The sequence below is a fragment of the Paramormyrops kingsleyae genome, chromosome 12 (assembly GCF_048594095.1).
Source record: "Paramormyrops kingsleyae isolate MSU_618 chromosome 12, PKINGS_0.4, whole genome shotgun sequence".
Classification (NCBI taxonomy): Eukaryota; Metazoa; Chordata; class Actinopteri; order Osteoglossiformes; family Mormyridae; genus Paramormyrops; species Paramormyrops kingsleyae.
In genome coordinates, this window is record NC_132808.1 from 410,909 (window position 1) to 482,997 (window position 72,089).

The 72,089-nt window shown below is 44.0% G+C and overlaps 1 long non-coding RNA gene across 1 annotated transcript; it reads left to right on the plus strand.

Moving 5' to 3' along the window:
* Positions 1-24,078: 24,078 nt before the first annotated feature.
* Positions 24,079-26,176, plus strand: LOC140577747 (uncharacterized). The gene is made up of 2 exons (XR_011981878.1): positions 24,079-25,534; positions 26,050-26,176. It is a non-coding gene; the product is annotated as an uncharacterized lncRNA (long non-coding RNA).
* Positions 26,177-72,089: the final 45,913 nt, after the last annotated feature.

Consider the following 72,089-nt stretch of genomic DNA (forward strand, 5'->3'; position numbering starts at 1 on the left):
ATAACAGGCTATATTTTGTCTATTACAAGCTTATCAAATAAAATAAAGATATGCAATTTAAAAATGGTTCCAACACTGTGTGTTACAAGTATAAGGAGGTTGTATCAGTGAACAGAAGGTCGCTGGATTGAATCCTAGACAATTTACTGGCATATCTGTTGGGTCCTTAATCCCCCAAAATAAATGGCTGACCCTGCGTTTGTACTCTAACATTTGATCTGCGTTTGTGCCCCAAACAGAGTAAGATGAGATATGTGGAGACTAAGGGATTACCCCCCCCCCCACACCTGTTTCAGGGACAGCTTCTCTACTCAAGACAGTGACCAAGACAGTGGCCTGCATCTGTCCCCCCCACTGCATTGTACTTCACATTGTTAAAATTCCACTTCTGCACTTTATTAGTATTTATTATACTGTAGCCAGTTTCCATCCCCATTGCACTTATTACTTGTTTGCTCATTCTCATACTGCACTGTTTTTTCCTGCATTACACTGCTATTTGTCCCACTGCTCAACCCCACTGCTGTTGAACATGCTGTTTGCTGTGTTAAACTGCAATGTACTGCAAAGGAATCCATCTTTGCTGAGGATTCAGCTACCACTCAATCTGTTACAAAAACTGATTTTTAAAATAAACTGCATTAAATTACAAATCGCCTTTTTCATATTTAAGCGTGGTGATGTTCAGGGACACCAAAAAGGGGGGTGGGTGGGGGGGGGTTGCAGTTAGGATGATTACAGGGGCCCTAAAATGCAATTGGTCTGGGTTAGGGGCCCAAAATCTCTAATGACATCCGTAATGATGCTAAATATTAGTCCATCACTAATAGATCTGAAAGCCTGCATTTGTGACAGTTTACATGTGTGTGTGTGTGTGTGTGTGTGTGTGTGTGTCTATCTGTCTGCCTGCCTGTTCATCCCACTACGGTGTGTCCTAGGCCTGCTCCACTTTCCTCTCAGCTCTGCAGTTGCTGCTCTTCAGCGCCCCCAACCTGAGCTCCAGCGCCATGACATCGCCCACCCTTTCCTCCATGTCTCGCAGCAGCACGCTCTTCCCCAGCAGCCCGCTGCGTTGGCGCAGCCGCAGGTTGTCTGCCCGCACCCTGTCCCGAGCCCGCTTGCCGCATGTCAGAGAGTCACGTGACCGTGCCACCGCCGCCACCATCTCTGCCAGGTCAGCTGGAAGTGCCATCTGTACCCATCGCAGCTTCTCTGTGACGTGCATCAGCACGTGCACAGCACCTGCGATCTTGTCGCGCAGCAACAGAATCTCTGCGACTCGCTCGACCTTACTGCTGTACGTCTGGTTCTCCAGCTTCAGCTGCTCGAAGTCCAGGATGTGCAGCCCCTCCGCCAGCTGTGAGCACCGCATTCGGTTCTCCATCTGCACCCACTGCAGCTTCTCCTTCACATGCGTCAGCACGCGCACGGCGCCCGCGATCTTGTTACGCAGCTTCAGAATCTCCTCGTCTCGCTCCTCGACCTTATCGCTGTACGTCTGGTTCTCCAGCTTCAGCTGCTCGAAGTCGAGGATGTGCAGCCCCTCCGCCAGCCCCTTCTTGGCAGACAGTGTTCTCTCACCCTTGGCGATGCCGCCTTCAGCTTGATGTTCTCCAGGCGCACACGCGCCAGCTCCTTCTCCTTGTGCCGCTCGGCTGCCTGGATCTGCTCCATCTGGGTCTGTACGGCTTCCTTACCCAGATGCCAGGCCAGCGCTGGTCCTGCCACCTCCTGCTTCCGGGCCTGGAGGACCTGCCTTTCCAACTCTGCCTGGCGAAGGTTCCCCTCACCCGAGAGTGTCTGCCTAGTTAGGAGGTGGGACTCCTGTTTCCTTCTGATCAAACATCTCACTGTGCAACAGCTCATCTCCAACCTCTTGGTCAACCTCAGCTTCACTGGTGCCCCTGATTTCTGGCTCAGCGCTCTCTGATGTTCTTAGCTCATCCTGTTCTTGTTTTCCAAAAATTTTAAATTATTTGTTTCAAAAGCATACAGTGGCATGCAAAAGTTTGGGCTTAAAATGTCTGTTAAGTCAGCAGAAGATGAACTGATCACCAAAAGTATAATCATAAAGTTAATGATGACACATTTCTTTCATATTTTAAGCAAGATTAAATTTTATTTCCATCGTTCACAGGTACAAAATAACAAAAAATGTAAAGGGTCTGAAGCAAAAGTTTGGCCAGTCCAAGATCAGCCCTCAGATAACGTTTAAGTTTAACTTGTAAAATTAAAATAATTAATGCTCACCAAGCAGGAGAAGGCTACAGGAAGATAGCAAAGCATTTCCAGATAGATGTCTCCTCAGTTCATGATGTTATTAAGAAATGGCAGTTAACAGGAATGATGGAGGTCAAGAAAACTTTCTGAAAGGACTGCTCATTCAATTGCTATGAAGGCAAATAAAAAGCCCCATTTGACCGCAAAATACCTCCAGGAGGATTTAGCAGACTCTGGAGTGGTGGTTCACCGTTCTACTCTGCAGCGACACCTGAACAAATGTGACCTTCATGGTAGAGTCTGCAGGAGAAAACCTTTCCTGTATCCTAGCCACACAATTCTGCATCTGAAGTTTGCAAAGGAACATCTAAACAAGCCTGATGCATTTTGGAAACAAGACCTGTGGACTGAAGAAGTCAAAATAGAACTTTTTGGCCACATACCGAATTCCAGGAAAAGAACACCTGTCCAACTATTAAGCATGGGGGTGGATCGATCATGCTTTGGGCTTGTGTTGCAGCCAGTGGCACAGAGAACCATGTCATTGGTAGAGGGAAGAATGGATTTGAATAAAGATCATGCAGCAAATTCCAGCAGCAAAAAGTTGAAGTTAAAAAGAGGATGGGTCCTACAATAAGATAATGATCTAAAACACACCTCAAAATCTACAATGGAATACCTCAAGGTGAAGGTTTTGCCACGGCCCTCAGTCACCCAACCTAAGCATCACTGAAAATCTGCGGATACATCTCAAAAAAGCAGAGCATGCAAGACAACTCAAGAATCTTGCAGAATCAGAAGCCCTTTGCAAGGACGAATGGGAGAAAATCCCCCAAATAAGAACTGAAATATTGAAGGATTGAGTGTAGATGAAGATCTAAGAACATCAGAGCAAAATATTTGAGTGTAGTTCAAATATAACAAATTCATATCTTTTAAGTGCTGAATTGAACATATATTTTGGCAAGAATTTACTTTAAAAGTTTGATTACTTAAATGTTTTCAGGTTATCTGTATGTAGGCGGGGCTGTTCTGGTGAGGCTGGGTGTGGTCGGGGTCCGATGTGGGCGTGACACATACATAGAGAATGGATACATTTATATTATGCTAATTGCATGATTCTCTAATAGTCTTTTTCAGATGCCCACCAAGTACCAGAATGTTGTTTTATAATTAAAATACTGATAAAAGAATTAAAACTCAATATATTGAAGTATAACATGCTGTAAAATATTCTATGACTTGGAAAATGACAGAAAATAATTTTACAAATGAATTAAAGTCGACCCGGCGGCCCAGAAGGATAAGCGGTTTGGAAAATGGATGGATGGAAGCTCAAGTGTAATAAAATTCATTCATCATGTTTTGCCAGGCGGACAGGAGGCGTTACTGCTGATCCAGCTTCTGCTTGACCTGCTGAACCCAGTCATCTCTGGGATCAACACACGCTTCTTTACCCTTTGTGGTGTAAAGTCTGATAACTGAAGGGAAAAAAAATGACATGGTTCTGCTTCTCACTTGTTAGAATCTTTCTCCATATGCATCTTACCGTGAACTAAAAACTAGTTCTGTTATAGATTTTTTGCACACAACAAATATTAAATCTCAAAACAGTAATAGTTCAAAACAATACATGAGTAAAGTAAATATTTACATAATTCCAGGTTTAATGCAGTTCTTACGGGTCTCTACATATCCAGCTATCTGGTCCATCCTCAGTATTCCAGGAAAGTACATAAAACAGCAATACACCGACAGATTGCCATCTGGATTGACATAAAGAACATAAAATATATATATGTACAGCCTACATACAAAATATATACAGCCACTCTGAATATATACATGAAAAATGCACAGCGAAAAAACTTATAATTGGGTCAGTAACCTTGCTTGTATCAAAGAAATTTAAAGAATCCTATAAGTCCTAGACTTAAATGGTCTGCAGCCATCTGGACAGACATGAAGAACGGAAAATGTATACACAATCTATATACAAAGTATATACAGCCATGTATACATACATACACTCACCTAAAGGATTATTAGGAACACCATACTAATACGGTGTTTGACCCCCTTTCGCCTTCAGAACTGCCTTAATTCTACGTGGCATTGATTCAACAAGGTGCTGAAAGCATTCTTTAGAAATGTTGGCCCATATTGATAGGATCGCATCTTGCAGTTGATGGAGATTTGTGGGATGCACATCCAGGGCACGAAGCTCCCGTTCCACCACATCCCAAAGATGCTCTATTGGGTTGAGATCTGGTGACTGTGGGGGCCATTTTAGTACAGTGAACTCATTGTCATGTCCAAGAAACCAATTTGAAATGATTCGAGCTTTGTGACATGGTGCATTATCCTGCTGGAAGTAGCCATCAGAGGATGGGTACATGGTGGACATAAAGGGATGGACATGGTCAGGAACAATGCTCAGGTAGGCCGTGGCACTTAAACGATGCCCAATTGGCACTCAGGGGCCTAAAGTGTGCCAAGAAAACATCCCTCACACCATTACACCACCACCACCAGCCTGCACAGTGGTAACAAGGCATGATGGATCCATGTTCTCATTCTGTTTATGCCAAATTCTGACTCTACCATTTGAATGTCTCAACAGAAGTCGAGACTCATCAGACCAGGCAACATTTTTCCAGTCTTCAACTGTCCAATTTTGGTGAGCTCGTGCAAATTGTAGCCTCTTTTTCCTATTTGTAGTGGAGATGAGTGGTACCCGGTGGGGTCTTCTGCTGTTGTAGCCCATCCGCCTCAAAGTTGTGCGTGTTGTGGCTTCACAAATGCTTTGCTGCATACCTCGGTTGTAACGAGTGGTTATTTCAGTCAAAGTTGCTCTTCTATCAGCTTGAATCAGTCGGCCCATTCTCCTCTGACCTCTAGCATCAACAAGCCATTTTCGGCCACAGGACTGCCGCATACTGGATGTTTTTCTCTTTACACACCATTCTTTGTAAACCCTAGAAATGGTTGTGCGTGAAAATCCCAGTAACTGAGCAGATTGTGAAATACTCAGACCGGCCCGTCTGGCACCAACAACCATGTCACGCTCAAAATTGCTTAAATCACCTTTCTTTCCCATTCTGACATTCAGTTTGGAGTTCAGGAGATTGTCTTGACCAGGACCACACCCCTAAATGCATTGAAGCAACTGCCATGTGATTGGTTGATTAGATAATTGCATTAATGAGAAATTGAAGAGGTGTTCCTAATAATCCTTTAGGTGAGTGTACATACATGAGAAATATGTCCAGAGAAACTGTGTTCATGTTTCACAATTGGGTCCATGATCTTTATTAAAATCCAAGATACTGACAACGTCCTGATGAAAACTGTGAGATGCTGCAGACTTACCTTGAGCCAAAGTGGAGGACAGCAGCACTGTCGTCGGGAGGAAGAAGGCAGAGATCTGATGGGACTTCATGATTCCACTGGACGTTTCTGAAGATCAGCGCCGCTTCTACAGCTAAACTGAGGCCAGCAGAGTCTAACCACGTCCTTTTAGAGGGGTTGTGTGTCTGAGGTGGGGGTGGATGATAGATAAAAGGAATAAACATTTATCTAATATGTATTAGCAGGCACTTTTATCCAAAGCAACAAACTTCTTTTTGAAAAAGCAAAGTCCCTGGAGCAATTGGAGTTAAGGTCTTTGCTCGAGGGCCCAACTGTGAAATCGTAGGATTTAAACAGGCAACCTTAGGCTCACAGACACAGCACCGTAACCCACTGAGTCACACTGCAGCCACACAATCACCAGTTAATGCACGTGAAACAAACTCTGACCACAGACATGATCTTCACTCACTTTGTCAGGAGATTAATAAACACAAATCTCTCTTACAGTGTTTATAGAAGCAGAACAAAGAACAATAACTAGGTAGAAATATTACCTCAGACTTAAATGACACACTTTTAACTTGGAAAGCATATTCATTGATGACATGTCCCGATGTTTGAGCTACGATTAATGTGTTTTAACTCTTATCTCAGATTGGAAAAATCATTGAATGCTGCCTCAAAGTACCTGATTATCAATATAATTACAAAGGGAGGTATAAAATACCTGCAACACCTAAAGCCCAACATTGTGTGACTTTTCTCAATGTAATCAGGTTCACCAGATCTGTGTCTGTGGTCCTTTCAGGTGCCATGATCAAGTGATACTGCTTCAGTTTTGGTGTGAAATGTCTCAGATCATCACCTATACCAGTGATTCTCAACCTTAACTGAGCCTCCAAAAAATGTTTGTCAAGTGTGATGATCCCTTTTGATACAATAAAATGTACTGAGTGGGGGGGGGATTCCCATAATTTTTTCCAACCTTCTGACAGATTGTTACAGATAAATTGTATGGTGAGATCCCACATGATAACTTTCACAGAGAGGTGAAAATCATCTTGGGCCCCACAATGTTCATGGGGAGTTTGGAAAAGATCCATTGAATACTTTTAGAGGTTCTGTGTTCACAAGGTCAATTGTCGTTTATAGCCGCCCAATCCTTCCTTTGTTGCCACCTAGTGCTGCTGTTTCAATTTTGGGCCAATTTGTCTCAAAATGAAACCAGGTCAAGATCTTTTTTTGTGAGGCAGCACCCAGGAAAAGCACTGGCACACCCTGCCCTGGAAGGAGCAATCCAGGATGGGGCTCCAACCTATCACCAAGAACATACATCTAATATTATATTATATATGTATTCAGTTTGATATTCAGCGTCTAATATTATATTATATATGTATATCTTGTACTTATCTTTTTTTTTTTTATCTTTCTTTTTATATATATATATATATAGATTTTGCACACCACTATTGCTTGTGAAGCTAGCACACAAGAATTTCACTCATATGTACTGTACCAGTAACATGATGTGACAATAAAGATTTGAAACTTGAAACTTTGAAACTACAGTCACTCACTACTATGGGCTGTTTGGTAACTCTGAATAACTTCACATGTTTTTGGACTGTGGGGGGAAACTGGGAAACCTGGAAGAAGCCCCATGATGACACAGGGACAACATGCAAACTCCACACACAAATCAATAGAATGCACAGCTTGCGGAATTACATTTTAGTAAAACAAGCTGCAAAGAAACATTAAATACATCCTTCGCTGCATGCCACAAAGGGAAATTGTCGGTCAACGTTATTGTAACTAACTTTCATTTCCAGAGTTCATCGATGTCCGTGTTTGCGACTTGCTTATCATAGGAATCACATATATATATATTTTATTCACCATTCTTTTTTTGTTATTAATCGTATATTAAATATATTACGCCAGCACAATAAGAGTGCGATTACTAAATTAAATTATAAATATACTTAACTAAATGCAACTTAGATTCCCCTTTATAAAATAATATTGTGGCAACAGTTACATTGGCTAATTGCCGGCTTCCTCACCGCGCAGCGCTCCGCGCGCCATTTACAGCCGCTGCGCGTGGTGTTTGTTTCCCTCCCTTGGGTTTGGGTACCTGACAGTAAAAGCGTGTCGGATGGCTGATTTAATATTCTCATGATAACTAGAGGTGTATATTGTGATATTGAAACTGATTTTTTTTTTGGTCGAACTAATGCCAGTGGGTGTGTTTGCAGAATAGTTTTATGTAATACCTGTGATTTCTTGGAGGGGAAAAAAAGTTATTTCATGTTTTCGTTCGAATTTGCGATGCGTTACGTAATTATGGAACGTACCTTGTTCCGTTGCCTAGTTACTGGACGCCACTTCATCGGTTTCTGTCTTACTGCAACATGGCTTGTCCTCAGCGGAGACACGAAGTTCCTGAGATCATCTTTGATCACAGAAATGAGCGATTTTACCGCAGACTCGAACTGTTGGGAGAAGTATGTACTATAAAGATACCCGTAGATAATTAAGTTACAATTTGTCTTGTAGAGTAGAGGTCTGCAACGGGGTGGGACGCCCGCGGAACTCGCGGGACGCGGCACGGGTCTACATTTGACAGTTTTCTTGTGCCAGAGCGGGATGAAAAATCAGTCCTGCGCAGACCTCTAGTTGAAATAAACGCAGAGCCGCGCCACAAATTTCAATGTTTCCCTATATTTCTCTCATTTTGACTGTGAAATGTTTCTATTGAGACTGTTTAGATATTTTTTAATTCAGGTCTGTAGCCTAGTTAGATAAATAAATTTGGTACCTTATTTAATTTTTATAAGCCAAGATATTATAGCATTTAAAATGTGTCCGGTATTTTTGGCACACTCTATACTACACCAGCCTTGCTTGCGGGATTCAGCAGGTGGGAGCTGGACAAACCATAACAGATGCGGGCGGGAGCGGGTAGAAATATTACACATTTCTGCGGGATCAGGATGAAAAATCAGTCCCGCGCTGACCTCTACTGTACTTGTGTTTTTAGGGAGGTTTTGCCCAATGCTTCAAGATGATAGACATTTTCACTGGAGAGATATTTGCAGTGAAGGTGATTCCGATAAAGCACTCTGATGGAATAAAAGAGGTATGTGGTCTGAATCCTGCTTGAAGTCAGCCCCCTCCACAGTTAAACTGCATTTCCCTTATGCTCATTGTGGTAACACGTCTGACATTTCAGAGTCTCCGAGAAGTGGTGCTGCTGAAGCTGCTGCAACACCAGCAAGTTGTAAACTTCTCCCATCATGTAGAAGATGATAAAATCTTGTATATCTTCATGGAGCTGTGCAGTAGGGGGGTGAGCCCAGCTGTTTCTGGCCTTTGCAGACAGTTTGTTAAGGTTAAGACTCTATGTCGACTCACGCCATCCTTTCTTTTCCCATTCCAGTCGATGCTAGACCTCCTTCAAGAACAAGAAATCCTGAGCAAGCCAGAAGTGCGATATTACGTGAGGCAGCTCATTGGGGCATTACGACACATCCATGGCAAAGGCATTGTCCACAGGGACCTCAAATTAGGTATGTGTGCGTGCACACGTGATTTGTTTAATTCTTCACATGTTAGTGTTGGCATTTTACATGGCATTTCCTGTGTGGTTTATATGATTGTTGTATTCTGCAACTGTTTAATGTCTGGTGTTATTAGGTGAAATATTTGAGTCATTGGTCTTTCAGAGAACTTATTATTAACGGAGGCCTTGGAATTAAAAGTGGCCGACTTTGGACTGGCCACCAAGCTGGAGCCACTGGAAAGGAGGCAGAAGTGGGTTCTTTTTCTTAGATTCTCCAGCAAATCTTTCAAATTGCTCATGCAGCAGGCTGAAGCACATGTATACTGTTTTCCTTTTGTGTGTGTTGTAGACGCTTTTGTGGGACGAGAGAATATGCGGCTCCTGAAGTGTGGAAGATGGAGGGACAAGGGCCAGAGTCAGATGTCTGGGCGCTGGGGTGTATCATGTATGTATACCTTCTCAATCGTCCTCACAGTCAGAGCCAGAGTCAAGAATGATATCTGAAATGCACCAATGCAGAATGTTGTTATATGCAAATGAAACTCAAATGCCGTTGCTGACTTTCTCGATACAGGTATACGATGCTTGTTGGTGCATACCCCTTTGATGGTGACGCTGAAGAGATCAAGCTGCGTGTCACTCAAGCACAGTACACTTTACCCAAGTCCCTCTCCTCATCAGCCAAGAAATTGATTTCTTGGATCCTGCAAAAGAATCCACAGGATCGGCCCACATTGGAGCAAATCCTAAACCATAAGTTCTTCACTAAGGTACATGCAAACTGCTGGTCTGCTGAGTTCAATAGTATTCATGCGTCCTGAGGAATTGCTTTGCTCAACCGAAACATCTTAAACTACAACCCTAGGGCTTCACTGCGGAGGAAATTCCATCAAACAGCTACCACAAGGTGCCAAGATTCAGAGCAGTGAAACGCGTAAAGCACTTCTTCGTCAGGCTGTTCCGCCGCATATTTGGACAAAGGAGACCCAAAGGTAAGTAAGCTCCTTCAACACAAACCTTGCTAGTCTAGTATCTCTCAGTTCATCAGGCTCAGATACCTGGTTTTCCCATGTTTTCTTGCAGATATGCCCCACTGTGAATTGAACATGAAAACCAGCAGAGAGAACAGCGGCCCTTTCGTCTACAGCAGGGCTGTCCTAACTTTTTTTAGTGAGGGCCACATACAGAAAAATATTCCGAGGGCTGGGCCAACTTACTAGATATCAGCTATGTATGGGGATGCTCGTCGCTAATGGCTGCCTAGCTCTGCTCGTCCCATCCGCCTTTTTGCCCTTTAGTCTGTCCCCTTGTCACTCTCCCGTTCGCAATTACGCACGATTTCGGCGCTTGCCCTGTTATTCCTCCTGATGGCTGCTAATCAACGTAGACCTCGCCCAGCCCTTTCCAGCCCGGAGAAGAAAGTACCCCGCTCTGATGGCGGCGTTGCTGAGGAGGCCCTTTCCCCTCTCCTGGCTCCCTTTCTCGCGGAAATGAAGAACTTCGTTTCCGAACAGGTGAACTCGCTAAATGGCATGCTCCAGCAACACCATTCGGAGCTCCACGCTGACCTGAACTCGCTGAGGGCAGACTTTAAATCCATACAAAAAGAAGTCGCCTCAGTGAAGGCTGTGACCGATCGGCACTCCAGGGAGCTGGCTGATTTTAATAAGGCTCTGCTTTCCCTGGATAACAAAATCACAGAGATTGAGGACCGTCGCCTCAATCTTAAAGTGGTTTGGATTAAGCTAGGGCGCGAAGGGGGCGATATGCGGTCTTTCCTTAATAAGCTCTGGCCGGCTATTTTCCCCCATCTTCCCAATTTCCAGCCAGCAATTGACCGTGCCCACAGGCTGTACGGCCGGTCCGAAACCTCTTCTCGCCCCTATAAGCCAGTTATTTTATTTTATTATTAATGTACTGTTATGTGATGTTTTTTTTTTTTTTTTTTTTTGCTTCTACTACTATATTAATTGGACGTTTGCTGTACTGCTGTTGCCCGGTTCGCTGACGGTTACTCCCATTTGCAGTTTCTTCCTGCTCTGTACACGGGGCAGCAAGCAGTGGCACGGGGTCAGTTTTATTTTACTTCCATTGCTGTTACTCAGAAGGCGGTGGGGATGTGTGCGCGGAGTTAGTGTGTTTTGCGGCTTGGCTTCGGGCGCCACGTGCGTGCAGTTTCCGACATCGGTCGGAGGGGGCGGGAGGGTAGATGTTCTGGACCTGGCAGCAGAACCATTTACCTTTCTATTGTGTTTAATGTTGCTGCTGCGTTGCCGGTCTGGAGCATGGCTTTGGGGAATTTTTGTGTTTGTTTGGGGGGGTGGGAAGGGGGTTTTCCCTGAGACACACTTCCTAAAGTTACGGTTGACCGACCAGGGCATTCAGCCTCTGGTGCATGCCTGGCATATTGAGACTTTTATTTATTTATTTATTTATTTATTTATTTTTTCCTTGTTTACACCTTACTGTCTGTTCTGTTTTGATAATGGTCAATATAAATATAGCTTCATGGAACGTTAGGGCCCTGAATACCCCCGAACAACAACTGTCCAGTGTGACTGAATTTCTGAAAAGGCAGCATGCTGACCTTGCCTTTTTAATTGAGACCCATTTACTCCAGCGAGATGCACTGCGGGCGGCCTCCAGGTTCTACAGGGTTGTCTCCACTTCATCAGCTTCCTCGCGTAGATGTGGGGTGGCCATACTGGTGAGACGGACCCTTCAGATTCATATTCTCAATTCCGGGGGTGATGCTGATGGCAGGTACTGTTATGCCCTCTCCGACCTGGGGGGCAGGAAGGTCTGCTTTGTTGCTGCATACGCTCCCACTCCCCCACGCACCTCATTCTTTCAGGATCTTTCTGACCACCTTCTTAAATTTCAAGACTTCGACTTTGTTATTGGAACTGATGCTAACGCTGTCCATGATCCTGTCCTTGATAAATCTCCCTCTCTCGTGGGTAGCCTTGCTGCCCCCCTCTACACGTTCCCTGTGTAAATTCGTGGAGGTCCTGAATTTGGTTGACTCATTCCGCCTAATTAACCCCTCCGCTAGAGAATTTTCCTTCTTCTCACCCCGCTTCAACTCCCAATCTCGCATAGACTACATCTTTGTTTCTAGATCTGTTGCCCCCGCTGTTTCTACGGCTTCTCTGATCTCTTCTTCTTTATCTGACCACAAGTGTGCTCTCCTCCACTTAGCTGTACCTTCTCTTTCTCCTCGGGCCCCACGATGGAAGCTCAATACTTCTTTGCTTCGAAACTCCAAATATATAGCCTATTTGATCCCTAGACTTGAAGAATTTATTTCAATTAATTCAGGCTCAACTGATGACCCAGTCTACTGCTGGATGGCGATAAAGGGCTTTCTTCGTGACTCCACGGTTGCTTTTGCCAGTGGCCTGGCTCGTGAATGTCACCAGAAGATCTGTGATCTCGAAAGGCGCCTAACTCACTTAGAGAGTGTTCGTCTTGCAGTGATTGATCCGGATCATGAGACCCTCATCTTAAACACAAGGGCAGAGCTAAATGTTCTTCTGTCACGTCGTGCCGAGTTTTTGGTTCATCGCACTAGGTCTCGAAATTATGTCTCGGGTGCTAGGCCCAGTAAGTTGTTGGCTCTCAGCTCCGGCAATGTGACTCTTTCTCCACAATCTCTTCTGTTAGAACCAAGGATGGAGCTCTCACCACTGACCCACAGGAAATTAACAGTAGCTTTTTTCAATTTTACTCAGATTTATTCTCCCCTCCCACTGTCTCTCCACCCTCTGACCCTGATTTGTTTCTTGATTCTGTACCTCTTTCTTGTCTCTCAGGCCCAGAAGCCTCTATGCTCGAGGCTCCCCTTTCGATGACAGAACTTAAAGAGGCTCTGGACTCCATGAGCCCTGGGAAGTCTCCAGGGCCCGATGGCCTCCCTCCTGAACTTCTTTCTGCCTTCTGGAAGCAGCTCTCTACCCCGCTCTTCCACATGCTGAATTCTGCTATTTCTGCCTCCCATCTCCATCCTTCTCTTAATCAGTCCTTGATGACTTTGTTGCTCAAACAGGGTAAGGACCCCTCAGATTGCTCCAGCTATCGCCCATTGTCCCTGATGAATTCAGACATCAAACTGTTTGCCAAGGTGCTTGCCCGTCGACTGCAGGCGGTGATTTCCAAATTGATTCACCCGGACCAAACTGGCTTTATTAAATCCCGTCATGCGGCCGACAACATCTGTCGCCTGCTGCATGTACTTCACGCTGCTCCTTCCTTTCCCTTCCCTGCTGCCCTTCTCTCTCTAGACGCAGAGAAGGCTTTTGATAGGATGAATTGGTCATTTTTGTGGAGAGTCTTGCATAGAATGGGCTTTGGCCCTTATTATAACAACCTTGTCCAGACTCTTTATTCCTCCCCCTCTTCTGTCCTTTTGACCAATGCCAACATCTCTCCTCCTTTTCGGCTTCTTCAGGGGGCCAGGCAGGGCTGTCCCCTCTCCCCCCTACTCTTTAATCTGTCGTTGGAGCCTCTAGCTGCTGCCCTCCGCCACTCAGACCTTATTTCCCCCATCCTAGTGAAAGGTGTCCCTCAGTCAGTTTCTTTATACGCTGATGATTTGCTCCTCTACCTTGGCAACGCTCCTGTGGATCTTCCTCATGTCCTTAACCTATTTCAAACATATGAATCCCTGTCTGGCTATAGGATTAACTGGGCAAAATCCTCTCTCCTTCCATTGAATCCTGCCTGCCACACCTCTTCACTTCCTCCTTCTATTCCCCAGGCGAGGTCTTTCAGATACCTGGGGCTGGACATCTATCCGTCGGTCCCAGAGCTCACAGCTGCTGGCTTCAGCCGCGTTCTCGAGGGCATTAAAGCCTCAATCTCCTCGTGGTCTTCTCTTCCCCTTTCATTTCGGGCTAGGCTGGCCGTTATTAAGATGAACGTGCTCCCAAGAATTAATTTTATTAGTTCCATGCTTCCTCTCTCCCCTCCACCCGGGTACTGGGCCTCTGTCAAGTCTGCTATTTCCACATTTCTTTGGTATGGCAAGAGACCCTCCGTCAGACACTCTACCCTAATCCGCGACCGGTTGGATGGGGGTGTCTCTCTCCCGGACTTCGAATTTTACCACCTTGCTTTTACCCTGAGGCCGGTTTGGAGCTGGATCAGTCCTCCCCAGCATCCCCCTGCCTGGCTTCCTTTCGAAGCAGAATATGCTCTCCCCCATCGTCTAGCCTCTCTTCCTTTCCTCCCTGTTAAATTAAAATCCATCTCTGCCTCCGTCGGTCCGATTATCTCTCAGGCGCTTCACACCTGGAGAAGAGTTGAGAAATTGTTGGGCCCCTTCCCAAAATGGCATCCCAGCGTTCCGTTGCTCCACAATCCTGTCTTGAACATTGGAGGCCGCCCCATCTCTTCCTCGCCGTGGTCTCAGTCGGGTATCTCCACCCTGGGTGACATTTTTGACAGCTCTGGTCTCAAATCATTCCAGTCTCTTATGGTCACATTTAATCTTCCCTCTTCCTCATTTTTTTTCTACCTCCAGCTGAGGTCCATGCTTAGGGCCTGTAATATCTCTTTTTCCTCGCCTCTTCCGCTTCACCCGCTGTGCAGATTTGCTCTGTCCTTTTCCCCCATTTCTAAACCCGTGTCCAGTCTCTATTCCCTCCTCCGCAGATCCTCTCATAAACCTCTCCCCATAATTTCTGTCTGGCAGAGGGAGCTCTCTCCCACCCCTGTCCTATCTTGGAGTGTTATTTTTCATAATATTAAAAACTGCTCTAAAAATCCCAATCACCAGCAAACACAATTTAAGTTTGTTCACCGATTATACCCCACTCCCCGGAAACGCCATCTCATGGGCTTAGAGTCTGACCCCTTATGTCACCTCTGTCCCCTTCAGGTCCCTGGTACCTTTCTTCATATGTTCTGGGACTGTCCTCCAGCGGCTGCTCTTTGGGATTATGTGGCCAGATCTCTCTCTTCAGTTCTTTCCTCTCCCATCCCTCTGTCTCCCGTGGTCCTTCTTCTCCTGGACTTCTCTTCTCTCTCTCTATCTCGCTTCCAGTGGAGGCTCCTGATGTCTGCCTCGTTAGCGGCTAAGTTGTTATTAGCCTCTCGTTGGAAGTCTCCTGATCGTGCCATTCCCACTGTCTGGAAGTCCACCTTTCTTGATCTGCTTCTGCTGGAACTCTCTGCAGCCCGGATTAACAATTCGTCTGCTTCTACGATCCAGAGCTGGCTCCGTGACGTGCAGCTGGTAGAGGACTGGCTGCGGGTCACGTCCTGAAGCTGTATTCCTTTTTTTTTTTACTGATTTAAGTATGTTATCTCTTTTCTCCTCAGTTTTTAGCTGCGCCCTTCGGGGCTGGGTGTGCCGGTGACCATTGTTGGTCTCCTTTGAGGTGCTGTCTCAGGGTGTATTGAGGGGTGGGGTGGGGGTCGAATATGTTTTGTTCTGTTCTGTCTTGTTCTTTAATAAGTTCTAATCTCTTTTGTATTTAAGTTCAATCAATCAAATCTGGTTAATAAATGATAATTATGCTTAATAATTTAATGTGTTTATATCATGCTATATCATGTTTATTTTATATCATAAAATTTAAATGTTCATTTGTCCTGGCTGTCATATGTGTCTTAAATAAATAAGTGTGATTTTTTTACTGTGATTATTGTCTATTGGCTTTTTATTCTTAACCCAGAGGGATTTTAATATTTATTATTGTCTATTATTGTTTGTCTGGTGTGTGTGTGTGTGTACAGTAACGTGGTTTATGAAAACACTTAAAGAGCCAATCATAACGCATTCTTCAGTTACATATGTGTATAAAACCTAACTGTATGGTCCAACCTCCAGTAGAGTTAACAGGAGTCCCATGTTCAGTAAAAGAACGGAAATACTGGAAAGCATCTGACTGGGGATCTCTGATTATATGCATTACCATTGTTGTATGGTGTTCTTCCCACAAAATACTGGAACCACCTCTTCCTTCTTGTTTTTGGAATTTATACTCTGCTTCAGGAAAAGGTTAAACTGGTTGACATTAGTACTGCTGAGAAAGTACTGAAGAAATTTGTTATGGTGTTTGAAAGGTTGTACAGAAAGACGAACATCTCTTAATGTGCATTTGGTGACAAGTGTGAGAAACTGGGGTCCTTTGTGGACCACCTCAACTTTTTCCTTTGAATCTTTTAAAGGAACTCTGTTGAAGTACTTTAATGGAAGCATGTATGTCCAAGATCAAAAGGTTCCTTAGGTGGAGGGATCTCACACATAAGTCTGACAAGTCAATGAAAAATGAATTGGTATATACTGTATACATATTCAGCAGTAGAACAATGTTACAATTGTACACTTCCAAGTACAGCCAATAGCATTTTAAATAAGACTGAAACAATTTCATTTTGACAAATTAGACTAAAGTGCCGCCAGAAGTGTACAGTTTTGTAGCACGTTTTTTAAAGCGTAATTAAATACATCTGTATCGACTCCCTTTAGGTTGGCCTCCCTGCAAAATCTATACAAGTGCAAAGTGTAACCTATTATTATTAGTATGATTACAATGTAGAAGTAGTATGATTACAATGTAGAAGTAAGCACATGAGAATTACAAACATATTCCAAACATACTGTATGAATTGAAAATGATGGAGGTCAAGAAAACTTTCTGAAAGAACTGCTCATTCAATTGCTTTGAAGGCAAATAAAAAGCCCCATTTGACCGCAAACGACCTCCAGGAGGATTTAGCAGACTCTGGAGTGGTGGTTCACCGTTCTACTCTGCAGCGGTACCTGAACAAATGTGACCTTCATGGTCTGCAGGAGAAAACCTTTCCTGTATCCTAGCCACACAATTCTGCATCTGAAGTTTGCAAAGGAACATCTAAACAAGCCTGATGCATTTTGGAAACAAGACCTGTGGACTGAAGAAGTCAAAATAGAACTTTTTGGCCACATTCCGAATTCCAGGAAAAGAACACCTGTCCAACTATTAAGCATGGGGGTGGATCGATCATGCTTTGGGCTTGTGTTGCAGCCAGTGGCACAGAAAACATGTCATTGGTAGAGGGAAGAATGGATTTGAATAAATATCATGCAGCATATTCAAGCAGCAAAAAGTTGAAGTTAAAAAGAGGATGGGTCCTACAATAAGATAATGATCTAAAACACACCTCAAAATCTTCATTGGTATACCTCAAGGTGAAGGTTTCGCCACGGCCCTCAGTCACCCGACCTAAGCATCACTGAAAATCTGTGGATACATCTCAAAAAAGCAGAGCATGCAAGACAACCCAAGAATCTTGCAGAATCAGAAGCCCTTTGCAAGGACGAATGGGAGAAAATCCCCCAAATAAGAACTGAAATATTGAAGGATTGAGTGTAGATGAAAAGCTAAGAACATCAAAGCATAATATTTGAGTGTAGTTCAAATATAACAAATTCATGTCTTTTACGTGCTGAATTCAACATATATTTTGGCAAGAATTTACTTTAAAAGTTTGATTACTTAAGTGTATTCAGGTGATCTGTATGTAGTCGGGGCTGTACTGGTGAGGCTGGGTGTGGTCGGAGTCCGATGTGGGCATGACACACACATAGAGAATGGATACATTTATATTATGCTAATTGTATGATTCTCTAATAGTCTTTTTCAGATGCCCACCAAGTACCAGAATGTTGTTTTATAATTAAAATACTGATAAAAGAATTAAAACTCAATATATTCAAGCATAATACGCTGTAACATTTTATATGACTTGGAAAATGACAGAAAATAATTTTACAAATGAATGAATTAAAGTATATACAGCCACTCTGAATATATACATGAAAAATGCACTGCGAAAAAACTTTTTTTTTTTTCTCACTTGTCGTGTCCGGCAGTTTAGCAAGCAGGATGTTAGTCTGGGTGCCTTATTGTGCCAACACTTTTATTTTAACAAGTGGAGCTTCGGATTTAAGCTCCTCTTGTTACTTGAGGTATACTCTTTATTAATCATTTTTATGTCAATGCGCCACAAAGCCGGAGCTGACTGGGGGGGTTAGTGGGAAAGAGATAGAGAGATAAAGTGAGAAAGGAGAGAAATGGGTGAGACACAGAGGAAGTAGAAAAATAAATAAATACATAATAAAAATAAAATAAGGAGGGGGGTCAGAGAGAGAGACAGGGAAAGAGAAATAATACATAACAAACAGTAGAACAAAAAGGAAAGAGTAATAAGAGGACAGCTTCTGCATCTTGCTGCTTTACACCGTATCATCACACCAGCTGCTGTTTCTGAAAGATAATTCAATTCAATTCAATTCAATTTTATTTATATAGCGCATTATCACAACATTACATTGTCTCAATGCGCTTTACATTTCTGCCTCGTAAGGACCCCCCATTGAGTAAGCCAAAGGCAACGGTGGCAAGGAAAAACTCCCTAAGAGGAAGAAACCTTGGGAGGAACCAGACCCAAAGGGGGAGCCCATCCTCCAGGGGCCGGCAGATGAGTCAAACAAACAAGATGAAATGACTAGGCTAATACAGACAAGATGAAATGACTAAGCTAATACAGGGGTTGAAATATATGTCTCAATGCAGCGGCCGACCGGTGCAGGCACGTGGTGCTTGATGCACGATGGCAGGATTAATAGAGACACAGCCGCAGGATGGATGGCGAGGCATCGTGTTGAGTCAAGGGCAGGCAGGTTGGAGGGTAGTTGCCGGAGGTGGAGGTAGTTGTCTTGCAGGCAGCAGAGGCATAAATTCTTCAACGACATTGTGCTCCAGGGAGCACACCCCAGAAGGGGTGAGGGAGGAAGTAAGAATAATTGTGTATTAGCCAGAGTTGAGGAAACCAGAGGCAGTGCAAGCAAAATGATCGAGTGCAATATTCGTCTAGGCTCCGGCAGATCTGAGTATAGCAGCATGAGAAAGAGGGAGAGACAGGCGGGAACACAGGCATGGGGACTCCCTGAACATCAGCACTCTAGTGTAGAGCCAGAGTGACAGCACTGACGCCTCAGTTTATCCAAAGCCAATGACACCGATCCCCACCCAGCCCATCACCTCATACTGTTAGTCTGACTGGGAGTGAGGGACTAGCTGGAACCAGAACTAGGTTTCCTATACGCTAAGCTATACAAGTGCGTTTATAATCTAGACTTGAAAAGCGAGAGTGTGCCTGAATCCCGCACATCCGCCGGGAGACCATTCCACAGCTGCGGAGCTCTGTAAGAGAATGCTCTGCAGCCTGCCGTAGCCCTGTCTACTTTAGGCACTAAAGTACTAAAGTACTACTTTAGGAACTAAAGATAAGATCCAGGGACACACACAAACAGTATACACACAAAGAAACCAGTGGTACCATTATGACATGGGAATGTGCTTGTGCCAGTATCTGCTTCTGGAATTAAATACGTTAATACCAACGAAGGAAAATAAATATATATGCATAAGCAGACCACCAGGAACACTGTCTAAATATCGTCGTACCCGTATCTGCATCAGAGAGGAGGGAGTGGAAGCCACACACCAACTTTCACACACACTCTCACACACACACACACACACACACACACCCAGACAAGGGGAAAGAGGGATAAAATAGGGGAAGAGAGCCCTAGGCACTCTTGTGTGTGTGTGAGTGTGTGTGTGTGCGCGCATGTCTGTGTGTGTGTGCATTCTAAGTGTATGTGTGTTGGGCTTCATGATTCCACTGGACGTTTCTGAAGATCAGCGCCGCTTCTACAGCTAAACTGAGGCCAGCAGAGTCTAACCACGTCCTTTTAGAGGGGTTGTGTGTCTGAGGTGAGGGTGGATGATAGATAAAAGGAATAAACATTTATCTAATATGTATTAGCAGGCACTTTTATCCAAAGCAACAAACTTCTTTTTGAAAAAGCAGAGTCCCTGGAGCAATTGGAGTTAAGGTCTTTGCTCGAGGGCCCAACTGTGAAGTCGTAGGATTTAAACAGGCAACCTTAGGCTCACAGACACAGCACCGTAACCCACTGAGTCACACTGCAGCCACACAATCACCAGTTAATGCACATGAAACAAACTCTGACCACAGACATGATCTTCACTCACTCTGTCAGGAGATTAGCAAACACAAATCTCTCTTACAGTGTTTATAGAAGCAGAACAAAGAACAATAACTAGGTAGAAATATTACCTCAGACTTAAATGACACACTTTTAACTTGGAAAGCATATTCATTGATGACATGTCCAGATGTTTGAGCTACGATTAATGTGTTTTAACTCTTATCTCAGATTAGAAAAATCATTGAATGCTGCCTCAAAGTACCTGATTATCAATCTAATTACAAAGGGAGGTATAAAATACCTGTAACACGTAAAGCCCAACATTGTGTGACTTTTCTCAATGTAATCAGGTTCACCAGATCTGTGTCTGTGGTCCTTTCAGGTGCCATCATCAAGTGATACTGCTTCAGTTTTGGTGTGAAATGTCTCAGATCATCACCTATACTTGCTTAATACATCACATGATGCCACCCATCCAGTCGCTCTTTAGAACGCCTGTGGCCTTGGCCTGGAGCCGATGTCGTCAGACGGTGCCCAACCTTCTCAGGGTGTTTCGACCCTTATCCGCTACACCCTCCAGTTGGCGGGTCGGCAGTGGTGGCCAGGTCACTGCCCATCAGCTCCAGGCCTCCAGCCCCCCTCCTCCCTTTTAAACCACAACCAACAAGAGGCTCTTTCTGCTGCCTCTCCAATCCTGCGCACAGCTGCCTTACGGTCCTTGCCTGATACGCCGAGTGTAGTGAGCACCGACCATACAGACTGTGCCGGAAACTCTCTACACCCCACCTTTACTGGAAACAGCCACGTTTGCCATCTTTTCTCTCTGCACTACATGATGAGGTCCTGGTATTTCAGATACTTTCTCTCATGGGCCTCATCACAGCCTTCTTCCCATGGGACAGTCAGTTCTACCCGGATGATCTTCTTTGCCTGCTCTGACCAGATGACAATGTCAGGTCTCAAGGTGCTCTGGACGATGGGAGGGAAAATGAGCTTCCTACCCAGGTCAACTATCATCTCCCATCCTTGTGCCCCCTGGAGGATGTTGGTCCTGGTTCTCCTTGCAGAAGATGGCTGCTCCCCTGCCTTGATGAACTGCAGCACTGATGTTTGTGGCTTGAGTGGTTGCGGCCTTCTCCTGGCCTGCTCCAGGAGCTGAGCGCTGAGCACCTGATCATGCCCCCACCTGTATCTCCCCTGGGCCAGAGCTGTTTGACACCCTGCTATAATGTGGGAGAGTGTGCCATTCTTCCCACACAATTTGCAGAGTGGATCCTCCCTCAGGCCCTACATTACCAGGTTTGCAGGTGACGGGAGTGTGTCATATACAGACCTCAGGAGGAAACTCACACAGAACGGTTCCAGCCTCCAGATTTCGGTCCACGTGACCCTCTTTTTTGGGAGGTCCCATCTGGTCCAAGTTCCTTGGGTTGCTAGTTCGACAGCCTTCGCCTTCCGTGTCTCATCTACCTGGTGCCGCACTTCGGCTTGCACCATCTCTCTCCTCTGCTGCACAGTTGCCTTCCCCCACTGGATGAAACGGGAGGTTCCTAGTGTCTGCCGGCCAGTGCAGACATTGCCAATGATATCCCTCAACTCTATGGAGCTTTCAGCTTGCCTAACTGCGGTGTCTGCTACCCACTTGCGGCCTGTTTTTGTTATGACCCCCGCATTGCTGACACGCTCGTCTTTAGAGTCTCTGAGTACCATTGCCACCCTGCACTTGGCCACCTTGAACCCCTCCACCACAGATGAGAATGGAAGATGAAGCTTGCTGACGGGGGTTAGCATGGATGCTCCTCACTAGGATTAGCATGGACACTCTGACTGGGCTCAGCATGGACACTCAGACTGAGTTTAGCATGGACGCTCTGACAGTGGTTAGCATGGACGCTCTGACTGGGGTTAGCATGGACACTCTCACTGAAGTTAGCATGGATACTCTCACTGAAGGTAACACGTACACTCTGACTAGGGTTAGCATGAACGCTCTGACTGGGGTTAGCATAGATGCTCTTCGCTTTAGTTTAGCTAAACGTGGTTCAGCAGGAAGTTAATCTCGGGTAAGTAATTGTAAATTTGGTTATTTTAAAAGTTAAATTTAAAGGTTGTTATCGCTGACGCTGCCGGATAATTTATAATAAAGTACCGATTTAACGCAAGTGTTAATTTAGTGTTTTAGTGTACTCGGCACTTTGTTTTAACTATACGTTAATTAGATCAACTAAAAGTTTAAATATTCTCTATTAATATACTGGGCTGGGAGTAAAGGACGGGGACATAGTGAGTTAGGTAATTATGGGGCCAGCTCAGTGTTGTGTTTGCAAGATGTTTGCCCTTCTGGATGCTTGTGTCCAGTCGGACTTCGTCTGCGAGCGATGTGGGTTAGTTGACTCACTCATGGTCCAGGTTCGTGACCTAGAGGAGCGACTGGCTCTCATCCAGCATAGCAATGAGTTAAAGGAGAGAGTTAATACGCCTTCTAGGGAGACTATGTGTACGTCACAAGCGGGGAGGGGGGAGAATGATGAACAGGTAGGTCGAGAGAGCTGGGTGAACGTAGGTAGTAGACGTAGAAAAGGGCGTACACAGTTCACAGAGGCGGCATCACCTGAAGTAACGGTTTCTAACCGCTTTCAGGTGCTTCCAGCTTTAGAGCCGGAGGAGACTGGGGAGGCAGGTGGGCCCTTGGGCACCAAGGAGCCACCTAACCCCAGTAGGAGGGAGGTTGTGGTAGTAGGGGATTCAATTATAAGAGGTGTAGATAGTTATGTGTGCACCCGTGATAGAGGGTCCCGTACGGTGTCTTGCCTGCAGGGTTCGAATTACAAAGTGGCTTTCGGGGGAGCCGTATTTACCGATCCTCCCTGACTGACTTTAACGCTTTTGGTGCATGTTCGGGCATTTAAAACAATAGGTTTACAGTAAACCTATTGTTTACTTAGTAAACCGTTTACTTCAAAACGCAAGCGTCAGTCAGTGTTGTCAGTGTTAGGGCAAACAGCTCTGTCCACGGTTCTGAATCAACCGCGCTTAGGCCTACATCATGCAAATCATGATGAAAACAGAATAACTCACATAACTACGGAAGAGGATTAGGGCCACCATGAAAATATTATTTGAATTCTGACTTTAATCTCAGAATTCTGACTTTTTTCTCAGAATTCTGACTTTAATCTCAGAATTCTGACTTTAATCTCAGAATTCTGACTTTTTTCTCAGAATTCTGACTTTAATCTCAGAATTCTGACTTTAATCTCAGAATTCTGACTTTTTTCTCAGAATTCTGACTTTAATCTCAGAATTCTGACTTTTTTCTCAGAATTCTGACTTTAATCTCAGAATTCTGACTTTTTTCTCAGAATTCTGACTTTTTTCTCAGAATTCTGACTTTTTTCTCAGAATTCTGACTTTTTTCTCAGAATTCTGAGATTAAAGTCAGAAATATGGGTACCTGTAAGGCACCAACTTCAGTGAGAGAGCGGTTTTGTTATGCAGCAGAGGAACCACACGCTGATCGAAAATGTCGGCATTAAGTGAGTTTTTGCGGGCTCGAGGGGTTTCGGAAGAAGCTATGTCAATAATGGAAGAGCAAAAGGTGAGTGAAAAACAGATATGTGATGGTTTAGTGGCTTGCATTTGTTGAAAACATAGAATAGCAAATACCGATATGAAGGATAAGTGCAGGTACTACCATTAAGCCTACTGCTAATTAGTCGGTTTTAGTGTTGTGCATGAACACGCTCATTAGCAGTGATCTTGGGACACCTACGGAACCTTTTTCAGCTAAAGAACATGAATGAATGACGTGAATGTCGATGCAGCAGCTACCGCTGCGATGTGTGTCGCTATATTCTGTGCCGCTAGCTAGCTGTCCCTGATGCTACTCCTCGATCTACACCCGTGGCCTGTACTACGAAATCAGATTTAGCCTGGAGTTAATTTGCGAACGCTGGGTTGACAAGATCGGGTTGTCTCAATCGGTACTACGACGCCAGTTAAGAGGTCGATTTGTTACATCGGTGTTAACTGCACTGGAGTTTGTGCGCGTTTGCATAAATGGAGAACGTTACGTTCAGCAGTGCAAATCACCGTTTGACTCTTGGCGCGATGTCCATGTTTCACGGAGGAAGACTGCATGCTAACTATACAGGGATATGAGGAGCTTATATCAACGCCACAAAGAAAGTCTAATAACACTGCAGCCAGCAAAAGCAGGCAGGCTTGTTGGCAACGTATTGCCGACCGAGTAAATGCATAAGTACATTTTCATGGTAATTCACGTGGTCTAAAATATCTCACGACCGAGTACTAGACTATGACTTGTTTTCTGGAAAAAAAATTAAAAACTGTTAATAAATACAGAAGCTCACAGATGCGACACAATTCAGAAGTCACCTATTATTTGTTGTTAGGTAACGTAATGCTCCCTAAAGTTCCATTACTGTGATAATGTAATGTAAACCTAATGTTAACAATAACTTAACTGATCCGATTTCAAATGCAATAGTAGTGGAAAGCGTACGTGGCAGCAAATAAAATATAAAAACATCATGTCAAGTGGTATTGCTATGTATTTATATTTCTACTCATTATGGAAGATTTGTTGTGTATAGCCTCCACTTAATAGTGTGTTTCTATGTTTTACAGCTAATAAGAAAAAGGTGTCTGTTAATATTACACTTAATAGAAGGTGAGCCATTGTTTAACAAAAATGATTTACAACAGGACAAAACAGAAGCATATTTGAAGTGGGAAAACAACTAGGAACCACATGTCATCGCGGTTAAGTTATTAGCCTCGTATTGTTCATCTGTTCATCACTTTAAGAATATTTTGCTGGTACGTGCCATAAGGAAGGTACGTGCCGTAAGTTTCGAGAGGATGCCTACAGGTTCTCCGGACTTCCTGCCCTCGTCGCCATTCGCCGGTTGCTCCCTTCGGCTCCGCCCTCTCGGACCTGGCCACGCCCCTCCCGTCTCCGGCGCTGCTTTCTGTTTCCTGCTTGCGCAAAGATCAAGGCCACAGCTCGGAAGTCGGAACCTCGAGAGCTCTGCTCATTGTTTTTGATTATTGTGGCTTGTTTTATTGGTTTTGGACTTGGTGTATGACAGTTTTGGTTATTGGTTTCTGATTTTCCGTTTTGTACTTTCGCTTTTGGTTTGATTGCTTTTCTGGTTTGACTATTCTTTTGCTCGCCCCTTCGGACACTGTCGCTTTAGATTGTGTGTTTGCTGTGTGTGTTTGTAACTTGGTGCGTAAGAAATGACTGCCTTTTTTGTTTTGCGAGACGTGGTGATTTATTGTACGCTTGGTTAAGGAGATAGGTTTAGTATTGTTGTTTCGTTTCCACTTGTTTTTGTTACACTTAGGTTTAGGCCACTTAAAATTAATAAATAGTTTTACATGACTCAAACTTCTAAAATATTGGTGAGTAGGGGATTTTATATTTTTAGCGAAAAGACGATCGGCAACAGAGATATACTAAAACTAGAAAATTAAACTTTAATTTGTCAGTATCTCAACATTTTAAACTCTCAACAGTTCAAACAATTACAAGAAAAGAGAAACCTTCAAAACAAATGCCTAGTCTAAGTGTTTAATGGTCTTGCCACAGAATGGCCCAATAAAAGCGTCCTCCTGACAATAGCAAAACAACAGCACTTCCATTGTTTCAATGTTGAATTCACTATTATTGGACCACCCTACAAGAGACTACTTGCTCACAGTGCACAGGATATCAGGATTTGGCACATTGACGATCTCTGACAGTTTTTGAGGTGAAAAAAACGGATTTTTTGAAAAATATAAAATATAAAAAAAATCGAGGCGGCACCAAAAAATTGAGGCGGGCGGCCATGTAAAACAATTTATTAATTTTAAGTGGCCTTAGCTTAGTTTGGATTGTGTTCATTAGATGTATTTTGTTTATTTTGGCCACTGTCACTCCTGAAGTCTGTTGCACCTACGGTTGTGAAATGTCTGTGAATAAAATATAAAAAAAAACTATAAAAAAAGATCACGTTGTGTCTCGTGTTCCCTTTTTCCGTTCCCGTTTGTCTTGTCATTCCCTAACGCAGGGTTCTTCAAATCTAGACCTCGATTCCAAATCCAGACCTTGTTTTCAGTTCTCCCAGGTAGTTAGTTTAATAATTACTGATTCTGATTGGTCAGAGGCTTCACACCTGACTGACAGGTAAAGGGAGGCTGGAAAACCAGCAGTGCTCGGACCTCGAGAACCGTGATTTGAATAACCCTGCCCTAACCCTTTCCCTTTCCTTTCTGTCGATCCCTAACCATAGACTGGGGATCGCAACATTGCTAAACTCTCAAGGGGATTAGAACAGCAGGGTGCTGTTGGTAATATAATCTAGTAATTATTTTTGACAGCTAGGTAGCAGGTACACTTTTTATTCACCCAAAAATTTTAGATGCATGAGATACTTTCAGAGAGCTGCTGTGCAAAATATTTATAATTTTGGAATCGCAAACACAAAGTTGGAGAGAACTGAAAAGCAGCACAGATTGTAATCATATATTTTGAGTGACCAGACTTCTTCAGGTAATCTATTGGAACCTGTTACTTAGTGTGAAATCTCACATTGAGTGGGTTTAACACTCCCATACCCTTTCTTTTTGAAGCCGGAGAGGCAGATGTCCTGGTTATTGGGGGGGGGGAAATATACATTTGTATAAATAAAATGCATGTTTTATTAATACCTTTATTTTTTCTGTTGTTTCATTATTGTACTGATACCTGCATAGAAAGCTCTCCAGCAAATTAGTCTTTTCTTCCTTCTTCCATGCAGATTGACAGTGAAGTCATTGGGCTGATGGATGATGCAACTCTGGCAAATTATATCCCTTCCTATGGAGACCGAATTGCTCTCTTCAATTTCTGCAAAACTACAAAACCTCTTTCAAAACGAAAAGAGGGGCTTTTGGAAAAACTTCGTGATAAAATGAAACTCAGAAAGGAAAGCAGAAAGGAAAACATATCAGAACCCCACACAAGACAAACACAGACAAAAAAGCTGAAAACAACACGAAATATAGAGATAGGATGGATTCACAAAGACGGTAAAATAGCTAAGCAAGTAAGGGCAAAACAAGGAGGTGGCACCAGAAAAATTCCAATGGCAAATGAAGCTGGATTAAAAGACATCCTTCAAGAAGGAAAGAAGCTTTTCTTTCCTGATGGAGTATCTCCTAAAGGTTCTGAATCAGACTTTGAGTTTGAGGTGTGGGACTTTAAACAGAACTACCTTTCTGATGAAACTTGCCAGTCTATTGGCACTATGTATGAGACCGCAAAGCTGACCATGTTACGTTTTTACATTGCAACCACGCCAAAAGGACTTGAAGATGATGCCAGCGGGAAATCTGAAGTGATCTTTGTCTCAGCACACAGTGCCAGTGATATTAGTACAGCAGATTTACAAGTGGGAGATGTCATGGGAGATTTTGATGGAGTCCAGCTTGGTTTAGAAGTGTCTATTGATTCTGAAATTGCATTTGCCCCCCTTTATGATGCTGAAGAAGACCTAGAGGACACACTGATCTATGAGGGTCTTCTTGTGCCTGCAAGTCCACCTCATCCAGAGGATGTGATAACGATCACTGTACATCATGCTAACACTTTACATGATATGATTACTGCTTTCTCTGATCCTGAGATTTTGAACAAAGCATTAAATGTGAAACGCATACTTCCAGACAACCAAGAAGAAGCAGGCAGCGGATCTGGAGTATTAAGAGATGTCCTCAGCTGCTTCTGGCATGAATTCTATGAGCGTTGCACACTGGGTACAACGGTTAAAGTGCCCTTCATTCGCCATGATTTTCCTGCTGAAACATGGAAGGCAATTGGTAGAATCCTATTGATGGGTTACCAGAATTGTCAGTATTTGCCTAACAAACTTGCACTCCCCTTCCTTGAACAGGTTCTTTTCAACAGCGTGTATAGTAATATTAAAGAACATTTTCTCCAGTTTGTTAGCAGCCAGGAACGTGAGGTTTTGAAGCAAGTGATGAGTGATTTCTCCACAGTTGACTCTGATGACCTTGTGGAAGTTCTTGACAGCTATGGCTGCAGAAGAAGAATCACAGCTGAGACTCTTTCTACAATACTTGATGAAATAGCACACAAAGAGCTGATCCAGAAACCCATGTTTGTCATTGACTGCTGGAGGGAGATCACCCATAATCATCTCTCCCTTAGTCCAGAGGCACTGAAAAAGTTGTTCTCTGACTTGCAGCCAACCTCAAAAAAGGTCTGTCAGCTGCTGAAATTTGCAGCTGATTTAACTCCCAAACAAAAGGAAGTGGCAAATCATCTCAAAAGATTCATTAGAGAGCTAGATGAAAACAAACTTCAGAAGTTTTTGCGGTTCTGCACTGGATCTGATCTCATTGTTGCAGACAGCATCTATGTGGAGTTTAAAGAAATGACAGATTTCACAAGGAGACCAGTTGGGCACACATGTGGCAAGATTCTGCATGTAGCCGAAAGCTATGAGAATTTCCCAGATTTCCGCTCAGAATTTAATGCAGTTCTTGAAAGCAATGTCTGGATAATGGACATTGTTTAGATTCCTACAATCATTGCCATAACAATACACTGTTAAGAGTATTATACATTTGATTTCACTGTGCATTGTGCATCGTGCAAATTATTTTTGCATTAGTCACACTTGAAAAATGCTTTATAAGCCATTTCTGGGTTAAATTCAGTTCAGGTCTGTACCGTTTGGATACTTGCTGCTAAAATACAGTTTCCTAGTTAGTGCAAGTAAGTTTTAAGTGTATTTAGTGTTTTAAAGTCTTTATAATAAATTCCTAAGCTATTCTGATGACTTCTCAGATGTCACATCACCTTGATGACAGGTCTTGTTAGCCAGCCCACTTGATGACAGATTTTACAGTATCTTGGGACACCATAATTCTGGTTCTTCTTTCTGAACAGACCATGTCTTCTGTGAATTCCTTTTGAAGTAAAGACAGTTATTGCTCCTATGCACCAAAACTGTTGTTATGCATGAAACTATAATTCTTTGTTATTGAAATAAAGTCTGAAGTAGTATATGATTAAGTCATCCAAATCCAGCATTACAGGCATTGTTGTGAGCAGAATCACAGGCACTATATAATGCAGTCTGACAAATTTGAGTTTTCATTACATGTCTTGTTGATCATCCAAATTGATCATAGCAACATCGAGGGGCTGTAATTGTCCAGTCATTCTTATTCCAAATTCTTATGTTCTCAGGTATAGTAACTTTATTTTTACATCAGAAACAATTTTCTGATTGCGTGTTCTTAAGTACTCACACTTGTTTTAATTCTACACCATGTTTATGGTTGACTCTAGAGATATGTTGTGATAGCCTATGCTTTTTTATTTTTTGATATTTGACATCAGGTTGCTGATGTAGAAGATATGTTCAAGAGGCTCTATATGACCATTTAAGTTTACCATTTTATTTTTAACAATCAAAATGAAATTGTATGGTTCACATAATACAGCAAGCATTTTGTGGAATTTCACATGCAGGAAATGTTTTTGGCCCCTGAGCATTATTTTAGTTGATGTCTTATAAAGCCTTTGAAACACTAAAAATGTTGCATTTGCATTTTAAACGAAGCCAGTCATTCTGATTATACCCTTGTTACAAAACAGACAATACGTTTATAAGATTTAACCAAGTTATTATTGGCATTACCAAGAAAATCCTATTTTTTTATGGAAACTTTTGATGTTAATAAAATGTTACTTGTACCACCACATTTGTCAGGCCTTCAGTTAAATGTTGATCTAATGTTTATTATAAAACAACATGTCCATAAGGGTAAAAATTGATGGTGTAAACAAAGTTTAAAAATACAGTTGTTTAATAATAAAGTATTATATAGTAATTCCTATTGGACAAAAATGTCAGAAACCTATTAGCTTGCATTAAAAGCAATTATGAAAGAGGCTGTCCACTTCACAAATGAAATGCACACTGCATTGCATAGACATTTTTATTTTATTTTTTTACCCCTGTCGTGTCCGGCAGTTTAGCAAGCAGGATGTTAGTCTGGGATTAGTTAGCTTCGGATTAAGCTCCTCTTGTTACTTGGGATATACTCTTTATTAACCATTTTAGATTATTGCGCCACAAAGCCAGAGCTGACAGGGAAAGTTAACTGAGGTAGAAGAGATAGAGAGAGGAAGAGAGGAGGGAGAGAAAGAGGAGAGAGAGAAGAAGAAGAAAAATAAATAAATACACAAAAAAATAATTAAAAAATGGGTAGGGGTTCAGACAGAGAGAGAAAAACAGGGAAAGAAAAATAATACATGACAACTTAAGAAAAAGTAGAGCAAAAAGGAAAGAATAACAAAGGGACAGCTTCTGCATCTTACTGCTGGGCATTGTGTCATCACACCAGCTGCTGTTATCTGAAAAATAAGATCCAGGTACACACACAAAAAGTATACATACAAAGAAACCAATGGTACCATTATGATGGGGAATATGCTTGTGCCAGTATCTGCTTCTGAAATTAAATACATTAATACCAAAGAAAAAGATACATAAGCAGACCAACAGGAACACAGTCTGGATATCGCCGCACCAGTATCTGCATCTGAGAAGAAAGAATGGAAGCCAAACACACACACACACACACACACACACAACCAGACAAGGAGAGAGAGGGATAAAATAGGGCAAGAAAGCCTTAGGCTCTCTTGTGTGTGCGTGTGCGTGTGTATGTGTGTGTCTATGCGTGTGCGCGTTCTATGTGTATGTGTGTGGATGTGAAAGTGTGTATGTGTGTGTGCATATATACGTGTGTATGTGTGTGCATGTGTGCATGTTTGTGTGCTGTGAGTGTATGTATGAGTGTGCAGGTTAACATGGAATGATTCCCAATGGGTGTGCGAGGCCACAACAACGGCGCCCTGGACCCCCCCAGACGGCCAGGAGAGCCCCGAGCGATCATGCACCCAGTCGCCCCACAGCAGCCAGGTACCCGGGCCCCCCGCCACCGGAGGGCTGCGTGCATAGACATTCTGATAAAAAGGCTCTATGATTACCAGTAACTGGCTGATTTAAATGTGCAGTCAATTATTTTAACAGCACCAGGTGCCAACTTGTCACCATTACATAGAGTTAGGGATTTACCGATAAGAACAGATTTCAAGTGTTAAGGAAAATATGACACATGAAGTGCTTCCACTGAAAATCATACACAATGGCCATCCAACTGGCCTTTTTTGGTATAACCATGACCTGGACAACTGAGACTTTCAGACACTTATCAGCTAACTAGTCAAATTCTGTGTTGTTAAAAAAGTACACAAACAAGATATTCAAATTAAAATGCAAGCATATGCTTAAGAAAAATACTCCACAAGTAGAAATACTACTTCTCATTTTTTATTCAAGTCAGAATTTTGCATATAATACAAAAGTATGTTTTATATCTCACCCTGCCATGGTATTTAGAATGTTTCAGACTGCATAATGTGTAATAACTACCTACAGAGATTTCACTTCCCATTTAATTTGGATAGTCCATGCAAAAATGATTCAGTACTTATGTAATTAAACTAACTCATAAAAAAAATTCTATATATTCGGGGGATGTATTTCCTATGTTGGCTTCTATACTGGTTATGTTCTCTCATTATATTCTGCCAGGCCTACACTGCAGTCATCTTCATGTTGAGACATAGATATGCACTGAAAAAGCAACACAGTCTACTTACAAGATAACTATTAAAGGGCTAAACTACATATTTTCTTTTTTATTTAGTAAAAACTGGATTTGTAGCATTTATCAAATATTTTGCAGTATTTGCTCTCTTAACATGATGTACAGATCAGCTGCAGCAAGTGGATCTGCTGGAGCATCCCAACCATATTCCTCCATCAGTAGACAACACAGTTCAAAAACAGTCTCATCGCATGGAAACTGGCCTTTGGGAGTACATTCTTCCATACACAAATTGACCTCCTCCATGGAAACAGGTTTAAGTCTATCATCAGCATTGTGCAGTTCTGGGAAGGAGTACATCATAACAGGCCGGCCCGATGCCATGTCACCGTTTGATCTTGGCCTGATTTTGTGTGAATTCCATGTGTTGACAACTTCATCAAGTTCATCCTGCATAGAAAGAAGCATAGTAACTATAGACTACAAGCAATGTGAAACGGGTCTGTCTAAATTGCTGTGTTGTCACTGTATTTCCCCATCAGCTAATGACAATCCAACTATCACAGGAAAAGACTTTAAACAGTGATTACTGCAAAAAAAAACCCTACAGTAAATCAGAGCAGGTGAACTGACAACCATACAGCTGCCTTAATAATCACAGTGTTATAAAGGGGGGCAATACATGTTATTCTGAGCTCAGGGCAAATCACTGACTATATAATTGAGGTGGCATGGATGAAGCCACACTGTCCACACATCTGTGTGTCTCTCCTTGATGAAGGATTGATTGATTGAAAAGTACTTATTTTAACAAACTTGTATCTAACCGAAATTTAGATGTTTCTAAAAACTAAAGTTCTACAAATAAATGCATTCAGATATGTGCTTGGATATTGACTGTGTGCATAAGGAAATTAAATATTGTGTCATACAGCTCCTTTGAACTCGGCAGCAGGAGGGGAGGAATCAGAGAGAAAGTCAGTTAGTTAAAGAAAACCTGCCAGAAAAAGGTTAGGTTTACAGAGTCAGTTACTACATTAACTAACTCAGAGTAACAGTTCTTTCTAGAACTGAATCCCAGAAATTTGCTTGTGTCTGGCTAAGACTCACAGTTTTGACTAAATGCTCTTTCTGAACCCAGAATTTCAATCCACGTATTGACCTATATACTCATGCCTTACAATACAAGGCCTGTTATGTGACAATAAAAACAAATGTGCCCTATGTACCTGTCCAGAGAAAGGTGGAGTTGATATCATTGGTATAGTGAATTAAATTCAGTGCCATCAAAGTATAAAAAAAGAAACAATGTTCACCTGACTTTGAGAGAGCTTGTAAACATTTTCTACACACAACCAAAAGCACTATAAGTACATTTTTAGAATACTTATTTTTATAAAAATATCATTAATATTGGAATTATTTTTACTTTTATTATGCAATTTTTATTGCTGAAGAGGGCGAGGAAAGATTTGTACCTGAACAAGATTGAGGAAACAAAACCGAATAAAATTTTTGTCCAAAAAGTCTCCTGTGAAGTGACCATCATCCTGAAAGGTTAGAAATAAGTTTATCCAGAACTGTGCACTTTGTTTGCGGAGGGTACCCCACCATCCCTCAATGCGCTGGTTTGCTGTGCTTCTTCCATAAAGAAAACTTCTCTCCTCTGCAAAACTGTCTGGGTCGTTTCTGCGCAAAAACATCTGCATTTCTTCTACACAGCCGTTTTCTGTACCCCTTTCTGCACGAATCCTCTCTGGACATCCACCTATGGATGAAACTGTTTTGATGAAGTAGCTTGCAACTACTTTAGGATCATTGTTCGTGGTATAGGCCTCCATCCATAACACATAACGGCTGAAACCGTCTATACAGCCATTAATGGCAATGCCATAGGGTTTTAATTTATCATAGCCGTCCATGTGCCAAAGTGCATTTGGTCCTCTACAGCTGTACTGGCGTCTTCTCAAACGCCGTGATCGTCTTAATTCCACACCTTGTGGATCAACCAATTTGATGATGCGTCTTATTGTATCTTGTGACACAACAAATCCTCGTTGAACTGCGCGAAGATGTAGCCAGCGGTAACCCTGCATCTGTCCATTAGTCATAATCTCATGTTGGACAAAAGCCAGCACTTCGTCCAGGTCTGACTGGTTTCTCCTTCTGAATAGACCTAGTCTTTTACAAATTCTCTTTAGAGTTCGGACACTTATGACTATCTGATTGTTGTGTGCTAAAAGTGTGAGTATTTCTTTGTTAGTAAAAGAAAGTCTGAAGTACAGTCTGATTAAGTCATCCGCATATGGCATTGCAGGCATTGTTGTAAGCAGAAAAACTGATAAAACTTATGTGATCATTTCAAATTAAGACTTTTGCAGAAATTGAAAAGAGCAATTCAGTCTCCATATAGGAAAGGATATAATTCACCAGAGTTGCATCATCCACCAGCCCAATGACTTCACTATCAATCTGCATGGAAGAAGGAAAAAAAAAGTCAGAATTCTGAGAAAAAAGTCAGAATTCTGAGATTAAAGTCAGAATTCTGAGAAAAAAGTCAGAATTCTGAGATTAAAGTCAGAATTCTGAGATTAAAGTCAGAATTCTGAGAAAAAAGTCAGAATTCTGAGATTAAAGTCAGAATTCTGAGAAAAAAGTCAGAATTCTGAGATTAAATTCAGAATTCTGAGATTAAAGTCAGAATTCTGAGATTAAAGTCAGAATTCTGAGAAAAAAGTCAGAATTCTGAGATTAAAGTCAGAATTCTGAGATTAAAGTCAGAATTCTGAGAAAAAAGTCAGAATTCTGAGATTAAAGTCAGAATTCTGAGATTAAAGTCAGAATTCTGAGAAAAAAGTCAGAATTCTGAGATTAAAGTCAGAATTCTGAGATTAAAGTCAGAATTCAAATAATATTTTCATGGTGGCCCTAATCCTCTTCCGTACATAACAATCATAAAAAAATACATCAATATTAAATAGGATTAGGGCCAATCCTCACAAACGCACAGATCAAGTAAGTAATTCCATGATTCTTACCTTAAATCAGAAGTGACCACAGAGGCCTGGGGTCTTCTGTCTTTGCTTTCCGTCCTGTAACCCAGGATGTTGAGGGTCGGTGACTGTCCCGATGCTTGTAAATCTTTTTCTGCAGGTTATTCTGTGACTCGCTGCTGACCTCTCCATTCATCCATTCCTCTGACAGATGTACTCCCGTTGCTCTTTCGGCGAGCAGCAGGCTTTTTGCCTCCATGCATACTGTACATCCTAACTTCTGATTTTTGGAGTAGAGCCATGTATTCCTGATTCTCCACTCACTCCATTGCTTTGTTGTCCAGTTGAAAGGTGTTGCATGATCGCCTGGTCCGCTGCAGGTCGCAGCGGTGGTTTCTGGCGCCAAAGTCTCGCTATCCTCGGTGCTGGTGCTGTCACTAGCAGCAACTTTTAGCGGCGGCAGCGGCGGTAACACCGGCAAGCTAGTTGTAGCTGGTGCACTGTCATCACTCCTCTTCGTTTGTTTTGTAAATCCAAATTGACTGAGGTTTGGCTGCTTTCTTTTTGACATTCTTATTAGTATCCACAGAGTGTTCCAAAAAACGAATAAAGTATGTTTTGAACTTGAAGTTAAGCTAACATTCAAATACCAACTCAGTGAGAAGTTCAAGTGGTGACGTAAACGTAGTACCGTAATTTTTGGACCATAAGACGCACCTGACCATAAGACGCACCTAGTTTTAGAGGAGGGAAATGAAGAAAAAAAAATTCTCAACCAAATAGTGTCCTAAAATATTTTATGTCAACCATCCTTACCTGGCCACATCCCTCCCCCCTTTTATGGCGCTGATGGGGATGTATCTAGATCGCGTTTCACCGCTGCGTTGTTCAGCAAATTACCATGCGAATGCGATTTGAATACGCGCTAATGCGGCTATTTAGAATGTGAATAGCGATCTTCGGGTGACAGCGGTACTACACGCCCCCGATGCAGGTAAAACAAAGTAAGGTGACATGGTTTGATTTTTTTTATGTATTTTTTTATTTAACGTAATTTTGAAAAGACAGAAGCCAGCGTTTTTTCATTATTCTACATTAAGATTTCAGTGAGATATAAACTGAAATAGACGCGAAAAGTACGCTGTACAATGCACTCGAACCCAGAAGGTTAAAGCACGTGAGCAGAGCAATATTCGGACCATAAGACGCAGGGACTTTTTCCACCCACTTCTGGGGGGAAAAAGTGCGTCTTATGGTCCGAAAAATACGGTAATTTCAGTGCAGCGCCGCCACGCATGGATGGTCACAGCAGGAGACAGAAAATAGTGTTCGGAAATAGTAATGTAATGAGCGAATAAACACACAACATTGACACATTTTTAATATCATCATTTATTTCAGGAACCTTAATGTACAGAAAATCAAAATCTATATGCGACACAAAAAATGGAAAGTGTTTTAGAGCTCCCCCTAAACGTCTCAAAGTAGGCTTTCAGGGGAGCCCAGGTCCTTTTCAGGGGAGCCGAGCTCCCCTTAGCTCCCCCGTAATTTGAACCCTGATTCTGGGTGTTTCCTATACAGAACAGCAGATATTAACATTGGCCGCATTGCATGTTTCCAATTGGCTGATTTTCAAACCACATGAAGCCACCTGACTTAATCAGGGGTAACTGACCTTCTAATTAAGCTGTACTTGGCAGATTCTACCGTAGTCTGTGTTGAAGCCAAACTAAGCCTTAATAAATTTGGACTTCAATCCGATTCAGCCCACCCAGTCATATCCTAATCTGCCTTTCAGTGACTGATCAGATTCCTCCATGTCCCAAAGAAAAACTGATTATATAAACCTAAATAATTTAGCTAAATACACGATTATCCCATTCAGGGTCACAGGGTGGCATAGGGAACGTAGCTGGGGTACAACCTGGAGGGGTGTCTGTCCGTCACGTGGCTGGGGTACACCCTGGAGGGCTGCCTGTCCATCACGTGGTTGGGGTACAACCTGGAGGGGTGTCTGTCCGTCACGTGGCTGGGGTACACCCTGGAAGGCTGCCTGTCCATCACGTGGCTGGGGTACACCCTGGAAGGCTGCCTGTCCATCACGTGGCTGGGGTACACCCTGGAAGGCTGCCTGTCCATCACGTGGCTGGGGTACACCGTGGAGGGCTGCCTGTCCATCACGTGGCTGGGGTACACCCTGGCAGGCTGCCTGTCCATCACGTGACTGGGGTATACCCTGGAGGGCTGCCTGTCCATCACGTGGCTGGGGTACACCCTGGAGGGCTGCCTGTCCGTCACGTGGCCGGGGTACACCCTGGAGGGCTGCCTGTCCGTCACGTGGCTGGGGTACACCCTGGAGGGGTGCCTGTCCGTCACGTGGCCGGGGTACACCCTGGAGGGCTGCCTGTCCGTCACGTGGCTGGGGTACACCCTGGAGGTGTGCCTGTCCGTCACGTGGCCGGGGTACACCCTGGAGGGCTGCCTGTCCGTCACGTGGCTGGGGTACACCCTGGAGGGCTGCCTGTCCGTCACGTGGCTGGGGTACACCCTGGAGGGGTGCCTGTCCGTCACGTGGCTGGGGTACACCCTGGAGGGGTGCCTGTCCGTCACGTGTCTGGGGTACACCCTGGAGGGCTGGCTGTCCATCACCAATAAAAAAACAAATCCTACTGCCAGTGATATTTTTGATCATCTTGGAGCCCCCAACACAAACTGAGATGATCCAGTGACTTTGGCCTGGAGGACGCTGCTGCACCTAAATAAAATGGTGCTTGAAAGTTTGTGAACCCCATAGAATTGTCTACATTTCTGCATAAATGTGAACTGAAATATCATCAGATTTTCACACAAGCCCTCAAAGTAGATGAAGAGAACCCAATTCTAAATGAGTTGTAAATAAATGAGAAACATATTTCAGTGTATGCTACAGTGTGACCTAAAGTCCAGCCCTCCACTCCTGGGCCTGAACGCCTTCCTTTGTGTTTACAGGTGGTTGTTGTCCCACTAGCAACGTAAATCCAATAGAAAATCGGTGGGGTGACCTGAAGAGGGCTGTGCACAAGAGATGCCCTCACAATCTGACAGATTTGGAGCACTTTTGCAAGGAAGAGAGGGTAAATATTGGAAAGTGAAGATGTGTCATGCTGATAGACTCCTGCCCAATAAGACTGTATTTAAATCAAAAGGTGCTTCAAAAAAGTATCAGTTTAAGGATGTGCACACTTATGCAACCAGCTTATTGTATCTTTTTTTTCATATATTTTTCCCCATAACATATTTGTTTGTTTTTCAATTGAATTGTTCAGGTTATCAGGTTACATTAAAGGTGGGCAAGTTTTGAAATGATTTATCATGATGTCATTTTTTACATCACAAAAACCTGGAATTTTAAGGGGTGTGTACACTTTTTATATCCACTGTATAAAGACACGTGAGATTTGGACAGGATTCACATATCACATAGACAAGGGCACATACGACAACAAATGGCTATTTATACATCTCCTGACATGCTCTGTGCTGATAATTGTCACGCGTCAGCCCGGGGGAGATCCCCGGTGACGTCACATGTCACACGGGTGATCTCAGTTACTTTGTACATACCAAGTGTAAAATTAAGTGTAGGAGGAATATGGTGTGTGGTTGTTTATCATGGGTTGGACTGGACCTCAGTTCCAGTGAAAGGAACTCTTACTGCTCCAGCATACCAAGACATTTTGGGCAATTCTATGCTTCCAAATTTGTCGGAACAGTTTTTGACCGGCCCTTTTCTGTTCCAGCTTGACTCTGCCCCTGTGTACAAAACAAGATCCTTAAAGACATGGTTGTGTGAGTTTGGTGTGGAAGTACTTGAGTGGCCTGAACAGAACACTGACCTCAAACCCATTAAACACCTTTGGGATGAACGAGAAGCGCAGTGGGAGAAAAAGGTTACATTGAAAATTGGGCTTAAGTTTGTGTGCCGGTCATAGAAAAATACACATAACTGATGTATTTTTTTTTTTTTCCCCTTGTCATGTCCGGCGGTTTAGCAAGCAGGATGTTAGTCTGGGTGCTTTATTGTGCCAACACTTTTATTTTGCCAAGTGGAGCTTCGGATTTAAGCTCCTCTTGTTACTTGAGGTATACTCTTTATTAATCGGTTGTATGTCATTGCGCCACAAAGCCGGAGCTGACAGGGGGGGTTAGTGAGAAAGAGATAGAGAGAGAAAGTGAGAAAGGAGAGAAAGGGGTGAGAGACAGAGGAAGTAGAAAAATAAATAAATGCATAATAAAAATAAAAATAAAATAAGGAGGTCAGAGAGAGAGAGAGACAGGGAAAGAGAAATAATACATAAACAGTAGAACAAAAAAGAAAGAGTAATAAAAGGACAGCTTCTGCATCTTACTGCTGGATACTGTATCATTACACCAGCTGCTGTATCTGAAAGATAAGATCCAGGGACACACACAAACAGTATACACACAAAGAAACCAGTGGTACTATTATGACGTGGGAATATGCTTGTGTCAGTATCTGCTCCTGGAATTAAATACGTTAATACCAGCGGAAAAAATAAATAAATAAATAAAAAAAATACATATACACACATATATATATATACACATATACATACATACACATATATATACACACACATACACATATATATATATATACACATACACACACACATATGCATAAGCAGACCACCAGGAACACTGTCTAAATATTGTCGTACCCGTATCTGCATCTAAGAGGAGGGAGTGGAAGCCACACACCAACTTTCACACATACTCTCACACACACACCCATACAAGGAGAAACAGGGGTAAAAATAGGGGATGAGAGCCCTAGGCTCTCCTGTGTGTACAGTATGTGTGCGTGCATGTCTATGTGTGTGTGCGTTCTAAGTGTATGTGTGTTGATATGAAAGTGTGTGTATGTGTGCGTGTGCATATGTACGTGTATGTGTGTGTGTGTACGCATACGTGTATGTGTGTGTGTGTACGCATACGTGTATGTGTGTGTGTACGCATTTGTGTATGTGTGTATGTTTGGGTGTTGTGAGTGTATGTATGAGTGTGCAGGTTAACATGGAATGATTCCCAGGGAGTGTGCGAGGCCATAACAACGCCGCCCCGGAGCCCCCAGACGGCCGGGAGAGCCCCGACGGGTCATGGACCCAGCCGCCCCACAGCGGCCAGGTACCCGGGCCCCCCGCTACCGGAAGACTGCGCATCCACCCAAGGAAGGCAGGGGGGGAGGCACCGGGCGCCCCCCACCGGCGAGCACGAGCCAGGAACCCCACGGCCACAGGCAGCAGCGCGCCGCCCCCCCCCCGGGGGCCGGCCACGCAGGCACGGATAGAGCCCGGAGCCCAGAGCACCCGCACACCCCGTGGGGGCCTCGCCAGCCCCGGGGGAGACCCGCCCCCCCCCAAGAACCCCCACCCGGGGGACCAGGGGGACGCCCCGAGAGCCACCAAGCACACTCGCCCCTGGCTACCCCGACCCCCCCTCCCCCAAGCCCAGATCCCAACCCTCCCTCCCCCAAGTCCCCTCACTGCCGCCCCCACACCGCCCCATCATCCACGTGCTCCCCGTACCAGGACAAACATGCAGACACACCGATCCATGCATGCACTCATACACACACTGAGACACACACTCCCAGTCACACCTGCTCGTCTTTGAAGTCCGGCAGCAGATGCCCTGGACTTGCCCAGTGGACGGCCCAGAGGATGTTCCCCACCCCCCCAGATCGCAGGCGAGCGGGCACCCCGCCGGAGACCGGCAGCGCCCCACAGATGCAGCCGCCCCACCCCCAAGCCCACCCGCCGGCGCCCGCCACACCCAGGACCCCTCACCCCGTCCGCCCCCCAACCGCCCCCCACCCACCTTGATCATTGATGGTGTACATGTGTGTGAGCTAAGGTGTCGTTGAGATATGGGGGAGCATATGGGGAAAAGACACCCACCGGCCCCCCCAAGCCCTAAGTGTCTAAAGTGGAGTTAAAATAGAGGGGAAGGGAGCTGCGCAGTCCAGCTGCGGGCTGCAGAAGCAGCCGACCCAGGACCTGCACAGCTCCCCCCGCCCTCCAAGGCCCTATGTGGAGGAGTGGTGTGACGTGGATGTATTGTCTAAAATGCAGTTAAGATAATGAGGGGGGGATGAGTGGCTAATCGCCCCCCCTTCCCTCTGTGTGGTGCGGTGTGATGTCTAGATGTGGCGTCTAATGTGTAAGATGGGGGGTGAATAGCTGATCACCCCCCATTACCTATGTGTGGTGTAGGTGGATGCGGGCCGGCAGGGGGGGCGTGGGGCGATAGTCGACAGTGCCGCAGGGCAGCGGGCGCCAGGCAAGGCACGCCCGGACGTACGGCGCCAACACCCAGGGGGACACCCCCGCCCCCCGCCGCAGCGCCCCCCCGCCCCAACCCAAGGAGGTGTCTGGGGCCTCATCTGTGCCGGCATCGCCGACGAGCCATTCATACCCAGATACCCACATTCACCAAACACTCGCACCCCACCACACCCACACCACCCCAACACCGACGTGCTCCCCCATCCCAGGCCATACATGCAGACAAACAGAGCATGCATACTCACCGGATACACACATACAGACACACACGCCCAACACGCACACCCTCACCAGATACACACACAGACACGCACGCCCACACGCACACACTCACCAGATACACACACACAGACACGCACGCCCACACGCACACACTCATCTCGAGGCCCAACAGCAGATGCCCTGGAATTGTCCAGTGGTCGGCTCCAGAGGCTGTTCCCCCACCCCCCAGGTCGCAGGCTAGTGGCCCCCCGCCGAAGGCCGGCAGCCCCCCGCGGACGCCGCCGCCCCGCACCCGGGCCCGCCAGCCAGCACCCGCCGCCCCCCCCCATCCCCCAACTCCCCCGGTCCGCCCACCACCCCCCTTGATCAATGGGAATGGGCGTGTGTGTGGAGCTAGGGTGCAGTTAAAATGTGGGGGGACACAAGTGGGGGATGGATACCCCAGCCAGAGCTGCGGTCCTCCCCCCCCAGCCCCCACAGGCCCTCAATGTCTAAAGTGGAGTTAAAATAGAGGAGAAGGGAGTCGCGCTGTCCAGCTGTGGGCTGCCGAAGCAGCCGACTCAGGACCTGCACAGCTCCCCCCACCCTCCAATGCCCTATGTGAAAGAGTGGTGTGACATGAATGTATGTCTGAAGTAACTGATGTATGCGTGTTTGGGAATTTCCCTCCATGTTTACTAACATTCTACAGTTACATCAGCTTCAGTGGGTGATTCTATGGAACAAGTTCCTTTTCACTTTTGAAAATCTTATTTTTTCATTTTTTTGTTTTTTGATACTTTCTTTTTTATTTTAGATAAAAAAAAGACAATAGTAAAAGACAATATTTTCCATCTCAGGTGGTACCTTTTACTGCCCCCCCCCCCCCCCCCCAATATTTTAAACCTTGGTATGGGCTACCTGTCACCCTGTTACAGACAGATACAATAAAACTGTAAATGGTTACTGATTTAAAAAAACCTGGTAAATTTGACTAAATTTTAATAGTACATAGGTCACTGTATACATTTATCGAATTTAGAGATTATAGAAGATATTAAGACTGATTTATATGATTCATAAATTTGTGCATGGTAACTCTGCATGGTGGTGCACAGGTTAGCATTGTTGCTACACTAACACTAAGAATCGAATTACATATCCAATGCATATTTTACAGACATCTTCAAAGGCAAGGCCAAGTAAAGACAATAAATACTTTCAGATTATTATATTTCAATGTAGAGTTGAAACAACAATGTTTATTGGAGGCATCATAGCATGTAAGGTCTTAAAGTTACTCTTCAATTCATCTGAACCTTAAATGTACATGGGACAACAGGCATCTTACTTCTGTTGAAAAACTGAACATGAATTGAAAATGCTTAATGACACAGTATATTTGGAGAGCCTATTGAATTAACCAATGAGTTCCGACTATATGACTCTTTGGATTCAGACATGATGGCCACCTTTTCAAAATTGCGGGTAAATCATTTTATTTCAAGTATATGATGCTCGTTTGAACTCACCTGTGGCAAGAAACAGGTGCTGGCAATATAGCAAACACACTTGAAGCCAGTTAAAATGGAGAAAAGTTGACTCAGCCTTTCTGTTGTGTGTGTTTGTGCGCCAAATGACAGACTTCTTATTGTCGGTAAGTTTAACATCGATGTCATTGACCATCAGTCAATGAATTTCTCAGTCTTGTTGATTCATTTAACCTAACTCAATCAGTGAATGTCCTGACACATGTAAAGGGGCACACATTAGACCTTGTTCTGTCATATCGTTTAGATCTGTCAGACGTCGATATATACAACACATGTATATCGGACCATTTTGCTGTTTTGTTTACATTCATGCTGCCATCCTCCCACGTTAAACCCCGCGCTCCAGCTCTACCTGTGTGCACCATTAATCCTTCAACTGCTGCTCGATTCTCCATTGCCTTTAATGACTCTGTGCTCTGTACCAGTGCAAACTGTGGTGATCTCAACACGGATGAACTGTATGATCTGTTCAACTCCGCATGTTCTGATATTCTGGACTCAGTAGCTCCTACGAGGATTAAACGCTCCAAACCAGCGACTGAACCGTGGTTGAATGAGACCACACGCGCTCTCAGATGTGTGTGCAGGCGTGCTGAGAGAAAGTGGAAGGAGGACAATCTTCAAGTCTCCCTGAACATCTTCAAAAACAGCCTTCAGGAGCATGAGAGCAGTTAAAGCAGCGAAATCACAACATTTCTCAGAGGTTGTGTCAAACAATAGTCAAAAACCTCATGTTCTTTTTAATACCCTGGACAGTCCCCTCCAGAATGGGAAAGAAAGGTGATTTAAGCTATTTTGAGCATGGCATGGTTGTTGGTGCCAGACAGGCCGGTCTGAGTATTTCACAATCTGCTCAGTTACTGGGATTTTCACGCACAACCATTTCTAGGGTTTACAAAGAATGATGTGCGAAGGGAAAAACATCCAGTATGCGGCAGTCCTGTGGGCGAAAATGCCTTGTTGATGCTAGAGGTCAGAGGAGAATGGGCCGACTGATTCAAGCTGATAGAAGAGCAACTTTGACTGAAATAACCACTTGTTACAACCGAGGAATGCAGCAAAGCATTTGTGAAGCCACAACACGCACAACCTTGAGGTTGGGCTACAACAGCAGAAGACCCCACCGGGTACCACTCATCTCCACTACAAATAGGAAAAAGAGGCTACAATTTGCACGAGCTCACCAAAATTGGACAGTTGAAGACTGGAAAAATGTTGCCTGGTCTGATGAGTCTCGATTTCTGTTGAGACATTCAAATGGTAGAGTCAGAATTTGGCGTAAACAGAATGAGAACATGGATCCATCATGCCTTGTTACCACTGTGCAGGCTGGTGGTGGTGGTGTAATGGTGAGGGGGATGTTTTCTTGCCACACTTTAGGCCCCTTAGTGCCAATTGGGCATCGTTTAAATGCCACGGCCTACCTGAGATTTGTTTCTGACCATGTCCATCCCTTTATGACCACCATGTACCCATCCTCTGATGGCTACTTCCAGCAAGATAATGCACCATGTCACAAAGCTCGAATCATTTCAAATTGGTTTCTTGAACATGACAATGAGTTCACTGTACTAAAATGGCCCCCACAGTCACCAGATCTCAACCCAATAGAGCATCTTTGGGATGTGGTGGAACAAAATCTCCATCAACTGCAAGATACTATCCTATCAATATGGGCCAACATTTCTAAAGAATGCTTTCAGCACCTTGTTGAATCAATGCCACATAGAAATAAAGCAGTTCTGAAGGCGAAAGGGGGTCAAACACCGTATTAGTATATTGTTCCTAATAATCCTTTAGGTGAGTGTAATTCCCAATGAGACCAGCAATACTCAAAAGCACTACTCCTTTGTTGCTGCTTACTTCCTGCATATTTACCTGTTAACTACGGAACAGTATTATAAATTGTTACCATTTATTCTAAAGGGACATCATTTTGGGTGAAAACTTACAAGCATCCAACTCCAAGCTTCTGAAAAACCTCAAATGCATATCTGAGAGATTTAGGGTAAGTAAGATTTAGTGCATAGATAAGGCCAAGAAAAATTGCACAAGCCATAGCCACATTTCCTTGGCCACTCATTCCTAGGAACCCTCCAAGACAGTGCTGATGTCCTCCTGCTCAGCTCTCTTAAAGACAAAGATTTTTATTGTGTGGTGGACGAGATCCTGTTGAACATCTTCTGTTTCGGCACGCTACATAACACAGAGGAGAGAACATATGAAAGATTTCAAAAATATTCTTCAGCAATATGCCCGACTGTAACCTGTATCATTTAGACAATGATAGACAGTAACAGTAATTATTATTATATAATAAAATACATTTAAAAATAATGATTTCTTATTAATTAATTTAATATAAAAAATAAACCTTTAATACATTTAATTATAATAATATTGTCGTGTTGAGCGGGACTGAACGGAGACAAAGGCGCAGACGTCAGGGTATCGGGGAATACAGGGTTTAATTACAGGTAAAACAATGACCGGACTGGAGAAACAAACTGAAACGCGGACTAAATACAGAGGACTAATGACAACAACCAGAAACAGCTGATCAGAGGGGGATTCCACGCGGGGTTAACGAGGGGGCGTGGCACACGGAAGGTGCGGACGATTGGGGCAGGACACATTCTATTTTTTTAACTTTAAACATTGTTTGGATGCATTTATTTTCTTACTTTACAAACTACTGTTTTGATAAATGTGTTTAGTACAGTATATGCTCATCTTGTTTTATCCGGTTCATTTTGTGTTTAAATGCTTAAAAAAAAAAACATATTTAGGTGTAATTTTTTGGGGCCGGGAACCAATTAATTGGTTTTCCATTATTTCTTATGGGGGAAAATTCGATCACAACTCGAACTTCTTAGGATTCGATCTAGAGTTCTGACCGGATTAAATTCCAGTTTTGAGGTACCACTGTATTATTTTTATCTTATCTTATTGATTTGTGTCCTGTGGTATTTTATTGTATTAATACTCGCTGTATATTAACTATAAACACTGTATAGTACCTACTGACTTGTTTCCTATACTTGTACCGCACTTTGGTCAACGGAAGTTGTTTTAAATGTGCTTTATAAATAAATTGATTGATTGATATACCAAAACATTTCTAATTGCAACAATTTTCTGGGAGAAATGGTGCATTTCCTGGAAAAAGTCCAGGGATGCCGTTAATTTCGGCCATGACTGTATTTGTATCATTCATTCAACATATGTTAGCTGTAACTGTCTTTTTCATATGCCCACCAACCAAAGATTGTTGTTTTGTAAATTAAACGGTTTAAATGAAAAACCCGAGTCAGCCACCATTAACTTTCAATACTCTTTAATCAGTTACATGCATGCAAAGCAATATAAGTGCAACTGAAATTTGACTACTGTTTTAAAAACATATAAGCTGAAGATAATGAAGTATAAAATGTAGCAGAACCTTAAATGATTTGGATGATGACACAAAATAATGTTATATGAGAATTACAGCAGAAGGTGAAATGCAATAAAATTCATTCTTTTTTCGATTTGCCAGGCAGAGAGGAGGCGTTACTGCTGATCCAGCTTCTTCTTGACCTGCTAAACGCAGTAACTGCTGGGATTGACACAAATTTCACTGCCAATAATGATGTACTGTACAGTCAAAAAATTGAAAAAAAAACACATGGATCTGCTTCTCACTTGTTAAAATCATTTGTATCGATCCCTGAAGTAAAAAACATATTATAGACATTTTGCACACAAGACTTTAAGTCTCAAAACAGTAATAGGTCAAAACAATATATGAAAAGAGTAAATATTTACATAATTCCAGGTATAGGGCATTTCACAATGGCCTCTTCATATCCAGGTATCAGGGCCATCCCGGAAAGTATGTAAGACAGCACTCATCTGGACAGACATGAAGAACAGAAAATGTATATACAGTCTATATACAAAATATATACAGCCACTCTGAATACGTACATTAGAAATGCAGTGAAAAACTAGTCAGACCTGGACTCATGTCACAATTGGGTTCATAATCTTAATGAATCATTAAAATTTTAGATGCCAACTAAGTCCTGATAAAAGCTGTGAGATGCTGTAGATTACTATGAGCCAACGGCACTGTCATCAGGAGGAAGAAGGCAGAGATCTGATGGGACTTCATGATTCCACTGGACGTTTGTGAAGATCAGCGTCACTTCTGCAGCTAAACTGAGGCCAGCAGAGTCTAACCACGTCCTTTTAGAGGGGTTGTGTATCGAGGTGGAGAGGATGGGGTGGATGAAAAAAGTATTTACCACTTAATGCACCTAAAATAGACTGACCACAGATGAGAAGGTGGGGCTGAATTTTCTGGGACTGATGTCATATGCATTCTGAGCATTTCCTGTACAGAACAGCAGATATTAACATTGGCTGCATTGCATGTTTGCTATTGACTGTTTTCCAAACCACATAGAGCCACCTGGCTGAGTATGTGGTAACTACTCTTCTAACTAAGGTGTTGGAAGATGAATGGATGTAGGCCTACATATGGTATACAGGTATGTAAGAAAAGCAATGGCCCCCTCTCCTGGTAAGTCCTGATATAAACACACAAGTGGCTACTCAAATTATTTTTGCATATGAAAAATAGTGCTCAAATTTCACATATGCTCTGGGCTATAAGAAATGGAAGATATAGTGAATATAGTATAGTGAATTGTTCTGTAAACAGGGAAATCCACTTGTATAACCTTGTTCTCAAATTAAAGCGTTCTGAAGGGGGAAAAGGCCATATTCCATATTTTATTCATCAAATAAATAATAGTTGTATATAGTATAATGTACATAAAATTGTATAAAATATATACTATCGTGTAAAGATTTATGTAGCCACCTTAACTCCTCATCATCAGACATCATGTTTTATTGCTGTGGTTATAAACATGTTAGCTAAGCAATGCTCATCTTTTTTGTTCAAGTGATTCTCTTTAAGGGGTGTGTGTGACAAGCAGAAAAATGTTACATGTGTCCCTCCGCTTTGTGATTTTGTTGATTACGAGAAAGATCTCGGTGTGTATGTTGATGGTTCCATGTCCCACTCTCGCCAGTGTGGGGTAGCAATAAAAAAGGCCAATCGGATGATGGGTTACATCTCTAGGTCTGTGGAGTTTAAGTCAAGGGAAGTGATGCTACGATTATACAATTCCTTGGTAAGATCCCACCTAGAATATCGTGTGCAGATTTGGGCACCATACCTTAAAAAGGACATTGCTGCCTTGGAAAGGGTGTAACGAAGGGCTACAAGAATGATTCCTGGTCTTAGAGGAATGTCTTATGAGGAGAGGTTAGCTGAGCTGAATTTGTTTAACCTGGAGAAAAGAGACTAAGGGGGGACATGATCCAGGTCTAGATTGTAACGGGTCTGGATGCTGTTCAGCCAAATGGCTATTTCAATATTAATTTAAATATTAGAGCTCGTGGCCATAAGTGGAAATTAGCGGGAGAACATTTTAAAATAGATTTGAGAAAACACTTCTTTACACAGTATGTAGTTAGAGTATGGAATAGTCTTCCTGTTAGTTAGCGACGGGATGGCAGGAGACCAGGCAGGAGCTCTCAGCTCCGCAGATGCGATGAATGCCAAGGGGACACCAGGCAAGCAGGGCATGGCTGGGGCACCTGGAGGCAGGTCGGATGCAGCTGGGGCACCTTGTGGTTAGCAGGATACAGCAAGGGCCCTTGCAGGCGAGCAGGACGCGGTCGGGGACATGCTGTAATGCTTTATTAATTCTTATACCAACCAGAAAACAAGACGACAATTCATAAGGTCAATTGTCGTCTATAGCTGCCCCATCCATTCTTTGTTGCCACCTAGTGCTGCTGTTTCAATTTTGGGCCAATTTGTCTCAAAATGAAACCAGGTCAAGATCTTTTCTGTGAGGCAGCACCCAGGAAAAGCACTGGCACACCCTGCCCTGGAAGGAGCAATCCAAGATGGGGCTCCAACCTATCTCCAAGGACACACAGTCACTCACTCACTATGGGCTGTTTGGTAACTCTGAATAACTTCACATGTTTTTGGACTGTGGATGGAAACTGGGAAACCTGGAAGAAGCCCCATGATGACACAGGGACAACATGCAAACTCCACACACAAATCAATAGAATGCACAGCTTGCGGAATTACATTTTAGTAAAACAAGCTGCAAAGAAACATTAAATACATCCTTCGCTGCATGCCACAAAGGGAAATTGTCGGTCTACGTTATTGTAACTAACTGTAATTTCCAGAGTTCAACGATGTCCGTGTTTGCGACTTGCTTATCATAGGAATCGCATATATATATATTTTATTCACCTTTCTTTTTTTGTTATTAATCGTATATTAAATATATTACGCCAGCACAATAAGAGTGCGATTACTAAATTAAATTATAAATATACTTAACTAAATGCAACTTAGATTCCCCTTTATAAAATAATATCGTGGCAATAGCTACATTGGCTAATTGCCGGCTTCCTCTCCGCGCAGCGCTCCGCGCGCCATTTACAGCCGCTGCGCGTGCTGTTTGTTTCCCTCTGTTAACATGTGAATGTAAATGTATGCTCTCAATTATATATGGTCTGTCATAATTTGATTGTACGGTAGGGGGCATTGAGCTGTGATGCGCATGCTCGAAGTGTATATAAGTGTATATGTATGTGTGTGCGTACGATAAAAGAAAGAGGATGGAGATTGTTCCCAGTTCATATAGTTAATAACGTGTTGTGTGAATTTATTTTCCTCCGATATTATAATTCCTTTATTGTTAGTCTTCTCCTGATTTTTTCTCACCGCTGCACCGACAGTTTTGTCGATGTGCCAACAGGTTATGGGCCCAGGACTCGTGTGAGAATATTACCGCGAAAGTTCGAGAAGACAGCGTGGTAGACATGGCTGACGCACAAGCTGTTAAACCCAGGTTGAGGGAACAAACCAACCGATGGAACAGGTTAGTGTTTGACGGAGATGAAAAGAATTATGAACTATGGGAAACTAAATTTTTGGGCCATCTACGATTGCAAGGGCTAAAAGAAACGATACTTAAGGAGCCCACTGGAGAAAATGCAAGAGCAGAAGACGCCGAGAAAAATGGCGAAGCATATGCCGAGTTAATACAATTTCTAGATGATAAAAGTCTCTCCCTCGTTATGCGAGAAGCGGCAGATGACGGCAGAAAAGCGTTACAGATTTTAAGAGACTATTATGCAGGTAAGGGCAAACCACGAATAATTAGCTTATATACTGAGTTGACTTCCTTACAGAAAACGCAGGGAGAAAGCGTGACTGATTATATCATTCGTGCAGAAAATGCCATTACGGCCCTAAGAAATGCAGGGGAAACCTTAGGTGATGGACTTTTAATAGCAATGGTCTTAAAAGGACTGCCTGAAAAGTTCAAACCATTTGTTGTGCATGTAACGCAAGGTGACAACACTATAACGTTTGCCGAGTTTAAAACAAGGTTGAGGAGTTATGAAGACACGGAGAAATATAGTGCTTGTGCAACAGAGGACAACGTGATGAAATTTCAAGTACAAGAAAGGCCTGGTGCTCCGATGTACAGCAACACGGGCATCGTGTGCTATAGGTGCGGAGAAAAAGGACATAAAGCCAGAGTATGTTCAAGAAAACATCCCGGACAGTCCCAGTGGTGCAGCCATTGCAAAAGTAAGACTCACAGAGACGCAACGTGCAGAAGGAGACCGCGTGATAAAGACGACGCCAAGCAGATGGCTGAGAAGGACACCGAATATAGTTTCGTTTTCAAGACGAGTGAAAACACGACGCAGCCGAGAGTGGAACTGAAGGGTCTGATGGTCGATACAGGCGCGACGTCACACATCATTACCGACATAAAGAAGTTTCAAGCGTTTGACAATGATTTCCAACCGGATAAACACACCATGGAATTGGCGGACGGAACAAAAACCATCGGAGTGGCGCAACGGAGAGGTGACGCACTAGTAAAGCTGATGGACAGCAGAGGACGACGTTGTACAGCGACGCTGAGAGACGCGTTATACATTCCCTCGTATCCACAGGACATTTTTTCCGTGAAGGCAGCGACAGCGAATGGCGCCAGGGTGATCTTCCAGAAAGGGAAAGATAAAATTAAGCTTAGAGATGGTAATGAATTTGACATTAAGGAATATAACAGACTTTATTTCTTAAACACAATTAATGATGAAAGTGATGACAATTGTAATAGTTGTCAGAGTATGCAGAAGTGGCACGAGGTTCTTGGACACTGCAATTTCGACGACATTCTTAAGTTAAAATATGTTGTTGATGGCATGAATATTAAGGGTAAAGTTGATAAGTCTTCCCTTAACTGTGAGGTGTGCGTTAAGGGAAAATTCATTCAGAGCAGAAACAGAAACCCTGACAGTAGAGCTAGTGAAGCACTTGGACTAGTGCACACAGATTTAGCAGGTCCAATTGAGCCAGCATCAAGAGAGGGACATAAATATGCAATGACTTTTACTGATGATTTTTCCAGTACAGTATTTGTATATTTTCTGAAAAACAAAAGTGACACTACAGCAGCTTTGGAGAAGTTCATTGCAGACACGGCACCTTATGGTAAAGTTAAATGCATACGATCTGACAATGGTACAGAGTTCGTAAATAGAGAATTTAAGTCACTACTAACCAAAAGTGGGATTAGGCATGAAACATCAGCACCTTATTCACCACACCAAAATGGCACTGCAGAACGCCAGTGGAGAACACTGTTCGATATGGCTAGGTGCATGATCATTGAGAGTAACTTACCCAAAGACATGTGGGTGTATGCGGTACAGACAGCAGCAGTAGTCAGGAACCGGTGTTACTGTAGTCGTACCAAACAAACACCGTACTTTATGTTGACTGGAAAGAGGCCTAACATTTCTAGGATGCAAACATTTGGAACAGTGTGTTTTGCATACAGGCAAGACAAAAAGAAATTAGATTCTAGGTGTGAGAAGGGAGTTTTTGTTGGATACGACAAATATAGCCCCGCCTACCTAGTGTACTATCCAGATACCGGTAAGGTCCTGAAGCACAGGCTTGTGAAATTTGTTGAAAGGAGTACAGCAGAGCAGGACACACAGACTGACCAGATAAATGTTGATGACTGTAGTGACGATGACATGAGGAGGAAAGCCGACACTAGACAGATCTGTAGGACCAGTGACATCCTAGAAGTCACTGAAGAGAATCAAGTACCAACTCAGGGCAGCCAAATTTGTACAGACAGTTCTGATAGACGCTACCCCAGCAGAGAGCATAGGAAGCCAGGGTACTTGAATGACTATGAAACTGATGGTAACACGGATGACCAAATACTAACCAATATCGACTATTGTTACAGGTTAATTAGTAATGTACCACAGACATTTCCAGAAGCTGTAAATTCTATTGAGTCCAATAAGTGGATGGATGCTATGAAAGAGGAGATGCACTCCTTGAGAGAAAATGACACGTTCACTTTGACCACCTTACCCGAAGGTAAAAATGCAGTGGGGGGAAGGTGGGTATATACAATTAAAGACAACCCTGATGGTTCGGAGACGTACAAAGCAAGGTACGTAGCAAAAGGGTATAGTCAGGTAGCTGGAGTTAACTACAGAGAAACCTTTTCACCAACAGCTAACATGACGAGCATTAGAGTGTTAATGCAGATTGCAGCACAAAATGACATGGTGTTACATCAAATGGATGTAAAGACTGCATATTTACATGCACCGATAGACTGTGAAGTGTACATGGAACAGCCAGAAGGATTCGAAGTTGAATCAGAGAAAAATGAAAAATTGGTATACAAATTGGAAAAGTCATTGTATGGATTAAAACAATCAGGCAGAAATTGGAACAAAATGTTACACGATCACTTGTGTGAAAATGGATTCATACAAAATCCAGCTGACCATTGTGTGTACACTAAAGAAATGAGATGTGACAAAGTAATTCTTATTATTTGGGTTGATGACTTGATACTTGCTGCAAGTGATGAGAATTCAATGCAAACTGTGAAAGAAATGCTGACACAGAAGTTTAAAATGAAAGACCTTGGAAAACTGAGACATTTCTTGGGTATAGATTTTGAATTAGGAGATGGTTTTGTAAAGATGAGCCAAAAGAGATATATTCAGAAACTCTTAGAAAAGTTTGACATGACAGAATGTAAGTCCAGACTAACACCGTGTGAGCAGAAACTGAATTGTACTGAAGATGTGTTTGTTGATTCCAGGAAATTCAGGGAGTTAGTTGGAAGTTTAATTTATGTGACAACTTGTACCAGACCCGACTTAAGTTTTATAGTCAGCAAATTATCACAGTACCTGTCTAACCCCTGTGATCAACATTGGGTGACAGCAAAACATGTGTTAAGATACCTAAAAGGCACAGTTGGTTATGAAATGTGTTACAAAAAGTGTAAGAATAACCTAAAACTGCAGGCCTATAGTGACGCAGATTGGGCAGCAGATTCAGATGACAGACGGAGCATGACTGGATATTGTTTCAGTTTGAGTGAAACTGGAGGTTTGATTTCATGGAAAACAAAGAAACAATCTACAGTTGCTCTGTCCACATGTGAGGCTGAGTATATGGCGCTTACCGCCACAGCACAGGAGAGTGTATACCTTACTCAGCTATTACATACCATCGATGAGGAAACGTGTTATGCACCAGTGAAAATTTATGAAGATAATCAAGGTGCAATTGCCCTAGCAAAGAACCCTGTAAGCAGGCAGAGGTGTAAACACATAGATATCAAATACCACTACATAAGATCCATGTTAAACGAGGGAAAAATTACACTGGACTATTGTCCAACAGACGAGATGGTTGCTGACCTTTTGACAAAACCTGCAACAAAGGTGAAGTTAGGAAAGTTTAAAGGATTTATGTTTGGTATGTAAATCCATGTGTTGATTGTTGTGGTAGGTGGTACAGTGATAATACTGTAAGAAAATGTTTAAGTTAGCAATGTGAGAGCAAGTGGGGGTGTTAACATGTGAATGTAAATGTATGCTCTCAATTATATATGGTCTGTCATAATTTGATTGTACGGTAGGGGGCATTGAGCTGTGATGCGCATGCTCGAAGTGTATATAAGTGTATATGTATGTGTGTGCGTACGATAAAAGAAAGAGGATGGAGATTGTTCCCAGTTCATATAGTTAATAACGTGTTGTGTGAATTTATTTTCCTCCGATATTATAATTCCTTTATTGTTAGTCTTCTCCTGATTTTTTCTCACCGCTGCACCGACAGTTTTGTCGATGTGCCAACACCCTCCCTTGGGTTTGGGTACCTGACAGTAAAAGCGTGTCGGATGGCTGATTTAATATTCTCATGAAAACTAGAGGTGTATATTGTGAGTTATTGAAACTGATTGTTTTTTTGGTCGAACTAATGCCAGTGGGTGTGTTTGCAGAAAAGTTTTATGTAATACCTGTGATTTCTTGGAGGGGAAAAAAGTAATTTCATGTTTTTGTTCGAATTTCCGATGCGTTACGTAATTATGGAACGTACCTTGTTCCGTTGCCTAGTTACTGGACGCCACTTCGTCGGTTTCTGTCTTACTGCAACATGGCTTGTCCTCAGCGGAGACACGAAGTTCCTGAGATCATCTTTGATCACAGAAATGAGCGATTTTACCGCAGACTCGAACTGTTGGGAGAAGTATGTACTATAAAGATACCGTAGATAATTAAGTTACAATTTGTCTTGTAGAGTAGAGGTCTGCAACGGGGTGGGACGCCCGAGGGACTCGCGGGAAGCGGCGCGGGTCTACATTTGACAGTTTCTTGTGCCAGAGCGGGATGAAAAATCAGTCCTGCGCAGACCTCTAGTTGAAATAAACGCAGAGCCGCGCCACAAATTTCAATGTTTCCCTATATTTCTCTCATTTTGACTGTGAAATGTTTCTATTGAGACTGTTTAGATATTTTTTAATTCAGGTCTGTAGCATAGTTAGATAAAAAAAAATTTGGTACCTTATTTAATTTTTATAAGCCAAGATATTATAGCGTTTAAAATGTGTCCGGTATTTTTGGCACACCCTATACTCCAGCAGCCTTGCTTGCAGGATTCAGCAGGTGGGAGCTGGACAAACCATAACAGATGTGGGCGGGTCGAAATATTACACATTTCTGCGGGAGCAGGATGAAAAATCAGAGTAGAGTAGATTACGGAAAATGGGTAATCAATTACGTATGGCAGAAATTCTTAAATTCTTAATGCACTTGTGTTTTTAGGGAGGTTTTGCCCAATGCTTCAAGATGATGGACATTTTCACTGGACAGATATTTGCAGTGAAGGTGATTCCGATAAAGCACTCTGATGGAATAAAAGAGGTATGTGGTCTGAATCCTGCTTGAAGTCAGCCCCCTCCATAGTTAAATTGCATTTCCCTTATGCTCATTGTGGTAACACGTCTGACATTTCAGAGTCTCCGAGAAGTGGTGCTGCTGAAGCTGCTGCAACACCAGCAAGTTGTAAACTTCTCCCATCATGTAGAAGATGATAAATTCTTGTATATCTTCATGGAGCTGTGCAGTAGGGGGTTGAGCCCAGCTGTTTCTGGCTTTTGCAGACAGTTTGTTAAGGTTAAGACTCTATGTCGACTCACGCCATCCTTTCTTTTCCCATTCTAGTCGATGCTAGACCTCCTTCAAGAACGTGAAATCCTGAGCAAGCCAGAAGTGAGGTTTTACATGAGGCAGCTCATTGGGGCATTACGACACATCCATGGCAAAGGCATTGTCCACAGGGACCTCAAATTAGGTACAGTATGTGTGCGTGCACACGTGATTTGTTTAATTCTTCACATGTTAGTGTTGGCATTTTACATGGCATTTCCTGTGTGGTTTATATGATTGCTGCCTGCTGTTGTATTCTGCAACTGTTTAATGTCTGGTGTTATTAGGTGAAATATTTGAGTCATTGGTCTTTCAGAGAACTTATTATTAACGGAGGCCTTGGGATTAAAAGTGGCTGACTTTGGACTGGCCACCAAGCTGGAGCCACTGGAAAGGAGGCAGAAGTGGGTTCTTTTTCTTAGATTCTCCAGCAAATCTTTCAAATTGCTCAATGCAGCAGGCTGAAGCACATGTATACTGTTTTCCTTTTGTGTGTGTTGTAGACGCTTTTGTGGGACGAGAGAATATGCGGCTCCTGAAGTGTGGAAGATGGAGGGACACGGGCCAGAGTCAGATGTCTGGGCGCTGGGGTGTATCATGTATGTATACCTTCTCAATCGTCCTCACAGTCAGAGTCAAGAATGATATCTGAAATGCACCAATGCACCAATGTTGTTATATGCAAATGAAACTCAAATGCCGTTGCTGACTTTCTCGATACAGGTATACGATGCTTGTTGGTGCATACCCCTTTGATGGCGACACTGAAGAAATCAAGCTGCGTGTCACTCAAGGAGTGTACACTCTACCCAAGTCCCTCTCCTCATCAGCCAAGAAATTGATTTCTTGGATCCTGCAAAAGAATCCACAGGATCGGCCCACATTGGAGCAAATCCTAAACCATAAGTTCTTCACTAAGGTACATGCAAACTGCTGGTCTGCTGAGTTCAATAGTATTCATGCGTCCTGAGGAATTGCTTTGCTCAACCGAAACATCTTAAACTACAACCCTAGGGCTTCACTCCGGAGGAAATTCCATCAAACAGCTACCACAAGGTGCCAAGATTCAGAGCAGTTAAACGTGTAAAGCACTTCTTCGTCAGGCTGTTCCGCCGCATATTTGGACAAAGGAGACCCAATGGTAAGTAAGCTCCTTCAACACAAACCTTGCTAGTCTAGTATCTCTCAGTTCATCAGGCTCAGATACCTGGTTTTCCTATGTTTTCTTGCAGATATGCCCCGCTGTGAATTCAAAATGAAAACCAGCAGAGAGAACAGCGGCCCTTTCGTCTACAGCAGGGCTGTCCTAACGTTTTTTAGTGAGGGCCACATACATATTCCGAGGGCTGGGCCAACTTACTAGATATCAGCTATGTATGGGGACGCTCGTCGCTAATGGCTGCCTAGCTCTGCTCGTCCGCGCGTCCCATCCGCCTTTTTGCCCTTTAGTCTGTCCCCTTGTCACTCTCCCGTTCGCAATTTCGCACGATTTCGGCGCTTGCCCTGTTATTCCTCCTGATGGCTGCTAATCAGCGTAGACCTCGCCCAGCCCTTTCCAGCCCGGAGAAGAAAGTACCCCGCTCTGATGGCGGCATTACTGAGGAGGCTCTTTCCCCTCTCCTGGCTCCCTTTCTCACGGAAATGAAGAACTTCGTTTCCGAACAGGTGAACTCGCTAAATGCCACGCTCCAGCAACACCATTCGGAGCTCCGCGCTGACCTGAACTCGCTGAGGGCCGCCTTTAATCCATACAAAAAGAAGTCGCCTCAGTGAAGGCTGTGACCGATCGGCACTCCAGGGAGCTGGCTGATTTTAATAAGGCTCTGCTTTCCCTGGATAACAAAATCACGGAGATTGAGGACCGCAGCCGTCGCCTCAATCTTAAAGTGGTTTGGATTAAGCTAGGGCGCGAAGGGGGCGATATGCGGTCTTTCCTTAATAAGCTCTGGCCGGCTATTTTCCCCCATCTTCCCAATTTCCAGCCAGCCATTGACCGTGCCCACAGGCTGTACGGCCGGTCCGAAACCTCTTCTCGCCCCTATAAGCCAGTTATTTTATTTTATTATTAATGTACTGTTATGTGATTTTTTATTTTTTTTGTTTTGTTTTTTTTTTGCTTCTACTACTATGTTAATTGGACGCCTGCTGTACTGCTGTTGCCCGGTTCGCTGACGGTTACTCCCATTTGCCGTTTTCTCCTGCTCTGTACACGGGGCAGCAAGCAGTGGCACGGGGTCAGTTTTATTTTACTTCCGTTGCTGTTACTCAGAAGGCGGTGGGGATGTGTGCGCGCAGTTAGTGTGTTTTGCGGCTTGGCTTCGGGCGCCACGTGCGCGCAGTTTCCGACATCGGTCGGAGGGGGCGGGAGGGTAGATGTTCTGGACCTGGCAGCAGAACCATTTACCTTTCTATTGTGTTTAATGTTGCTGCTGCGTTGCCGGTCTGGAGCAAGGGTTTGGGGAATTTTTGTGTTTGTTTGGGGGGGTGGGAAGGGGGTTTTCCCTGAGACACACTTCCTAAAGTTACGGTTGACCGACCAGGGCATTCAGCCTCTGGTGCATGCCTGGCATATTGAGACTTTTATTTATTTTTATTTTTTATTTTTTTATTTTTTCCTTGTTTACACCTTACTGTCTGTTCTGTTTTGATAATGGTCAATATAAATATAGCTTCATGGAACGTTAGGGCCCTGAATACCCCCGAACAACAACTGTCCAGTGTGACTGAATTTCTGAAAAGGCAGCATGCTGACCTTGCCTTTTTAATTGAGACCCATTTACTCCAGCGAGATGCACTGCGGGTGGCCTCCAGGTTCTACAGGGTTGTCTCCACTTCATCAGCTTCCTCGCGTAGATGTGGGGTGGCCATACTGGTGAGGCGGACCCTTCAGATTCATATTCTCAATTCCGGGGGTGATGCTGATGGCAGGTACTGTTATGCCCTCTCCGACCTGGGGGGCAGGAAGGTCTGCTTTGTTGCTGCATACGCTCCCAGTCCTCCACGCACCTCATTCTTTCAGGATCTTTCTGACCACCTTCTTAAATTTCAAGACTTCGACTTTGTTATTGGAACTGATGCTAACGCTGTCCATGATCCTGTCCTTGATAAATCTCCCTCTCTCGTGGGTAGCCTTGCTGCCCCCCTCTACACGTTCCCTGTGTAAATTCGTGGAGGTCCTGAATTTGGTTGACTCATTCCGCCTAATTAACCCCTCCGCTAGAGAATTTTCCTTCTTCTCACCCCGCTTCAACTCCCAATCTCGCATAGACTACATCTTTGTTTCTCGATCTGTTGCCCCCGCTGTTTCTACGGCTTCTCTGATCTCTTCTTCTTTATCTGACCACAAGTGTGCTCTCCTCCACTTAGCTGTACCTTCTCTTTCTCCTCGGGCCCCACGATGGAAGCTCAATACTTCTTTGCTTCGAAACTCCAAATATATAGCCTATTTGATCCCTAGACTTGAAGAATTTATTTCAATTAATTCAGGCTCAACTGATGACCCAGTCTACTGCTGGATGGCGATAAAGGGCTTTCTCCGTGACACCACGGTTGCTTTTGCCAGTGGCCTGGCTCGTGAATGTCGCCAGAAGATCTGTGATCTCGAAAGGCGCCTAACTCACTTAGAGAGTGTTCGTCCTGCAGTGATTGATCCGGATCATGAGACCCTCATCTTAAACACAAGGGCAGAGCTAAATGTTCTTCTGTCACGCCGTGCCGAGTTTTTGGTTCATCGCACTAGGTCTCGATATTATGTCTCGGGTGCTAGGCCCAGTAAGTTGTTGGCTCTCGGCTCCGGCAATGTGACTCTTTCTCCACAATCTCTTCTGTTAGAACCAAGGATGGAGCTCTCACCACTGACCCACAGGAAATTAACAGTAGCTTTTTTCAATTTTACTCAGATTTATTCTCCCCTCCCACTGTCTCTCCACCCTCTGACCCTGATTTGTTTCTTGATTCTGTACCTCTTTCTTGTCTCTCAGGCCCAGAAGCCTCTATGCTCGAGGCTCCCCTTTCGATGACAGAACTTAAAGAGGCTCTGGACTCCATGAGCCCTGGGAAGTCTCCAGGGCCCGATGGCCTCCCTCCTGAACTTCTTTCTGCCTTCTGGAAGCAGCTCTCTACCCCGCTCTTCCACATGCTGAATTCTGCTATTTCTGCCTCCCATCTCCATCCTTCTCTTAATCAGTCCTTGATGACTTTGTTGCTCAAACAGGGTAAGGACCCCTCAGATTGCTCTAGCTATCGCCCATTGTCCCTGATGAATTCAGACATCAAACTGTTTGCCAAGGTGATTACCCGTCGACTGCAGGCGGTGATTTCCAAATTGATTCACCCGGACCAAACTGGCTTTATTAAATCCCGTCATGCGGCCGACAACATCCGTCGCCTGCTGCATGTACTTCACGCTGCTCCTTCCTTTCCCTTCCCTGCTGCCCTTCTCTCTCTAGATGCAAAGAAGGCTTTTGATAGGATGAATTGGTCATTTTTGTGGAGAGTCTTGCATAGAATGGGCTTTGGCCCTTATTTTAACAACCTTGTCCAGACTCTTTACTCCTCCCCCTCTTCTGTCCTTTTGACCAATGCCAACATCTCTCCTCCTTTTCGGCTTCTTCAGGGGGCCAGGCAGGGCTGTCCCCTCTCCCCCCTACTCTTTAATCTGTCGTTGGAGCCTCTAGCTGCTGCCCTCTGCCACTCAGACCTTATTTCCCCCATCCTAGTGAAAGGTGTCCCTCAGTCAGTTTCTTTATACGCTGATGATTTGCTCCTCTACCTTGGCAACGCTCCTGTGGATCTTCCTCATGTCCTTAATCTATTTCAAACATATGAATCCCTGTCTGGCTATAGGATTAACTGGGCAAAATCCTCTCTCCTTCCATTGAATCCTGCCTGCCACACCTCTTCACTTCCTCCTTCTATTCCCCAGGCGAGGTCTTTCAGATACCTGGGGCTGGACATCTATCCGTCGGTCCCAGAGCTCACAGCTGCTGGCTTCCGCCGCGTTCTCGAGGGCATTAAAGCCTCAATCTCCTCGTGGTCTTCTCTTCCCCTTTCATTTCGGGCTAGGCTGGCCGTTATTAAGATGAACGTGCTCCCGAGAATTAATTTTATTAGTTCCATGCTTCCTCTCTCCCCTCCACCCGGGTACTGGGCCTCTGTCAAGTCTGCTGTTTCCACATTTCTTTGGGATGGCAAGAGACCCTCCGTCAGACACTCTACCATAATCCGTGACCGGTTGGATGGGGGTGTCTCTCTCCCGGACTTTGAAATTTACCACCTTGCTTTTACCCTGAGGCCGGTTTGGAGCTGGATCAGTTCCTCCCCGTTAAATTAAAATCCATCTCTGCCTCCGTCGGTCCGATTATCTCTCAGGCGCTTCGCACCTGGAGAAGGGTTGAGAAATTGTTGGGCCCCTTCCCAAAATGGCATCCTAGCGTTCCGTTGCTCCACAATCCTGTCTTGAACATTGGAGGCCGCCCCATCTCTTCCTCGCCGTGGTCTCAGTCGGGTATCTCCACCCTGGGTGACATTTTTGACAGCTTGAGTCTCAAATCATTCCAGTCTCTTAAGGTCACATTCAATCTGCCTTTTTCCTCATATTTTTTCTACCTCCAGCTGAGGTCCATGCTTAGGGCCTGTAATATCTCTTTTTCCTCACCTCTTCCGCTTCACCCGCTGTGCAGATTTGCTCTGTCCTTTTCCCCCGTTTCTAAACCCGTGTCCAGTCTCTATTCCCTCCTCCGCAGATCCTCTCATAAACCTCTCCCCATAATTTCTGTCTGGCAGAGGGAGCTCTCTCCCACCCCTGTCCTATCTTGGAGTGTTATTTTTCATAATATTAAAAACTGCTCTAAAAATCCCAATCACCAGCAAACACAATTTAAGTTTGTTCACCGATTATACCCCACTCCCCGGAAACGCCATCTCATGGGCTTAGAGCCTGACCCCTTATGTCACCTCTGTCCCCTTCAGGTCCCTGGTACCTTTCTTCATATGTTCTGGGACTGTCCTCCAGCGGCTGCTCTTTGGGATTATGTGACCAGATCTCTCTCTTCAGTTCTTTCCTCTTCCATCCCTCTGTCTCCCGTGGTCCTTCTTCAACTGGACTTCTCTTCTCTCTCTCTATCTCGCTTCCAGCGGAGGCTCCTGATGTCTGCCTCGTTAGCGGCTAAGTTGTTATTAGCCTCTCGTTGGAAGTCTCCTGATCGTGCCATTCCCACTGTCTGGAAGTCCACCTTTCTTGATCTGCTTCTGCTGGAACTCTCTGCGGCCCGGATTAACAATTTGTCTGCTTCTACGATCCAGAGCTGGCTCCGTGACGTGCAGCTGGTAGAGGACTGCTGAGGGTCACGTCCTGAAGCTGTATTCCTTTTTTTTTTTACTGATTTAAGTATGTTATCTCTTTTCTCCTCAGTTTTTAGCTGCGCCCTTCGGGGCTGGGTGTGCCGGTGACCATTGTTGGTCTCCTTTGAGGTGCTGTCTCAGGGTGTATTGAGGGGTGGGGTGGGGGTCGAATATGTTTTGTTCTGTTCTGTCTTGTTCTTTGTAAAAAAAAAATTAAATCTCCAATAAAAATTTGATCACAAAAAAAGCTATGTATGGGCTAATCTCTTTTGTATTTAAGTTCAATCAATCAAATCTGGTCAATAAATGATAATTATGCTTAATAATTTAATGTGTTTATATCATGCTATATCATGTTTATTTTATATCATAAAATTTAAATGTTCATTTGTCCTGGCTGTCATATGTGTCTTAAATAAATCAGTGTGATTTTTTTACTGTGACTATTGTCTATTGGCTTTTTATTCTTAACCCAGAGGGATTTTAATATTTATTATTGTCTATTATTGTTTGTCTGGTGTGTGTGTGTGTACAGTAACGTGGTTTATGAAAACACTTAAAGAGCCAATCATAATTCTTCAGTTACATATGTGTATAAAACCTAACTGTATGGTCCAACCTCCAGTAGAGTTAACAGGAGTCCCATGTTCAGTAAAAGAACGGAAATACTGGAAAGCATCTGACTGGGGATCTCTGATTATATGCATTACCAGTGTTGTATGGTGTTCTTGCCACAAAATACTGGAACCACCTCTTCCTTCTTGTTTTTGGAATTTATACTCTGCTTCAGGAAAAGGTTAAACTGGTTGACATTAGTACTGCTGAGAAAGTACTGAAGAAATTTGTTATGGTGTTTGAAAGGTTGTACAGAAAGACGAACATCTCTTATTAGCATCTCTGCATTTGGTGACAAGTGTGAGAAACACACAACTTTTTCCTTTGAATCTTTTAAAGGAGCTCTGTTGAAGTACTTTAATGGAAGCATGTATGTCCAAGATCAAAAGGTTCCTTAGGTGGAGGGATCTCACACATAAGGCTGACAAGTCAATGAAAAATGAATTGGTATATACTGTATACATATTCAGCAGTAGAACAATGTTACAATTATACACTTCCAAGTACAGCCAATAGCATTTTAAATAAGACTGAAACAATTTCATTTTCACAAATTAGACTAAAGTGCCGCCAGAAGTGTACAGTTTTGTAGCACGTTTTTTAAAGCGTAATTAAATACATCTGTATCGACTCCCTTTAGGTTGGCCTCCCTGCAAAATCTATACAAGTGCAAAGTGTAACCTATTATTATTAGTATGATTACAATGTAGAAGTAGTATGATTACAATGTAGAAGTAAGCACATGAGAATTACAAACATATTCCAAACATACTGTATGAATTGAAAATGATGGAGGTCAAGAAAACTTTCTGAAAGAACTGCTCATTCAATTGCTTTGAAGGCAAATAAAAAGCCCCATTTGACCGCAAACGACCTCCAGGAGGATTTAGCAGACTCTGGAGTGGTGGTTCACCGTTCTACTGTAGCTGTTTGTGTGTGTCCCTGGATCTTATCTTTCAGATACAGCAGCTGGTGTGATGATACAGTATCCAGCAGTAAGATGCAGAAGCTGTCCTTTTATTACTCTTTCTTTTTTGTTCTACTGTTTATGTATTATTTCTCTTTCCCTGTCTCTCTCTCTCTCTGACCTCCTTATTTTATTTTTATTTTTATTATGCATTTATTTATTTTTCTACTTCCTCTGTCTCTCACCCCTTTCTCTCCTTTCTCACTTTCTCTCTCTATCTCTTTCTCACTAACCCCCCCTGTCAGCTCCGGCTTTGTGGCGCAATGACATACAACCGATTAATAAAGAGTATACCTCAAGTAACAAGAGGAGCTTAAATCCGAAGCTCCACTTGGCAAAATAAAAGTGTTGGCACAATAAGGCACCCAGACTAACATCCTGCTTGCTAAACTGCCGGACACGACAAGGGAGAAAAAAAAAAAAAGGATTTAAACAGGCAACCTTAGGCTCACAGACACAGCACCGTAACCCACTGAGTCACACTGCAGCCACACAATCACCAGTTAATGCACGTGAAACAAACTCTGACCACAGACATGATCTTCACTCACTTTGTCAGGAGATTAATAAACACAAATCTCTCTTACAGTGTTTATAGAAGCAGAACAAAGAACAATAACTAGGTAGAAATATTACCTCAGACTTAAATGACACACTTTTAACTTGGAAAGCATATTCATTGATGACATGTCCTGATGTTTGAGCTACGATTAATGTGTTTTAACTCTTATCTCAGATTGGAAAAATCATTGAATGCTGCCTCAAAGTACCTGATTATCAATCTAATTACGAAGGGAGGTATAAAATACCTGTAACACGTAAAGCCCAACATTGTGTGACTTTTCTCAACGTAATCAGGTTCAGCAGATCTGTGTCTGTTGTCCTTTCAGGTGCCATCATCAAGTGATACTGCTTCAGTTTTGGTGTGAAATGTCTCAGATCATCACCTATACTTGCTTAATACATCACATGATGCCACACATACAGTCGCTCTTTAGAACGCCTGTGGCCTTGGCCTGGAGCCGATGTCGTCAGACGGTGTCCAACCTTCTCAGGGTGTTTCGACCCTTATCCGCTACACCCTCCAGTTGGCGGGTCGGCAGTGGTGGCCAGGTCACTGCCCATCAGCTCCAGGCCTCCAGCCCCCCTCCTCCCTTTTAAACCACAACCAACAAGAGGCTCTCTCTGCTGCCTCTCCAATCCTGCGCACAGCTGCCTTACGGTCCTTGCCTGATACGCCGAGTATAGTGAGCACCGATCATACAGACTGTGCCGGAAACCCTCTACACCCCACCTCTACTGGAAACAGCCACGTTTGCCATCCTTTCTCTCTGCACTACATGATGAGGTCCTGGTATTTCAGATACTTTCTCTCATGGGCCTCATCACAGCCTTCTTCCCATGGGACAGTCAGTTCTACCCGGATGATCTTCTTTGCCTGCTCTGACCAGATGACAATGTCAGGTCTCAAGGTGGTCTGGACGATGGGAGGGAAAATGAGCTTCCTACCCAGGTCAACTATCATCTCCCATCCTTGTGCCCCCTGGAGGATGTTGGTCCTGGTTCTCCTTGCAGAAGATGGCTGCTCCCCTGCCTTGATGAACTGCAGCACTGATGTTTGTGGCTTGAGTGGTTGCGGCCTTCTCCTGGCCTGCTCCAGGAGCTGAGCGCTGAGTACCTGATCATGCCCCCACCTGTATCTCCCCTGGGCCAGAGCTGTTTGACACCCTGCTATAATGTGGGAGAGTGTGCCATTCTTCCCACACAATTTGCAGAGTGGGTCCTCCCTCAGGCCCTACCTTACCAGGTTTGCAGGTGACGGGATTGTGTCATATACAGACCTCAGGAGGAAACTCACACGGAACGGTTCCAGCCTCCAGATTTCGGTCCACGTGACCCTCCTTTTTGGGAGGTCCCATCTGGTCCAAGTTCCTTGGGTTGCTAGTTCGACAGCCGTCGCCTTCCGTGTCTCTTCTACCTGGTGCCACACTTCGGCTTGCACCATCTCCCTCCTCTGCTGCACAGTTGCCTTCCCCCACTGGATGAAACGGGAGGTTCCTAGTGTCTGCCGGCCAGTGCAGACATTGCCAATGATATCCCTCAACTCTATGGAGCTTTCAGCTTGCCTAACTGCGGTGTCTGCTACCCACTTGCGGCGTGTTTTTGTTATGACCCCCGCATTGCTGACACGCTCGTCTTTAGAGTCTCTGAGTACCATTGCCACCCTGCACTTGGCCACCTTGAACCGCTCCACCACAGATGAGAATGGAAGCTGAAGCTGGCTGACGGGGGTTAGCATGGATGATCCTCACTAGGATTAGCATGGACACTCAGACTGAGTTTAGCATGGATGCTCTGACAGTGGTTAGCATGGACACTCTGACTGTGGTTAGCATGGACGCTCTGACTGGGGTTAGCATGGACACTCTCACTGAAGTTAGCATGGACACTCTCACTGAAGGTAACATGTACACTCTGACTAGGGTTAGCATGAACGCTCTGACTGGGGTTAGCATAGATGCTCTGACTGGGGTTAGCATGGACGCTCTGACTGAGGTTAACATGGACGCTCTGACTGGGGTTAGCATGGACGCTCTGCCTGGGGTTAGCATGGACGCTATGACTGAGTTTAGCATGGGAGCTCTGACTGGGGTTAGCATGGACACTCTGACTGAAGTTAGCATGGACACTCTGACTGAAGTTAATATGTACACTCTGACTATGGTTAGCATGGACGCTCTGACTGAGGTTAGCATGGACGCTTTGACTGGGGTTAGCATGGACGCTCTGACTGAGGTTAGCATGGACGCTCTGACTGGGGTTAGCATGGGGGCACTGACTGGGGTTAGCATAGAAGCTCTGATTGGGGTTAGTATGGACGCTCTGACTGGGGTTAGCATGGATGCTCCTCACTAGGATCAGCATGGACACTCTGACTGGGGTCAGCATGGACACTCTGACTGAGTTTAGCATGGGCGCTCTGACTGCGGTTAGCATGGACACTCTGACTGAAGTTAGCATGGACACTCTGACTGAAGTTAACATGTACACTCTGACTAGGGTTAGCATGGACGCTCTGACTGGGTTTAGCATAGATGCTCTGACTGGGGTTAGCATATTTGCTCTGACTGGGGTTAGCATAGACACTCTGACTGGGGTTAGCATGGAAGCTCTGACTGGGTTTAGCATGGACGCTCTGACTGGGGTTAGCATGGGCGCACTGACTGGGGTTAGCATAGAAGCTCTGATTGGGGTTAGTATGGACGCTCTGACTGTGGTTAGCAAGGACGCTCTGACTGGGTTTAGCATGGACGCTCTGACTGGGTTTAGCATGGGCGCTCTGACTGGGGTTAGCATGGACGTTCTGACTGAAGTTAGCATGGGCGCACTGACTGGGGTTAGCATGGGCGCTCTGACTGGGGTTAGCATGGACACTCTGACTGAAGTTAGCATGGACACTCTGACTGGGGTTAGCATGGACGCTCTGACTGGGGTTAGCATGGGCGCTCTGACTGGGGTTAGCATGGACACTCTGACTGGGGTCAGCATGGACACTCTGACAGGGCTTAGCATGGACACTCTGACGGGGCTTAGCATGGATGCTCCTCACTCGGATTAGCATGGACACTCTGACTGAGTTTAGCATGGACGCTCTGACTGGGGTTAGCATGGACGCTCTGACTGTGGTTACCATGGATGCTCTGACTGGGGTTAGCATGGACGCTCCGACTGAAGTTAGCATGGGCGCACTGACTGTGGTTAACATGGACATTCTGACTGAAGTTAGCATGGACACTAACTGGGGTCAGCATGGACACTCTGACTGGGGTCAGCATGGACACTCTGACTGAGTTTAGCATGGACGCTCTGACTGGGTTTAGCATGGACGCTCTGACTGGGTTTAGCATGGACGCTCTGACTGGGGTTAGCATGGACGCTCTGACTGGGGTTAGCATGGACGCTCTGACTGGGGTCAGCATGGACGCTCTGACTGGGGTCAGCATGGACGCTCTGACTGGGTTTAGCATGGACGCTCTGACTGGGGTTAGCATGGACGCTCTGACTGGGGTTAGCATAGACGCTCTGACTGCGGTTAGCATGGACGCTCTGACTGGGGTTAGCATGGACGCTCTGATTGGGGTTAGCATAGACGCTCTGACTGGGGTTAGCATGGACGCTCTGATTGGGGTTAGCATAGACGCTCTGACTGGGGTTAGCATGGACACGCTGACTGGGGTCAGCATGGACACTCTGACTGAAGTTAGCATGGACACTCTGACTGAGTTTAGCATGGGCACTCTGACTGGGGTTAGCATGGTCACTCTGACGGGGGTTAGCATGGATGGTCCTCACTAGGATTACCATGGATTCTCTGACTGGGGTCAGCATGGACACTCTGACTGAGTTTAGCATGGGCGCTCTGACTGGGGTTAGCATGGACACTCACATGGACACTCAGAATGTCCACTACAGGAGGAAGTGCGCAGTGCGCACTACGCACTACATCTCAGTGCACTGAGGCAAGTGCGCGATTTCGGACACACCCTCTGACTGGGGTCAGCATGGACGCTCTGACTGGGTTTAGCATGGACGCTCTGACTGGGGTTAGCATGGACGCTCTGACTGGGGTTAGCATAGACGCTCTGACTGGGGTTAGCATGGACGCTCTGACTGGGGTTAGCATGGGCGCTCTGACTGGGGTTAGCATGGACACTCTGACTGAAGTTAGCATGGAAGCTCTGACTGAAGTTAGCATGGACACTCTGACTGAAGTTAGCATGGACACTCTGACTGAAGTTAGCATGGACACACTGACTGAGTTTAGCATGGGCGCTCTGACTGGGGTTAGCATGGACACTCTGACGGGGGTTAGCATGGACACTAGTGGATTTATGTGTCTATTTTCCATGCATACATTTACATTATTCATTCTTAGATTGCATGATTCTCTAATTGTATTTGTCATATGCTAACCAACCAAAAAAACATTGTTTTACAGATGAAATGATTTAAATGAAAAACCTGAACCTTTCAATAATCTTTATTTAGTAATATGCTTGCAAAGCAGCATGTGTGCAATTCAAATTTAACTAATGGCTAAATAAAACTTTAGATATTAAACTATAAAATTCAGTTAAATTGTACATTATTTGGAAGATGACAGGAAATAATGTTACAGAAGAATAAATGGGGTGAACAGGAAGAAGCGCTAATCCAGATTCTTTTTGACCTCCTGAACCCAGCGAGCTCTGGGATCGACGCACACTTCAATGCCCTTTTTGGTGTAAATTCTGAAAATGAAAAATAAAATGACATGGGTCTGCTTGTCACTTGTTAGAATCCTTCTCCATATACATCTGATCCTGAACAACAAGTCAATTCTGTTATAGACAGTTTGCATCCAACAAACTTTAAACCAAGAACCAGTAATAGTTCAAAACAATGCATGAAAAGAGTAAATACTTACATAATTCCAGAGGACAGTCTCCTCTGGTCTCCTCATACTTGAGTCAGTTATGAGGTCCATCCTCAGGCTTTTAGGAAAGTATGTAAAACAACATTGTTTTGCTGGTTTGGCTTCTGGATAGACATGAAGAACCGAAAATGTATATACAGCTTATGTACAAAATATTTACAGCATATACATACAAAACTGTAGCGGGTAATGTTATTAACGAAAAATGGGAAAAATATACCAGCTCTTTCTTTGGAAACAGCAGCCCCATTCTTCGGCCGTCCCCCTGTAATCAATCCATCCACCTTCTTCTTCTTAGGAGCCTCAGGCTTTGCAGGTGAAGCTGCCAGCCTGCTCTGTCGGTCCTCCTTGTGGCTGCTTGTGAGGAGACTGTGGTCAGCAGTGGTGTGCATGGTGCTGCTGATCCCCTGCTGGTGTGTGGTGGACTCCTGGAGAGCCGCCGCCTCACAGAATACATGCAGCCTCTCTGAATACGTCCATGAAAAATGCACACAGAGAAACTGGTTTAGTCTGAACTACAATCATATTTCACAATTGGGCCTGCAATCTTTCCTATCAAAAATATTCTAATCTAAAATACTGACAAAGTCTTGATAAAAGCTGTGAGATGCTGCAGACTTACCATCAGCCAGAGTGGAGGACAGCAGCACTGTCATCAGGAGGAAGAACATAAGAACATAAGAAATTTACAAACGAGAGGAGGCCATTCGGCCCATCAAGCTCGTTTGGGGAGAACTTAGCTAATAGCTCAGAGTTGTTAAAATCTCATCTAGCTCTGATTTAAAGGAACCCATGGTTTTAGCTTCCACTACAATAGCAGGAAGACTATTCCATACTCTGACTACACGCTGTGTAAAGAAGTGCTTCCTCAAATTTGTTTTAAAATGTTCTCCCGCTAATTTCCACTTATGGCCACGAGTTCTAGTATTTAGACTAATATTGAAATAGTCATTTGGCTGAACAGCATCCAGACCCGTTAGAATCTTATAGACCTGAATCATATCCCCCTTAGTCTCCTTTGCTCAAGGCTGAACAGATTCAGTTCCGCTAACCTCTCCTCGTAAGACATTCCTCTAAGACCAGGAATCATTCTCGTAGCTCTTCGTTGCACCTTTTCTAAGGCAGCAATGTCCTTCTTGAGGTATGGTGACCAAACCTGCACACAGTATTCTAGGTGGGGTCTTACCAAGGAATTATATAAGTGTAACATCACCTCCCTTGACTTAAACTCCACACATCTAGAGATATAACCCAACATTCTGTTCGCCTTTTTTATTGCTTCCCCACATTGGCGAGAGTGGGACATGGAAGCATCAACATACATACCGAGATCTTTCTCGTAATCAGCTACCTTTATTTCAGTGAAGGCAGAGATCTGATGGGACTTCATGATTCCACTGGACGAAGTTCAGCCTCGGTTCTACTGTACACCGAAACTGAGGCCAACAGTTGAACCACGACCTTTTAAAATGGCTGTGTGACTGGAGGTGGAGGTGGTGTGCAAATAAAACACCTTTTCCACTTTATGTGCCTGAAATAGACTGACCGCGGACAAGACAGAGGGGCAGAATTTGCTGAGACCGACATCATATACCTTCTGAGCATGTAGAATAGAATAGAATAGTTACTTTATTGTCATTCAGAGATACACGGGTTAGTGCACAACAGAACGAAATTGCGTTGCATTATTTTGCTCAACATCAGCCTGGCAGAGTGTGTAATAAATATATATAAAAAGATGTATATATAAACATATAAACAGGAGAGGTTTAAATACCTTTTTTGCGGCACTATTTACAGAGAGATATTGAGTATGAAGACAGTAGACAGTGCAAGACACAGTGCAAGTTCTTGAAAAAGTGACATGTGCATGGATGGAGAGACACGGAGTGTGGGGGAGGGGGTGTAGGGGAGGGGCTGTTATGAGTTCAGGAGTCTGATGGCTTGAGGAATTTAACTGTTGCAGAATCTGGCAGTTCTGGTCTTAATACTGCAAAGCCTCTTCCCCGAAGGCAGCAGGGAGAACAGACTGTGGTGCGGGTGGGTGGAATCCCCGATGATGTCACGGGCTCTCCTCAGACAGCGTTTAAGTGCAATGTCCTGGATGGATGGAAGAGAAGTCCCGATGATCCTCTCTGCAGTCCTCACCACTCTCTGCAGCAATTTTCTGTCTGAGGCTTTTGAGCTGCCAAACCAGATGGAGATACAGCTGGTTAGCACGCTCTCTATGGTGCCTCGGTAGAAAGTGGTGAGTATGGGAGAGGAAAGGTGTGCTGTCTTCATCCTGCGCAGGAAATGCAACCTCTGCTGAGCCCGTTTTACCTGTGAAGTTGTATTTGGTGACCAGTCCAGGTTTCCAGTCATCTGCACACCCAGAAATTTTATGCTGCTGACCACCTCCACGACATTGTTGTCAATGACGAGTGGTGAATGACTGGGCTGTTTTCTCCTGAAGTCGATGATCATCTCCTTGGTCTTTTCAGCGTTCAGGATCAGGTTGTTATGCCTGCACCATCCCACCAGTCGCTTCACCTCCTCTCTATAGGGTTTGTGATGGCTACAGCCACACAGTAAGGCTAGAAATATATTTACATCCTTAGTTGATTTGTTTTGTATGTTTTTGTTTTATTTGCAGTAATTTATAGGTTTTGATTTTGCCTTCTGTTGGGGTAGCATGTTTTCATGTTGTAGGGTTGTGTGCAATGATTGTTGAAATCAATCATTTTGGTTTGCAGTTATTTTGGTTTTGGGGGATGGTCTCTTCTAGGCAGCATAAAGGTGTGGCTGAGGGCGGAGATCTCCCAGAAGGACAACTCCTGGAGCAGGGGCAAACCATGTGCTGCCATGGCAAGAGGGGGGAGTTGGTGTTTAGTTGTGTTTTGCTTTGTTTAATTATGTGTAGCGATTATTTGGTTTACCCCTTTGTATGTTAATTGGTTTGGCCAAACCTCTATATATGTTCCCTCGTGTTTCTTTATTGGGAGGTCAGTTTGTTTTAGTTACTACTTTGCTTTGTAATGTTAAGTTTTGTTTATTTTTGTTGATCTCTTTTATGGGCCCAGTTATTAAGATCTTGAGTTTACTA